The sequence below is a fragment of the Lactuca serriola genome, chromosome 8, assembly GCF_051521515.1.
Source record: "Lactuca serriola cultivar US96UC23 chromosome 8, Lser_US96UC23_V15, whole genome shotgun sequence".
Lineage (NCBI taxonomy): Eukaryota > Viridiplantae > Streptophyta > Magnoliopsida > Asterales > Asteraceae > Lactuca > Lactuca serriola.
In genome coordinates this window covers 42,222,043-42,294,131 of record NC_136415.1, presented here as the reverse complement: position 1 = coordinate 42,294,131, position 72,089 = coordinate 42,222,043, and the positions used below count along the sequence as shown (strand labels likewise).

The 72,089-nt window shown below is 37.5% G+C and overlaps 1 protein-coding gene and 3 long non-coding RNA genes across 4 annotated transcripts; 3 read left to right on the top strand and 1 right to left on the bottom strand.

Annotated features, from left to right (window-relative positions):
- The first annotated feature begins 8,566 nt into the window (after nt 1-8,566).
- Nucleotides 8,567-12,412, top strand: LOC145066848 (uncharacterized). The gene is made up of 9 exons (XM_079014103.1): nt 8,567-8,825; nt 8,937-9,236; nt 9,426-9,878; nt 10,001-10,131; nt 10,586-10,672; nt 10,783-11,182; nt 11,374-11,781; nt 12,134-12,240; nt 12,398-12,412. Exons 1-9 carry the CDS (start codon nt 8,567-8,569, stop codon nt 12,410-12,412), a joined length of 2,160 nt encoding a protein of 719 aa, XP_078870229.1.
- Nucleotides 12,413-43,090: 30,678 nt separating this feature from the next.
- Nucleotides 43,091-44,166, top strand: LOC145065874 (uncharacterized). The gene is made up of 2 exons (XR_013688548.1): nt 43,091-43,448; nt 43,817-44,166. It is a non-coding gene; the product is annotated as an uncharacterized LOC145065874 (long non-coding RNA).
- A 19,118-nt stretch (nt 44,167-63,284) lies between these two features.
- LOC145065875 (uncharacterized) lies at nt 63,285-64,970 on the bottom strand. Its single transcript, XR_013688549.1, has 2 exons — nt 63,795-64,970; nt 63,285-63,708 (listed from the first exon to the last, which is right to left on the bottom strand). It is a non-coding gene; the product is annotated as an uncharacterized LOC145065875 (long non-coding RNA).
- Nucleotides 64,971-65,370: 400 nt separating this feature from the next.
- LOC145065873 (uncharacterized) lies at nt 65,371-66,217 on the top strand. Its single transcript, XR_013688547.1, has 2 exons — nt 65,371-65,532; nt 65,871-66,217. It is a non-coding gene; the product is annotated as an uncharacterized LOC145065873 (long non-coding RNA).
- The last annotated feature ends 5,872 nt before the right edge of the window (nt 66,218-72,089 follow it).

Here is a 72,089-nt window from a genome sequence, read left to right as displayed (position 1 = left end):
TCCTGGTGCGGCTCCGATAGCCAAGGCACCGTATCGGTTGGCTCCTCCCGAGATGCAGGAGTTGTCTACGCAGCTGCAGGAGCTGCTAGACAAGGGATTTATTCGTCCGAGCAGTTCGCCCTACGGAGCCCCGATTCTGTTTGTGAAGAAGAAGGACGGGTCGCATCGGATGTGTATAGATTATCGGGAGCTGAACAAGGTAACGGTGAAGAACCGTTACCCGCTTCCGAGGATTGATGACCTCTTTGACCAGCTTCAGGGAGCATCTTGGTTCTCCAAGATTGATTTGTGTTCGGGTTATCATCAGATGAGGGTCAGGGAGGAGGATATGCAGAAGACCGCGTTTCGGACGCGCTATGGCCATTATGAGTTCGTGGTGATGCCGTTTGGGCTCACCAATGCTCCTGCCACGTTTATGGACCTAATGAACCGCGTGTGCAGACCGATGCTGGATCGATGTGTGATAGTCTTTATCGATGACATCTTGGTTTATTCCAAGACTTGGGAGGAACATGAGGAGCACCTGAGGGAGGTGTTGGAGACCCTGAGGAGGGAGATCTTGTATGCCAAGTTCTCCAAGTGTGAGTTTTGGTTGCGCGAGGTGCAATTTCTTGGACACCTCGTCAACCAGAACGGGATTCTGGTCAATCCGGCCAAGGTCGAGGCCGTAATGAGATGGGAGGTTCCGAAGTCTCCATCTGAGATTCGGAGTTTCCTGGGATTGGCAGGCTACTATCGAAGATTTATCCAGGATTTCTCCAAGATAGTCGTACCCCTGACGCGGCTAACGAAGAAAGCCGTGGTCTTTCAGTGTGGACCCGAACAGCAGGCTGCATTTGAGACACTGAGACAGAAATTGTGTGAGGCGCCGATCTTAGCCCTGCCAGAGGGTGTAGAGGATTTTGTGGTTTATTGTGATGCGTCCATTTCTGGGTTGGGCGCGGTACTGATGTAGAGGGGGCATGTGATTGCCTACGCTTCGAGGCAGCTCAAGCCTCACGAGGCGAACTACCCGACGCACGATTTGGAGTTGGGGGCGGTGGTTTTTGCCCTCAATATTTGGCGGCATTACCTCTACGGGGTTCGATGTACCATCTACACGGACCACAAGAGTTTGAGGTACCTCATGGATCAGCCGAATCTGAACATGAGGCAGCGTCGATGGTTGGACGTGGTGAAGGATTATGATTGTGAGATCCTTTACCACCCGGGGAAGGCCAATGTGGTGGCCGATGCGCTTAGCCGCAATGCGGCGCCGATCAGGGACGTTTGTATGAGGATGACTGTGGCGACTCCCCTGTTGGAGCGGATTCGGGAGGCTCAACAGGAGGCTATCAAGGAGGAGCATCAGAAGAGCGAGCGTGTGGTGGGTCGGGTTTCCTCCTTTGATTATGATAGCCGAGGAGTATTGACACTACACCGTAGGGTGTGGGTACCGTATCTCGGAGGCGTGCGCCAGATTTTGATGGAGGAGGCGCACAAGTCCCGATTCTCTATTCATCCCGGGGCGACGAAGATGTATAGGGATCTTCGTCTAGACTATTGGTGGCCCTGCATGAAGCGGGATGTGGCATGGTACGTCGAGCGATGTTTGACCTGCAGGAAGGTCAAGGCCGAACATCAGAGACCGCATGGCAAGATGCAGCCGTTGGATATTCCACTGTGGAAATGGGAAGATATCACGATGGATTTTATCACGAAGCTTCCCAGGACCGCACGTGGAGTGGATTCGATTTGGGTCATCGTGGATAGATTGACCAAGAGTGCTCACTTTATTCCGATTCAGGAGAGCATATCAGCCGAGAAATTGGCCGACATCTATATCAGGGAGATTGTGGCACGGCATGGGGTGCCAGTATCGGTGATCTCGGACAGGGATGTGCGTTTTACTTCCAGATTTTGGAAGAGATTCCATGACGAGTTGGGCACTCGTCTGCATTTTAGCACTGCCTTTCACCCGCAGACGGATGGGCAGAGCGAGCGGACCATCCAGAGTCTGGAGGATATGTTGCGGGCGTGTGTGCTAGACTTCGGTGGTAGCTGGGACACCTATCTTCCCCTGGCCGAGTTCTCCTACAACAACAGCTATCGCCCGAGTATCGACCGCCCTCCCTTCGAGATGTTGTACGGACGGAGGTGCAGGACCCCGATATGCTGGGGTGAAGTTGGCCAGAGAGTCATGGGGAGCACCGAAGTGGTGCTCAAGACGACCGAGAGGATCCAGCAGGTCCGGAGCAGGCTTCAAACTGCTCAGAGTCGGCAGAAAAGTTATGCCGACAAGCGTCCATCCGAATTGGAGTTCCAAGTCGGGGATATGGTTCTCCTGAAGGTGTCGCCCTGGAAAGGTGTCATTCGATTTGATTTGAGGAAGCGGGGCAAGTTGGGCCCGCGATTCATCGGACCGTTCAGGGTCGTAGCCCGGGTGGGCAAGGTAGCGTATAGGTTGGATCTGCCAGCCGAGCTCAGCTAGATCCACAACACTTTCCATGTTTCTTAGTTGCGGAAGTGCTTAGTGGACGATTCAGCAGTAGTGCCTTTGGAGGATATTCAGGTTGATGACAGCCTGAATTACATTGAGCGTCCAGTCGCAATCCTCGACAGAAAGTCGAAGGATTTGAGGAACAAGAGGGTGGAGCTAGTGAAGGTGCAATGGCAGCACCGCAAGGGTTCAGAATGGACTTGGGAGCCGGTGGACGAGATGATGGAGCATTATCCCGAGCTGTTTCAGGATCGAGCAGCAGACTTCGAGGACAAAGTCTAAAATAAGTGGGGGATATTTGTAGCACCTGGTTCCTGGTACGTAAATCTTAATTGAGTACTTCCCTTCCTTTTAGTCTTGGACTCGGCGAGTCATAGGTCCGACTCGCCAAGTGGATGCGGGACCCGGGACAAGTTCAAGTTGGCGACTCGGCGAGTCCTTATCCTGGACTCGGCGAGTCACAGCTGTTGGATGAAACCCTAAGTTCCAGGGGTTTGCACCCTATTTAAACGACTTAACTGCCCCAAGCCAACCCCCATTCACCCTCAGAGCCCTGTATCTCTCTCTAGTCTTGCTTTCTTGTGAGTTTGAAGTGTTTTGTGGTGTATTGAAGTTTCTTTGAAGGAAAAGAAGAGGGAATCAAGAAGAGGAGAAGGAGGCCAAGAATCTTTGTGTCATTCCAACGTTTCCCCTAAGGTATAGCTCGTTTCCCCTCTGTTTTTTAAGCTTATAGCTACATAAAAGTCCTTTTTGAGCCATTTCCAAGATTGTGTATGCTTGAGGGTTTGTAATAAGTCGATTGGCCCCTAGATCTAGGCAAGATTGAGCTCCAGGAGCTCAGATCTGTTAGCTTTATGGCCCCATGTTGCTTGTTCACCCTAGATCTACCCTTTTGAGGCATTTTGAGCCCTAAAATCCATATTGGTGAATATCCACACATAAAGTTGGAAACTTTACGTGTGATTCGTGTCCTAGAAGTCCAGATCTGTGAATGGTATGGACTGGAATCGAGCAAATCTGTGTATTTAGTGGGTGCATGGCAACGACTCAGCGAGTCGTTCATGTGACTCGGCGAGTCTGTTCGCGAGTCTCCGAGTTTGTCCCCTTTTCATAGTGTCGAGTGAGCAGTGAGTCACGGTGTGTGACTCAGTGAGTCGGAAGCTGAACTCATCTATAAAGGTACTCAGCAAGTCAATGCCCTGACTCGGCGAGTTCAAGGCAATCTCCTTAGATCAAGAACAGACTCGACGAGTTGTTCATACAACTCGGCGAGTCGCAGCATAAGTGTTCTTCGGATGAAGATGGACTCGACGAGTTGTTCATACAACTCGGTGAGTCTTAGCATAAGTGTTCATCGGATGAAGATGAACTCGACGAGTTGTTCATACAACTCGGCGAGTAGGATGAAGGACTTGAATATCAGTTTAGAAGGAGAACTCGTCGAGTCGTCGCCTAACTCGACGAGTAGGAACGGGATCCAGGACAATCGTTTGGGTGGTGACTCGGTGAGTTGGAAAGCCAACTCGGCGAGTCGGGTCAACTGAAAGTTGACTCTGACTTTGACTTAGGGCATGGTCAGGGGTAAAATGGTCATTTTACCCAAAGGTCAGTGAGCAGTGTTTGATTGGGTATGTTGTGGGAATTGCAGCCGGAGGATTTCTGGAGCAGCAGCAGCAGCAGTAGGCAGTCAGTTCCCGATCAGATTAGCAGCTACTTCGAGGTGAGTTACCTTCCAATAGCGGTGGGTCTATGGCCACAATGCCGGCCCACCAGTAGGAGTTGTATGTTAGATGATTGTCTTTGTGATATCATCTAGGTTTGCTACTACCTGATATGTTGTATGCTGGGATGATATGTATATGTGATAGTTGTAGAGTTCGGTTGTTAGGACCAAAGGGTAGGTCGGACACCCCAGGTATGTCTGACAGTACGTGATGATATGATTGCATGCTAGCTTGTTATGTTATATGAGATAAAGGTAGTAAGAGGGGACTAGTCCCCGAGGATCGGTTATTAGGACCGATGGGTAGTCAGCACCCCAGAATGGCTTGACACGGGTAGTCAGCACCCCAGAATGGCTTGACACGGGTAGGGCGGCACCCCAGAACAGCCGTACCGGGTAGTCAGGCACCCCAGAATAGCCTGGCAGTATGTATGTTATGTGTTCGTATGGTATGTGGTACGATGGGGGAACTCACTAAGCTTTGTGCTTACAGTTTTCAGTTTTGGTTTCAGTTACCTCCTCAGCTAGGGGAAAGGAGTCGGCGCGGTAGCAGCATGTCACACACACACTCTCCGGTTTCCGCATTTACGAGCTTTACTGGGATTTGTACTCTGATATTTTGATTGGGTGTATGAATTGGCTTTTAGACATGGTTCACTTTGTGTTATGGTTTGATCAAACAATGTTTTTAGTTATTAATATTTTCTAAAGTAATGTTTTAAAACAAAATTTTTGGTCGTGAAAATTGGGTCGTTACACGTACGATCTGAAATAGGATGTTTAGAGAGTGTTACCGGTTGCTGGGAGAAAATAAAAAGTCGGATACTTTATCGGTGACCAAAATTTGTTTCCTCTCTAACGATTGATTCCATCATATTTTATGGTTTCAGTCTCGGTGGGGAAACCTAAAGTAACAGAGACAACGATTTCTCCAGCAAGGATACATGAGGTAGCACTGGTATCACTATGTTGGTGTAAGTGGTAGTCTCCATTGTGTTTATATGCATCTTTTAGCACAATTTCCTACGTATTTCATTATAAAAAGTTAACTAATTCCCGATTACTCTTATGTATTTCGTGTTTCATGATTATTTTGAAGAATGCTCATACTGATCACGTTTGTTATGACTTTTCAGGGCCATTTGAAGTACATGGATGATTGTGCAAGTTCGGGATGCGTTTGTGGATGCTTAGGAGCTTAATTGGAGTCTAGACCAAGGAAGGATGTCGGGATATGATCAAGATCTGCTTGGAAGGAGGAACGACGATCAAAAGAGCCAAAAAAAAGTAACATGCGATCGCAAGTATGCCTTTGCGATCGCGGGTTGCCTTCAAGGTTTTTGTCGAGCCAAAAAATTCATCAGTTGAGAAAAAAAAAAAGAAACATGCGATCGCAGGTTGTGCCCTTGCGATCGCAGGTTGGTCAATTTGTGTCGAAATGGTAACTTACTTCATTAAAAAACTCTCGTGACACGTTTTTGGGTGATACATGCTATCGTAGGTATACCCTTTGCGATCGTAGGTACGACATTTTGACAGCTAGACGTATAAATACAGCCTGATACTCTTCCATTAGCCCTAATTGGCGATTCTTTGCGATTTAGAGGCAATTTTTAGTGGTTTTCAACTAAAGAACGCAGATCTAAAGGAGACGATTCGATTCCAATTCATAGTTTAGTAAGATTTATTGTTTAGATTCTATTTCCACTGTTTGCAATCCGTTTTTAGCCATGTCAGGCTAACAACTCAAATTTCAGTTTCGCAAAACGTAACCTTTTCGTATGATTAATCATTAGGCACTATGTTCGACAATGATTACTGCTTAGTTTGATCAATTCTGTGTTAAATTGAATGTTTGATTTTGATTTCAGTTTCTGTTGGCCACTTGAATTGTTTGTGAATCATTCTAGTCATCTAATTGTTTAGATCCGTAATTGTCTAGATTAATTAGTAAAAAGTGACAAGTATTAGATTAATTATGAGTTTAGGGTTAACTCTAATATGAAATGATCAAACAAGTTCTAACGCCTCCGAGCTTATGAGAGGTATTGAACTTTACTAGGAATTACACTTTGTCTAATGCAACTTTTCTTTATTAGTCAAGAGATTGTTTGGTTAATTTAGTAAAAAGTTAGATTTAACTTAAAGAACTTATTTTGATTAAATGAATTTTTGTAATAAAGGTAATTAGAGCTTGTTAATGAACCTTAGTACCAGTTTAAACAAGTGCATAGTCAAATATTGTGTTGAAGGTTAATTATATGATTAGGGAAGTCACTGCAAAACTGGAATTGCTTTCTCTTATTTGAATTTTCATCACTTTAAATTTAGTTATTCATTTTTCATTTTCGATTTCTATTAGTTTAATATTCAGAAATAAATCCCCCCTTTTTATGTTTATTGCATTCATCAAGAATTAGATCACACCTTACGCAAAGAGGTGTAAACATTAGGACGTGTCCCTGAGGATCCGACCCTGATTACCTGTACTACCTGTTAGTGCAATAAAGCAGTTTATTTATTATTTTTATTTGTTTAAATCGTGTACGATATTGGTCTTAACAAATTGGCTTCGTTGTTGGGGACACGGTAAAACACTAATAGTTTTATGCCAAGATCTTCACGTATAGGTAATCTGATTTTTGATCTAGAGATTGAGAAAGCTACTAGGAAGCTAAAGAAGGAAGCAAAACTTCGAAAGCAACAAACAGAAACCTCAACCTCACCCATACCACAAGGCACTCCCTTGTGGAACGAACCTGAACACTCATTTCAACCTTTTCCAAAAGCACCATCTACCTCACCCGTTAACAGGCCATTCAAAACCTACTCTTCATCCTCTTCACACAAACCCAAACTCACAGATTCTTCTGAAACCGAATCAGAATTCATCATGAGTGAAAACGGAGACGAAGCTGAAAAACTCTCTGTGAGTGGGCAACACAAGAGGTTACCCAGTAGCCCTTGTGTATCACCTTTCCAGAAGCTCGGAATTTTGAGCTCAAATCCGGTTTAATCCATCTGCTGCCCCATTTCGAGGCCTTGAGAATGAAGATCCTCATAAATTTCTCAAGGAATTCCATGTTGTCTGCTCTGGAATAAAACCCCATGGAGTTACTGAAGACCAGATCAAACTCAGGGCGTTCCCCTTCTCAGTTCATGATGCAACAAAGGAGTGGTTATATGACCTTCCATCTGGTTCAATAACAAGCTGGAATGAACTCGCCAAGCTCTTCCTAGAAAAATATTTTCTTGAGGCAAAAGTGTCAAATCTACGCAGAGAGATTTTGGGTATAAAGCAAGGAAAAGAGAAGCTCTCCACACTTATTGGGAGCGATTCAAGAAGTTGTTAGTTCGATGCCCACACCATGGCATTAGTAATTATCAGCTATATTAGTGTTTCTGTGAAGGATTGATACCTATGGAGAGGCGGCTAATAAATGCATCTAGTGGAGGGTCACTTTCAGACATGACACAAACAGAGATCAGGGCATTAATAGAGAAGTTGTCCAATGAATCAAAACATTCAGCAACTGAGGAAGAGTGGTACCCAGACCATCCAAGAGGAGTCAAGGAGATGAGCAACGCCCACTTGGAATCCCAGATTTCAGAATTGACTAAAGTTATCCTTTTGTTGACAAAAGAAAGAGGTATAGAGCCAAAGGTCAAACCTTGCGGGATCTGCTGCAAAACCGAGCACCCAACTGATATGTGCCGAATACTTCAAGAAGATAATGAATCTATGCAAGTTATGGGATGATTACATTAAAGGCCATTTGATCAACATCGTAACAACCAAGCTTGGGGAGGGCCTCAAAATAACAATTTCCAGCCAAGATCTCAACAAAATTTTCAGCAAAGAAACTAATATCAAGCTTCACCCGGGTTTCAGCAATCTTTTCAGCAAAATCAGCACCAGAGCAATTTTCAACAACCACCTGTTCAGTCACAAGCTAGTAGTTCCAGTATGTATTTGGAAGACATAGCTAAAAGTCTTGCTACCAGTACCCAAGCTTTCCAGAATGAAACAAAATCCAACATCAAAAATCTGGAGCAGCAGGTATCACAACTCGTGAACTCCATGAGCAAACCAGAAGCACAAACCCAAGGAAAATTCACATCTCAGACTGAGAAAAACCCGAAGCACAATGCTTGTGCTGTCACCCTCAGAAGTGGTAAAAACTACAAAGGACCAGATCGGCAAGAAGATGAGGAAGAAGAGATCGTGGTTGAGCAAGAATCTGAGGCAACTAAAGAGGTGCAGAAAAAAGATGGACATGCTGAAGCTGAAATAAAAATTACCCCTCCTCTTTTTCCCTCAAGACTGAAAAAAAACAAAAAAAGAAAAGGAAGATAAAGATATTATGGATTTCTTCAGAAGGGTTGAGGTAAATATTCCCCTTCTTGATGAAATTAAACAACTACCCCGATATGCTAAATTTTTAAAAGAGTTGTGTACTTCAAAAGGAAAATTAAAAGGAAACAAAACAGTTAAAGTAAGCGAGAATGTTACAGCTGTTTTACAAAAAACGCTACCCCCAAAGTGTAAGAATCCAGGATTATTTATTGTTCCTTGCAAGTTGGGTAACCTTTCAATGCCAAGAGCTATGTTGGACTTAGGAGGTTCTATAAATGTTTTACCATATTCACTTTTTAAAACTATCAGGGTAGGGCCTTTAAAAAGAACATGGTTCATCTTTCAGTAAGCTTATCGTTCTTTGGTGCACCCAAAAGGTGTACTGGAAGACGTTTTGGTTCAAGTGAATGAAGTCATATTCCCAGCTGATTTCTATGTTTTGGGTATGGGAGATGACGACTCACCAAACTCGAGTTCCATTCTTTTGGGGAGACCATTTTTAAAAACCGCCAGAACCAAAATAGATGTTTATGATGGTACCCTTTCAATGGAATTTGATGGTGAAGTTATCAACTTCAATATTTATGATGCCATGCGTTACGCAGATGATGTTTCAGCCCTTAATTTCATTGATGTAATTGAACCATTATCTGCAGAATATTTTGAGATTACTAACCGTGAGTCACTAGCATTAGTGCTCCATAGAAATTTGTCTATTGATGTAGCTCAGGTTATATCAGAAAATTATATGGTTGATAGAGTAGTTCAAGAGATGGCAGCTCATACGGACTAGCAGAGGAAGTTGAGGTATGGTACCCAAACTCTTAAATTACTAATTTCTAATTCCAAGCTTTTTCCTTCTGTAGTGCAAGCCCCTATTTTTGAGCTGAAGACACTTCCAGCACACCTGAAATATGCATATCTTGGTGAAAAAGAAACATTACCAGTTATCATATCCAACAAGCTGTCAGAAAAAGAAGAGTTCGAGTTGATCAGAATTTTGAAGGAGTATAAAAGCGCAATTGGGTGGAATATTGCAGACATAAAAGGACTCAGCCCATCTCTATGCATGCACAAAATTTTGATGGAAGAAGATTATAAGTCATCGCAAGAAGCCCAACGCAGATTAAACCCACCAATGATGGAGGTGGTTAAAAAAGAAGTTATAAAGATACTAGATGATGGGATAATATACGCAATTTCTGATAGCAAGTGGGTCAGCCCAGTTCAAGTTGTTCCTAAGAAGGCTGGAGTGACAGTGGTAGAGAACAAGGATGGAGAGTTGGTTCCAACTCAGGCTCAAAACGGATGGCGTGTTTGTATTGACTACAGAAAGTTAAACGCGACCACCCGAAAGATTATTTTCCTCTCCCATTCATAGATCAGATGCTAGAGAGGCTTGATGGAAAATCCCACTACTGCTGTTTGGATGGATTTTCAGGTTTCCATCAGATTCCAGTTGCTCCAGAAGACCAGGAGAAAACGGCTTTCACCTGCCCTTTCGGGACATTCGCGTATAGGTGTATGCCATTCGGACTCTGCAACGCACCTGCTACCTTTCAAAGGTGTATGGTTAGTATATTTTCTGAGTATGTTGAAAATACCATAGAAGTCTTCATGGATGATTTTACCGTTTATGGAGACTCCTTTGATATTTGTTTAACAAACCTCACAAAAATTTTACAAAGATGTATAGAAACATACCTGGTCTTAAATTTTGAAAAATGTCACTTTCTGGTTGACCAAGGTCTGATTCTTGGACATATTGTTTCAAAAAGAGGTTTGGAAGTCGATAGAGCAAAAATAGATGTTATAAAGAGCTTACCCTACCTAAAGAATGTTCGGGAAGTGCGTTCCTTTCTTGGCCATGCAGGGTTTTACATGAGATTTATAAAATATTTTTCAAAGATAGTAGTTCCCATGTGCCAGTTATTGCAAAAAGACATTGAATTTGACTTCAATGAAGATTTCAAGAAGGCTTTTGATGTGCTGAAAAATCTTCTTACTTCTACCCCCCATCATTCAGCCCCCAGATTGGAGTTTACCATTTGAGATCATGTGTAATGCAAGTAACACTACTGTAGGAGCTGTTCTAGGACAAAGAAAAGTCCAGGTGCCCCACGTTATATATTATGCATCAAAGACTTTAGACAACGCCCAAGCAAATTACTCCACCATTGAAAAAGAGTTTCTGTCAATTGTTTTTGCATTGGAAAAATTCAGACAATATTTGTTGGGCACATAAGTCATAATCTTTCGGATTACGCAACCATTTGGTACCTTCTTGCCAAAAAGGACTCAAAGCCAAGGTTGATTAGATGGATTTTGCTGCTATATGAATTTGATATAGAGATTAGGGACAAAAGTGGGAGAGAAAATTTGGTAGCTGATCATTTTAGTCGACTCACCCCACCTGAAGACCTGACACCGATCAGCGAAACATTTCTTGACGAGCATCTATTCGCTGTTCAGAACCCTCATTTGTTTGTTGATATAGGAAACTACTTGGTTTCCGGAGAACTCCCTTCAGATCATACCCAAGCCCAGAAAGATAAAATAAAGAAGGAGGCAAAAAGATATGTTTGGGACGAGTCGTATCTATGGAAACAGTGTGTTGATCAGGGCATTATGGTCCACAACAAACCGCACGCAAGGTCTTGGACAGCGGTCTTTATTGGCCTTATATTTTTCGTGACTCTTTTTTATTTTGCAAAACCTATGAGAGATGTCAAATGAATGGGTCTTTGACATCTCATAATCTGATGCCACTTACTCCAATCTTAATATGTGAAATCTTTGATGTTTGGGGTATAGATTTCATGGGTCCGTTTCCGCCTTCTTTTGGGTTTGTATACATTTTACTTTCTGTGGATTACATGTCCAAATGGGTTGAGGCAAAAGCTACACGAACTGACGATGCCAAGGTTGTGGTTGATTTTGTCAAGACAAATATATTTGCTAGGTTTGGGACACCAAAAGCCATTATTAGTGATAGGGGTACATATGTTTGCAACCGCACCCTTGAAGTAGTCCTCAAGAAATATGGTGTCACACATCGGGTATCCACAGCATATCACCTACAAAACAATGGGCAGGCTGAAGCCTCAAACAGACAGATTAAGGGCCTTATAGAGAAAACCATCAATTCGGTCAAGAAAGATTTGAGTATTCGATTGGATGATGCGTTATGGGCTCACCAGACAACATACAAGACTTCTATTGGTATGTCACCATATCAAAAAGTTTTTGGCAAACCTTGTCGATTGCCAGTTGAATTGGAGCATCGAGCATATTAGGCTGTCAAAAATTTGAATATGAGCATGGATGAAGCTGGCAAGAAAAGAAGATTGGATATCCAAGAGTTAGAAGACATTAGGAATGATGCTTACGAGAACGAAGCAATTTATAAGGAGAAGACAAAACGTTGCACGACAAGATGATCTCGCGAAAGGTATTCACTACCAGTCAAAAGGTACTCTTATATCACTCTCGTTTCAAATTATTTTCGGTAAATTAAGGTCTCGTTGGGTGGGACCTTTTGTTGTTACTAAGATGTTTGATCATGGTGCTATAGAAATTAAGAGTGAACAAACAGGAAAGATTTTTAACGTAAATGGTCACCGTCTCAAACCATTTTACGAAGGGTTTCAAGTTACAAATGAAGAAGTGGAGGTGGTCGAGGTTCTGACTTACCGCAATTGAGGAAACCAAGTAACAACATCGAGCCACCAACAGAAAAAAAAACGGGTAGCTTACTGGGAGGCAACCCAGGCGTTTGTTTTGGTTTCGTTTTATTTTGAAACTTCTTTTTAATTTTTGTGTGTTTTTAACTACTTAGGTAGTCCCTTTTTAACTGAATTGTGTTTTTAAAATAAGATGTAACAGAGTGAATTTGAAAAAAGTTGAAAAATACAGTTTTGGTAGAACCTGCGACTGCAAGCCAGTCTTTGCGATTGTAGGTTATACATTTTCGGGTCGCAGAACGTCATCGAGGTTTTTTAGGACATTTTTTCACGAAAAAGACAAACCTGCGATCGCAGGTCCAGTACATGCGATCGCATGTATCTCGTTTTTGTTCCAGTAGCACTTTTGAACAACTAAAATTCGAATAAAGCCCATTTTCCCAAACCTGCGATCGCAGGTTCCCTCCTTGCAATCGCATGTAAAGCCTGTGTTTCCGGGCTTGCCATTTTTAGCAATGTAATAGTCTAGGTTAACCTCTGTAACCCGTTTTGAAATAATAAGATTGTATTATTTGAGTATTAGATGTTTTGTGCTTAATTGCTTAATTATGTGGTTTGATTAATTAAGAATAAAAATAAGCGTCAAAATTAAGTGTAAAATAAACTTAATATCTTTGAATAATGTTGTAGTAGTTGAAACGAGGTTTCCGAATATATATAGAACGCCCAAATCTGACTTCGTATGAGGAAGTTATGATTTATTGAAGTTTCGACTTAGCAGTGTGCAGCCCGAAATACTCGATTTGAGATCGAGCAGTTTTTAGTCGAAACAATCTAAACGAGGATCGAAGGTCTCATTGTTGGTATCAAAGCGATAAAAAGTTAGGCGAGAACGGACGTCAAACGAAGAAGTTATGAATTTATAACGAAGTTTTTCTGTCGCGGCCTATTAAAAATAAATAATAAAAATAAAGTCGAAATTAGCCGACGGAGTCTAAACAAAAGTTCTAGAGCGTAGTCTCACCTTCGCGAGGATATAAAGAACGTTGAAAACGGAGTTCGTATGAAGAAGATATGAATTTACGAAGTTTATTAAATATTTTGTAATTAAATTTAATTGAAAATTCGGAAGCATTATCTGAAAGATTCACCAGTCTGATCCGAGGTACGCCCCGCGTACTCCGAAGGTGTCGACACTCGCAGCAAGTGGCTCGGATGACACATGCAATGACGATTTCGGAAGCAGTACGCCCCGCGTACTCCGAGGCTCCAGCCTCCTATAAATAGGATCCGAAGGCAGCCGAGTCTTTTGTTCATTTTCTCTCTTCTCTCTCCCGTTTTGCATCGTTTTGCGTGCCAGAAATATCCCGAAGCCCCGGTATCATACTCAAGCCCCGAGGCAAGTCCTGAGATCCCGAAGATCCCGAGAAGTGCGGTTCCCGAGCCGAAGCTCTGCCCGCGAGAAGTTCGATTTTTGAAGAGATCTTCCAGATCTGCTGAGGATTACTACTTTTGCAAGTCGTAGTGCTGTCTGATCATCTTCTGATCAAGTGAGTGTATACTACCTTTCATAAACACGATAATAATACAAGTTTGGTTCGAGTGTATTAAGTATATTGTTGTTTATAAGTGTGAGTGTGTAGTTACCTTCTTCCAACACATTATTATAAAGTATTTTATATAAAATACGTGCTATGTGTATATATTTTGTTGTTATATGTGTGAATGTGTATTCACTCTCTTCTATCTCATAGATATGATTTATTCTCTATGAGATATGTGTTATGTGTGTGTGTGCCTCATCTGTTATGTGGATTATGTGTTGATTAAAGCATGCTATACAGGTTTTCAAAACTATGTATAAAAATGTATATTTTATCTACTAATATGTTGGGAAGAACATGGGTAGATAGTTGGTGTGTAATAAACAGATGAGAGGCCTCGTTGTTGTTTGATTTAGTCATCTAGCGGAGTTTAGATGACGACCATGGGCTATTCTAGACAGTCTTGTGGAAACATTAGCAGGTTCGCCACCTGTAGGTGTTAATGAACTTGGGTGTTCATTCGCTGTACTCCATCCCCCTCATGGTTGCCTTATTTGACTTATATTGTTGAGGAACCCCCGAAGCATGTGTTGTCACCCCGATGAAATATTCTTAGACTAGGTCCCTTATGTTAGTTGTTTTAGGGACATAAAGTGAGAATAACGGAAATGGGTAATTGGGTTATTGTTGGTTGGTGAAAATTAAATATGATTATTTATTGTGGGTTGAAAACCCTATATGCTCACCAGGCTCCCAAGCCTGACCCACTCAGTTTTATTTGTACTACAGGAAGTGGCGCGAGGGCATAAGATGGATGAACCATCAAGTTGTTTTGTTTACAAGTCTGTATATGTTTATATTTGTTGAATGACTTGTAATGTTATCGTTTATGCTTATTGGTCTGTATCGGAACATGACACCCCGAGTTTTGATTTCAATGAAAATACATTTCTTTTATGAAATGCTTTGGTAAACATTGTTTTATCATGTTTTGTTTTTGGGAACAAATTCCGCAACTCTTTCAAATCAAAAGGATTTACTCTGAAAATATTTTAAAAGCATGAATGAAAATCGGTCTTTTCTGGCTGAGATTTTGGGGATGTCACAGTTTGTATCAGAGCATTAGTTTAAGCGAACTAGGAATTTGTAGGATTTCTAGACTTAAACTTAGAATGCTAAGTGGAATTTTGAGATGTGTGTCTTTTGTGTTTTAGACACGAGCACTGGTTTATTTTAGGAAAGTTGCCTAAAATGCTTGTATGTGCTAAATGTTATATGTTGTCATATATGATATTATTTGTTCGGATCTATGGTCTGTTGCCGACCGGATCTAGAAACCTTATGTGTGTAGGATTCTAAGTGTGCGTCTACGGTATTAGAACTAGCATGTAAACGTTTCGGTGTGATAAGGAAGATTTGAATATCTATCATGATTGAGGATCTAATTTCACCTTATTCGGTGTGTAGATCAAAATGGTGAGAACAAGAAGTGGAGTTGGAAATGCTGACGAAAACAGGAATCAACCACCAGTGATTGAGCAAGTACCTGTCGTAGCAGCAGCACATGAGCCAATAACCATGGCTGGTGTGCAAATGATGATTCAGACGATGTTGGATCATCAGATGGATGAAACAAGACGGTTGCTTCAACAAAATCGTGAAGAACTGTCAATTCGTGTGGAGGAGCCTGAATTAAATGAAGGGCACTCGGAAGGGGGAAACTTTAGTGGGTCTATTGGTCAAGCCAACCCACCGATAGTTAGGCAAGACAACCATGATGGGAGGAATGATGGAATGGGATGCAAGTACAAGGACTTTCTAACTTGCAAACCATCGACCTTCAATGGAAAGGAGGATCCGATTGGGGTTATGGATTGGATCTCTGAAATGGAATTGGCCTTTATGACTTGTGGCTGCAGAGGTAAGTTGCAGACTATCTATGCAGTGTGACAATTCCGAGGTGGAGTCGTTCGTTGGTGGAACACTCTAGGGAAGACGTTGAGCCCTAATGAGCCACTGCAACTGTCATGGGCAGAGTTCTTGGTGCAGTTCAAGCGCAGATTCTGCTCGGCTCAAAATTTGTTGGAGTTGGAGAACAAGTTCCTGACATTGACGAAAGGCAGCATGTCAGTTGATGAATACACCAATAACTTCACCGATAAAATGGAGTTTGCTTTGCGCATCGTTCCAGATGAGCTGACAAAGGTGGACCGGTATGCGAAGGGACTCCCATGGGAGTATGAGGTGCCAGTACGTCAGGCACTTACTCTAGAGGCAGCTATCTGGGCTGCCAAGTTTGTTGAGAACATGATAAAGGGAAGAACCACCGACAAGGTTGAGGTTGGTGAGAAAAGAAAGTTTGAGGGAACATCTGGTTCCGGTAAGAAGGGCAAATTTTTGAAATCTGATTCGAAAAAGTTTGGAGGAAAAGGAGGCGAAGCGAAGTGGTGTGATAAGTGTAAGAAAAAACACTTTGGGAAATGTAGCGAGGATGTGACCTGCTACAAGTGTAGGAAGGTTGGACATTTTGCCAATGAATGTCCGAACAACAAAAGGATGTGTTTTGGTTGTAATGAAGAGGGGCATATTTTGAAAGACTGTCCGAAGAAGAAGGAGGCAGCTAGGCCCAACATTCCACCAAAGCCGAAGGCAAGAGCCTTCCAGATGACACTTGAGGCTGCTAAAGATGAAGCTGATGTCGCTTCAGGTACCTTTCTCGTAAATGAATTACCTGCTCAAATTTTGTTTGATTCTGGAGCCAACTACTCCTTTTTTTTGCATGAGTTTGGTAGAAAGCTAGCTTTGCCTATTGATAGACTAGATGATGCTTTATTAGTCGAAGTAGCTAGTGGCAAGTTTGTACCTGTTAGCCATCGTATGAAAAACATTTTAATCGACCTTAATGGGAATAAGTTTCGCGAGGAATTATTGCCTATCGAACTTAATGGTTTCGACATCGTGTTGGGAATGGATTGGCTTAGCGCCAATGATGCCAAAATTTTATGCAAGAAGAAGATAGTTAAAGTAAACCCGCCTGGGAAAGATTCATTTATGGTGTATGGGGACAAACGGCGAGTGAATTCTGGAATCATTTCTCTAATGAAAGCCAGAAAGTGTTTGACCAAGGGATGTACATCATATTTAGCATTCGTGATTGATGCTAAGAAAGAAAAGAAGGTGATGCAGAGCATTCCAGTGGTGTGTGAATATCCATAAGTATTTCCCGAAGATCTTCCTGGATTACCACCTGATAGACAAGTAGAGTTTAGAATAGACTTGTTACCAGGGACCACGCCAATAGCAAAAGCACCTTATCGATTAGCACCGACAGAGATGAAGGAGCTAATGATGCAACTTTAGGAGTTATTGGACAAAGGTTTCATTAGACCTAGTTCATCGCCCTGGGGAGCTCCGGTGTTATTTGTGAAGAAGAAAGATGGAAGTATGAGAATGTGCATCGATTACAGAGAGCTGAACAAGGCAACAATAAAGAATAGATTTCCATTGCCGAGGATTGATGACATATTTGATCAATTGCAAGGTTCGAGCTATTTCTCAAAGATCGATCTTAGGTCAGGATATCATCAGCTAAAAGTAAGAGAGCAAGATATCGAGAAGACTGCATTCAGAACTAGATATGGACACTACGAGTTCTTGGTTATGTCATTTGGACTAACCAATGCTCCAGCAGCGTTCATGGATTTGATGAATAGGGTTTGTAATCCTTTCCTTGATAAATCCGTGATAGTGTTCATAGACGACATTCTGATTTACTCGAAAAGCCAGGAGGAGCATGGTAGACACTTGCGAGAAGTGTTGGAAGTCTTGAAGAAGGAGAAGCTGTATGCTAAGTTCTCCAAATGTGATTTTTGGATTCGTGAAGTCCAATTTTTGGGTCACGTGGTCAACCAAGAAGGGATAATGGTTGATCCAGCAAAGATTGAAGCTGTGATGAAGTGGGAACAACCGAAAAGTCCCACGGAGATTCGAAGCTTTTTAGGATTAGCCGGATATTACCGAAGGTTTATCCAGGGTTTTTCTTCGATTGCTACTCCATTGACAGCTTTGACCCACAAAGGAGCTACTTATGCTTGGAGTGATAAGCATAAAGAAGCATTCGAGAAGCTAAAGAAGAAGCTATGCGAGGCACCGATACTTTCTCTACCCGATGGAGTTGAAGACTTCGTTGTTTATAGCGATGCATCTGGGGTTGGATTGGGTTGTGTTTTGACCCAAAGAGAAAAGGTGATAGCATATGCGTCTCGATAGCTGAAAGAGCATGAAAAGAATTACCGGACTCATGATTTGGAGTTGGCAGCGGTAGTTTTCGCTCTGAAAATATAGAGGCATTACCTCTATGGCACGAAGTGCAAACTTTTTACTGATCATAAGAGTCTCCAATATCTCTTTAATCAGAAGGAACTTAATATGAGGCAACAACGCTGACTAGAATTACTTAAAGACTACGACTGCGAGATACTTTACCACCCCGGTAAAGCTAACGTTGTTGTTGATGCTCTCAGTCGGAAAGTCAATCTTGAAAGGAGAAGGCCAAGAGCGTTGAGAATTGAAGTTGTCTCGACCATTGTGGAAACTATAAAGAAAGCTCAAGAGGAAGCTTCTGAGAAAAATGACCGAAAGGAGGAACGTTTGGGTAAAACGTTGGTGTTTGGTACAAACGGTCATGGACTGAAGGTATTCCAAGATCATATTTGGGTACCTAAGTCAGTAGGAATTAGGGATCTTCTGATGGAAGAAGCTCACAAAACCATGTACTCAATTCATCCGGGTAGCACTAAAATGTATAGGGACCTGAAACCCTACTACTGGTGGCCGACGATGAAGCTTGATGTTGCAAAGTATGTGGCTGAGTGTGTGACTTGTGCGAGAGTCAAGACACAACATCAGAAACCTTACGGGAGTTTAGAACCATTGCCTGTGCCTATGGGTAAGTAGGAAGACATTGCTATGGACTTTGTCACTAAACTGCACAGAACAAAGAATGGTCACGACATGATTTGGGTGGTCGTTGATCGATTCACTAAGAGTGCGCATTTCATAGCGGCCAAGGAGAAATGGTCTATGGAGAAGCTTGCAAATTCTTACGTGAAGGAAATTGTGAGGCTTCACGGTGTTCCGTTAACGATTGTATCGGATCGTGATAGCCGTTTCACCTCAAGGTTTTGGAAAAGTCTACAAGAGGAATTGGGTACCAAGTTATGTTTAAGCACAGCTTACCATCCGCAGACTGATGGTCAGAGTGAAAGAACGATACAAACACTTGAAGATATGCTGAGAGCATGTACCTTAGAATTCCTAGGTAATTGGGATGAACATTTACCTTTGGTAGAATTTTCCTATAATAATAGTTTCCACTCGAGCATTAAGATGGCACCTTATCAAACTTTGTATGGACAGAAGTGTCGTACGCCGTCTTGTTGGCTTGAGGCTGGGGAAAAACAGTTTATGGGACCAGAGATGGTTCATCAAACTGCTGAAAAGTTGAAAATAATTAGAGAATGAATGTTAGCAGCTCAAGATCGTCAAAAGAGTTATGCTGACAAAAAGCGAAGACCGATGACTTTTGAGATTGGAGATTCGGTTTTGCTTAAAGTCTCGCCGTGGAAGGGACTTATAAGATTTGGTAAAAGGGGAAAGTTAAGTCCAAGGTTTATTGGACCGTTTAAAGTTCTTCAGAGGATTGAGAACCAAGCTTACAAGCTCGAATTAACCGAAGAACTGAATGGAATTCACAACACTTTTCATGTGTGTTATTTGAGGAAGTTCACGGGAGAAGTTCCCGACATAATTCCAATTTCTGAATTGAGAATTGATGAGAACAAAAGGTTGATTGAAGAACCAGAGGCAATTGTTGACCAAAAGACTAAGAAGTTGCGACACAAAATGGTTGGGTTAGTGCTTGTCCGATGGAAACACACGAATGGGCCGAATCTCACCTGGGAGACGGAGAGTGACATGTTGAGTCGCTATCCGCATTTGTTTGTTGATGTGTGATTCCGGGGACGGAATCATTCTAAGGTGGAGAGAATTGTAACGCCAGTGCTTCTGGGCTTGCCATTTTTAGCAATGTAATAGTCTAGGTTAACCTCTGTAACCCGTTTTGAAATAATAAGATTGTATTATTTGAGTATTAGATGTTTTGTGCTTAATTGCTTAATTATGTGGTTTGATTAATTAAGAATAAAAATAAGCGTCAAATTAAGTGTAAAATAAACTTAATATCTTTGAATAATGTTGTAGTAGTTGAAACGAGGTTTCCGAATATATATAGAACGCCCAAATCTGACTTCGTATGAGGAAGTTATGATTTATTGAAGTTTCGACTTAGCAGTGTGCAGCCCGAAATACTCGATTTGAGATCGAGCGGTTTTTAGTCGAAACAATCTAAACGAGGATCGAAGGTCTCGTTGTTGGTATCAAAGCGATAAAAAGTTAGGCGAGAACGGACGTCAAACGAAGAAGTTATGAATTTATAACGAAGTTTTTCTGTCGCGGCCTATTAAAAATAAATAATAAAAATAAAGTCGAAATTAGCTGACGGAGTCTAAACGAAAGTTGTAGAGCGTATTCTCACCTTCACGAGGATATAAAGAACGTCGAAAACGGAGTTCATATGAAGAAGATATGAATTTCCGAAATTTATTAAATATTTTGTAATTAAATTTAATTGAAAATTCGGAAGCATTATCCGAAGGAGTCACCAGTCTGATCCGAGGTACGCCCCGCGTACTCCGAAGGTGTCGGCACTCGCAGCAAGTGGCTCGGATGACGCATGCAATGACGATTTCGGAAGCAGTACGCGCCGTGTACTGCAGTACTCCCCACGTACTCCGAGGCTCCAGCCTCCTATAAATAGGATCCGAAGGCAGCTGAGTCTTTTGTTCATTTTCTCTCTTCTCTCTCCCGTTTTGCATCGTTTTACGTGCCAGAAATATCCCGAAGCCCCGGTATCATACTCAAGCCCCGAGGCAAGTCCCGAGATCCCGAAGATCCCGAGAAGTGCAGTTCCCGAGCCGAAGCTCTGCCCGCGAGAAGTTCGATTTTTGAAGAGATCTTCCAGATCTGCTGAGGATTACTACTTTTGCAAGTCGTAGTGTTGTCTGATCATCTTTTGATCAAGTGAGTGTATACTACCTTTCATAAACACGATAATAATACAAGTTTGGTTCGAGTGTATTAAGTATATTGTTGTTTATAAGTGTGAGTGTGTAGTTACCTTTTTCCAACACATTATTATAAAGTATTTTATATAAAATACGTGCTATGTGTATATATTTTGTTGTTATATGTGTGAATGTGTATTCACTCTCTTCTATCTCATAGATATGATTTATTCTCTATGAGATATGTGTTATGTGTGTGTGCCTCATCTGTTATGTGGATTATGTGTTGATTAAAGCATGCTATACAGGTTTTCAAAACTATGTATAAAAATGTATATTTTATCTACTAATATGTTGGGAAGAACATGGGTAGATAGTTGGTGTGTAATAAACAGATGAGAGGCCTCGTTGTTGTTTGATTTAGTCATCTAGCGGAGTTTAGATGACGACCATGGGCTATTCTAGACAGTCTTGTGGAAACATTAGCAGGTTCGCCACCTGTAGGTGTTAATGAACTTGGGTGTTCATTCGCTGTACTCCATCCCCCTCATGGTTGCCTTATTTGACTTATATTGCTGAGGAACCCCCGAAGCATGTGTTGTCACCCCGATAAAATATTCTTAGACTAGGTCCCTTATGTTAGTTGTTTTAGGGACATAAAGTGAGAATAACGGGAATGGGTAATTGGGTTATTGTTGGTTGGTGAAAATTAAATATGATTATTTATTGTGGGTTGAAAACCCTATATGCTCACCAGTCTCCCAAGCCTGACCCACTCAGTTTTATTTGTACTACAGGAAGTGGCGCGAGGGCATAAGATGGATGAACCATCAAGTTGTTTTGTTTACAAGTCTGTGTATGTTTATATTTGTTGAATGACTTGTAATGTTATCGTTTATGCTTATTGGTCTGTATTGGAACATGACACCCCGAGTTTTGATTTTAATGAAAATACATTTCTTTTATGAAATGCTTTGGTAAACATTATTTTATCATGTTTTGTTTTTGGGAACAAATTCCGCAACTCTTTCAAATCAAAAGGATTTACTCTGAAAATATTTTAAAAGCATGAATGAAAATCGGTCTTTTCTGGCTGAGATTTTGGGGATGTCACATCGCATGTATCAGTTTTTTTTACCTGCAGCATATTTGAACGTTAAATGGTCGACTTTTGTACTTTTCTCAAAACATGCGATTGCAGGTTTAGCCCTTGCGATTGTATGTATAACATTTTCGCATCTAGACGTTAGCTTGCCTCGAACAAAGTGCCCAACGGTCAAATTCTCAAACCTGCAATCGCAGGTTGTCTTTTTTGCTATAAATACTGATCGCAGCCTCATTTGTAACCACCACACTCCAAAAATTCTCACTGAAATCCACTACATTTTCAGGTTCTTTCACCAACAAACACCCAAATCGCTCATTTTTCTTCCAAATCAAGCAAATCAGGTATCAATCTCTTCTATTTTACTCCTACAACATCTATACTATAAGGAAATCATGTTTTCATGGTTGAAATTCTCCAAAAATTTCATTTTGTTCATTTGAAATTTGAAATTTTTGTGAGTTTCTTTTTCAGATCTATGTTCCGTTAGTCATCCGCAGGCCACGAAAAGTAGAAACGTTTGCTCATGACGCAATTCAGAAGAGATTCATCCAAACGGAATTTCAAAAATCAAAAAAAAATTCTGCACAAAAAATATATTGCTGCTCAGCACACAGTCAGATATTTTCGTTCTGAAACTGAATTTCTGTTTTTGTTATATATTTGTGCGGTCGTTTGGGAGTATTTAGAAATACTTATTTTTTCTTTATTATTATTATTATCTTTACTTGGAAATTGTGCCTACCTTGTCCCAATTTACCTTGCAAAATGCCCCCTAGACCTTCCCGTTCACGCAGACAGGTTGACACCTCAGACCCGTCATACATTGTCCAGGTGGACAATATCACTGTGGATTTAGGTTCACATGCCGCACTCGACTGTTACCAGCGACTTCTCGACCGCGAGATTTTGCCACAGGTCTGGGCCCCAAGCCGCACCTTAACGCAAGAACTCCATATTTATGATGGTGTTCACGCTCTTTTTGCTAATATCGGCTGGGAGCGCCTATTATCTGCAAATTTTGGCACTTGTCCCCTACTGGCCCGAGAGTTTTTAGCCACGCTTAGTGAGATAAATTATGAGTGAAACATAGTTTTTCATATTTTTAGCACCCCTCACATTCTTCACGTGGACCATTTATGTACTATCTTCCATACTCCCATAACTAATTTATTCCAGCCCACCCCCGCTTTTGACGTACGCGAGTTTTGGTACTCCATTACCGGTTTGAAGTCTTATGATTCAGCCTCTTCGCACTAGCGGTGCAATTCGCTGTGGTGGTTTGATTTTTGTCATTGTCCGCTCCCTCGCGCCGCAATCTCCTCTGGAGTACACCTTCTTTACAGGTGATTCTTTTCGTCTGACCCTGCAGAACCTTCGGCCTATGCACATGCTTCATACTGCCCTAGGTGGGTGTGTTTAGATGCAGGGTCGCTCCACGTATTTCAAGGTCACTGGACTTGATGTCATCGCTCTCACTGACCCCATTAGCGAGACTGTGTGGGTGCTTCCTTCGAACATCCCACCACCTCCTCGCCCACGTAGGGCACAGCAGGTCCAGCATCCATAGTCTGATCGACCATCTTCATCCACTCAGCACCCAGACTACATAGACACCACATCCATATCCTTTAGCCAGTCTGATCCTATGCAGACTAACTTTCAGGATCAGCCACCACCCACCCAACCATCTCACCCTCACCACAACTCTCCCTTCACTTACCAGCACTATCTTAACCTCCGTCAGGATATTGCTTCCCTTCAGCAGACGATGACTGGTCTTCGCCTCGACTATCAACAATATAGCACTCAGGTTACCGACTATCGTGACGAGCTCTTAGGTCTGCACGACGATTTCGACGATTTCCGCGACGAATTCTTCTATCGCTATGCTCCTCTGTCCGAGTAGTCGTCTTCCACTCCTCCCTACGCATTGAGGACAATGCTTAATTTTAAGCTTGGGGAGGGGATTTCCAACCTTTTTTGTAAAAAGTGTTTATTTTGTCTACCTTTTTGTAAAAAGTTTTTATTTTGTCATAAAAAAATCCAAAAAATTAGAAAAGTTTAAAAAAAAATCAAAAAGATTTTTCATTTATGTTTCTTTTATTTGTCATTTTATTTCTTCCTAGTTTTTTCTAAAATATTTTCATCATGTTGCATTCTACATTTACAAAAAAAAAAACAAAAAAACAAAAAAAAAAAGATTTACGAGATGATGACACTCTTTAGATATGATAGTTCCATGAAGTAGGATATTGAGAATTGAAAATGAAAAAAATCCGAAGCGACTTGATTGTTATTGGAAGTGTAGAATCAGCTGTCATAATCGGGGGACCCAAGACACCGTGATTCGAGACCCAGACCTTAGATAATAAAAAAAATAGCGTACTGAAACATTTTTTGGGTGGTAATAACAACTCTAGGATGATTTGCTTATTAATGTTTAAAAATAATCTTTATCGGCAACTCTGAACCCACAGAACATGGCCCTATTTGTTGACACGCGTTACCATCGCGGTAACAGAGAGCTTAAGTATCAGATCCACACAGTCAAAATGAAGAAAGAGTAACACGTTATATCTAGTACCCAAATCAAAGAATTTCAAGTGCTCAATTGAAGAAACTTCAAGAAATTTCAAAAAAAAAAAGGAAGGATTGAAGAAATCAAGCTCAAAACGAAGTGTAAATCAAAGTTCAGTCAAGTTAGAAGTCGTTCCAAAATTACATCTGGCGAATAAAGAACTGTGTGATATGATACTTGTGGCTCTCGAAAAAGTGAAAGCATAGAGCTCGGGCTCCTACGGTGGTTGGCCCTTGTTGCTTCGGCGAAAGCTGATTTGGTCGTGCGGTTTCTTAAGGATGTGTCGATTCTGATTCTTGGTCATCTAGTCTTAAGGACATGAGATCCGAACTATGTTATTTTTGCTCATAAAGCTAAATAATGTACAAAGTTTAAATAAAACTAGAGTTGGATTATTGGGTTACACCGTTTTGTGGTCTTCCTTATTTTGGGAGTCTGTTATACATGAAAGATAGCAGGATGGTTGCTTTGGTGTTTTTGTTTGGAGCCCATTATTGATGTAAAGTCTGATCGTAAAAAGAAAAAAATATAAAAAGTAAAAAAAAAAAAACAAATAAAAAGAAAAAATATATATAAAAGAGAAAAAAAAAAGCATGTTTCATTTTAATTGTTCGTTTCTCATTAGCATACTATTTTAGTTCATTGTTCATTTTCTTTATCTTTGCATGCATGTTTTATGTTTAGCTTTGGTAGTTCTTATTATTTAGGTTTTCGTTTTTTTAGTTAACGTGTGTCTAGGTTGTCCCATTATTGCCTTTAGCCCCAATTCCGTTTCCAAAGTTATCGTTTCCTTACTCGAGGGCAAGTAAGGTTTAAGATTGGGGAGGTTTGTTAGATGCATTTTATATGCATCTTTTAGCACAATTTCCTATGTATTTCATTATAAAAAGTTAACTAATTCCCGATTATTCTTATGTATGTCATGTTTCATGATTATTTTGAAGAATGCCCGTACTGCTCACGTTTGTTATGACTTTTCAGGGCCATTTGGAGCACATGGATGATTGTGCAAGTTCAGGATGCGTTTGTGGATGCTTAGGAGCTTAATTGGAGTCTAGACCAAGGAAGGATGCCGGGAAATGATCAAGAACTGCTTGGAAGGAGGAACGGCGATCAAAAGAGCCAAAAAAAGTAACATGTGATCGCAGGTATGCCTTTATGGTCACAGGTTGCCTTCGAGGTTTTGTCAAGGAAAAAAATTTCATCAGTTGAGAAAAAAAAGAAACATGTGATCGTAGGTTGGTCAATTTGCGTCGAAATGGCAACGTACTTCATTAAAAAGTCTCATGACACGTTTTTGGGTGATACATGTGATCGCAGGTATGCCCTTTGCGATCGCAGGTACAACGTTTTGACAGCTAGACGTATAAATACAACCTAATACTCTTCCAGTAACTCTAATTGGCAATTCCTGGCGATTCAGAGGCGATTTTAAGAGGGTTTCAAGTGAAGAACGTAGATCTAAAGGAGTCGATTCGATTCCAATTCATAGTTTAGTAAGATTTATCGTTTAGATTCTATTTCCATTATTTGTAATCTGTTTTTAGCAAAACTCAGATTTCAGTTTCGCAAGACGTAACTTTTTCGTATGATTAATCATTAGGCACTATGTTCGACTATGATTACTATTTAGTTTGATCAACTCTATGTTAAATTGAATGTTTTATTTTGATTTCAGTTTCTGTTGGCCACTTAAATTGTTTGTGAATCATTCTAGTCATCTAATTGTTTAGATCCGTAATTGTCTAGATTAATTAGTAAAAAGTGACAAGTATCAGATTAATTCTGAGTTTAGGGTTAACTCTAATATGAATGATCAAACAAGTTTTAATACCTCCGAGCTTATGAGAGGTATTGAACTTTACTGGGAATTACACTGTGTCTAATGCAACTTTTCTTTATTAGTCAAGAGCTTGTTTGGTTAATTTAGTAAAAAGTTAGATTTAACTCAAAGAACTTATTTTGATTAAATGATTTTTTGTAATAAAGGTCATTAGAGCTTGTTAATGAACCTTAGTACCAGTTTAAACAAGTGCATAGTCAAATATTGTGTCGAAGGTTAATTATATGATTAGGGAAGTCACCGCGAAACTGGAATTGCTTTCTCTTATTTGAATTTTCATCACTTTAAATTTAGTTATTCTTTTGTCATTTTCGATTTCTATTAGTTTAATTTTCAGAAATAAATCCCCCATTTTAATGTTTATTGCATTCATCAAGAATTAGATCACACCTTACGCAAAGTGGTGTAAACATTAGGACGTGTCCCTGAGGACCCGACCCTGATTACCTGTACTACCTGTTAGTGCAATAAAACAATTTATTTATTATTTTTATTTGTTTAAATCGTGTACGCCAACGATCTTACCGTAGCTATTTTGTCCATAAGCTCTATGAAATCAAGTTCCTAATTGTACATAAATTTTAGTCACGAGGTCACATGAAATCAACTTCCCACTAATTAAAAACTTTTTCAAAAGAAATGTTTTGAACATCACACTTCATCATTAAAATTAAAGTTTCAAATTTTTCAGAAAGTGTACAAACCCTATTTTATCAAAATTTTCAAAATACCCGCTCGCGTATCCGGCTCTCAGTCTAGCAGGGTTATTCTTAAGGTTTTTAACTCCCTTTTGATCTCGATCTCTATAAACAAATATTTTCTCCTTCTCTATAGAGTTTCCTACTCTCTATGCTCTTTCATTTTTTTGTCTTTCATCATCACATCATGTTCCAAGTGTGGATGGATTTCAATTGGCATCGTAAGACATACACGTGTATTACCTCCTCCCTATACCCTAGCCCTTGTATTTCAATTATTGTCCCTTACGTCTCAGGATGGCCGGAAAACGATCTGTTGGAACCAACGACCCATAATCATTAACGCCTTGTTCCCGAGTTTTACTTAAAGAGAGAAATGGGAGGAAACGGAGGGAAAGTGAGGGGTGTGGAAGTAAAATCGTGTTCCCGAGTTTCATTAATGAAAGGAAAGTGAGGGGAGGGGAAGAATTTTGGAGTCATATTTTCCTTCCAAATTTTCCTTCCAAATTGGGCGGATTTGGGAAGAAAGTGAGGGGAAGGAAAATTTTAAGTTTTATTTTTCTTTCCTTCTAACTCGACAACACAAAAACTTAAAATTTTCCTTTCATTTCCTTCGAACTCGGGAACACGGAATAATGAATATTATCCTTCACCTCCCTTTCTTTCCGTCAAAATTTTTCTTCCCTTTCCTTTAATGAATTTACAAAAAAACTCGGGAACAAGGCGTAAAGCTTGAGGTTTTTGATGAAGAAGATGACAGGGAATGAGAGGCACTGAATTTCGAGCCTATTTCTAATGTTGGTATTGAGATCTATGCGACGAAATACAACATCTTGTTTGATAATGTTCTGGTCAGAAACGACGAGAATGTCGCAAATGCATCTTGTTCAATAATGTTTTGACCGGTATTGAGATCTAGGATGCATGGGATTCAGGTGATTTTATTTTTATATTAAAAATTTTCATTCTTTGGTGTTATCTTATAACCTTTATTCATATATGTTGCAGAAATTTGTGTTCGATGTGCTTTCCTGGGAGAACGTAAGGCAAATGTTTTTGTGAGAATTTTGTTTTTCTTTTATTTGAAATTGAATTTGTGACATAGGCAAAGATTTTGATAAGTGTTTGGGAACATGTACGCTTGCTCTTTGTTTTTGAGAAATAGGTTTGGAACTAATCTACCTATTTAATCCATTTATTAAGTCTCTTTTCTTTAACTCAATTTCTTTTTCATCTTTTCTTACCATATATGTTGTATTTGCTACCTTCTTGATGGTATTTTTTGCATAGTCATCGAAAATGACAAATATATTTGATCCCTTTAAGGCACTATTATCCCTCAGGATTTTATCTATTTATTTATCTGTTTATGATCCGTTTAATCAACTAACTTAGATTCTTGAGTTTCACAATTATATGAAAACCTGCTCATTGTTTTGTTGGAGAAGTCTTTTAGAAACGATCTTTTATCATAGAAAAGTGATAGATGGAAGTAATTTTGTTAGTTCAACACTGAGAATGAACTAGTCATAAAATAGGCTTGTGGTAGTCGAATGTTTATTACTTTGTAAATGTATTTGGTTAGCATGACATTTTATGGTGTGAAAATAGAGTATTTATCTTGATGAACGAACCATAGATTTTAATTGTGCTCCTCACTTTAGAAAGAATACTACATGTATCAATAATTGTTGCTCAGCTTGGCTTATCATTTTTTAAGAATACTAAGACTGCAATTCATAAACGTGCTTCATTTATTTTGGATTTAAGCAAGGTAATAATTTTAACTTCACTACTCACTAATGTTTAAGAAACATTTCATGTTCATCATATTGATGGTAACATATCATTATTTTGTAATTCCTTTCCATCTTTAATGATAATGTTATTTAACTGTAAATTATTCCCGTTTTTATTTTTTTTATTGGTGATAGGTGTGAATAAATAACTACTTTATAACTTATGTCAGGTTAATAAGGGAATGGAAAGGCAAAAGGATATGGTAAAATTGTGAAGGCAAAAAGAAAGAATCCATTAAAAGGAAAGAAGTTGCATAAGGAATGAAGATTTTGTAAAACAGAGCTGAAATTAGCTTTATTACCATGTAATGCATATTTCTTTACATTTTTCTAGTGACATTTAATTTTGAACTAGGTTAACTTTCCGGTGTATTGAATATCTTTGTTGCAGGTTTATTAAAAATCATTGCAACTTTTAAATTCATATTTATTGCATTAGTATATATTGCTACAAATAAAACAATTGAATAATTAGATTTTAGTGAATAATGCTAATGGAGTTGTCTACGAAAATTGAAACGAAAAAATTGCCATGTAATTTGCTACAAAAAAACATTTCTACGGATTATACTACCAAACATGTGAAAACATCAGTACAAAATATTTGCTTGGGAATTAGTCTGTAGTGAATTTGTTATGGTTTGTAACGGGTTAGCCTGTAGTATGAATTTGCTGCATCAAAAGTTGTAGCTTATTTGCTACGCATTTGTTACGGATTTAGTCTATGGCTAATTTTCTACAGATTTAGTCCATAGCAAATCTCGTAGCAAAGGTGCTACGGATTCCATAACGACCCTTTAGTAACGAAATTTTTTGCTATGGAATGGTTCTGTAGAAAATTATGTTTATATTCATGTTTACCTATAGAATATCATGTTATAGCAACGGAATTTTTCTGTATTTATTTCAGCTTTTTCTTGTAGTGGAAGGAGAAGAACTAGTGGACCACTTGGAGTTGTGCTTAGAGCTTGAGGATCCAGGATTAACTCATCATTTGCTAGCCTTTTGAGGTAAAAATTTCACAACTTGCTAATCTATGATTCAAAATCTAGTTATGTTGCTATTTTATGCTTTTTGAGTCCTTGGAGTGACTGGTGAGCTTCTTGATTCACTCCAGAAGTGATTGATGGTAGAACTAGGTTTCTTTTGGTCCTTTTGTCCATAAAAATGCAAGCTTTTAGGTGTTTATGGACTCATGCATGTGTTAAGACCCTTTGTTAAGCTCTTTTGAGCTCTAGAGTCTCATTAAGCCATGCATGTATGTAAAGTTTCCAAATTTACATGATAAATCACCGTAAGGAAGTTAGATCTGAGAGTATGGAGTAAGGGATGAGCGGATTAAGTGCTTAATGATGTGGGTTGGCCAACTGGGGTGTATGTTGGACTTACAATCTGGTACACTGCGCGTACTAGCGCCAGTGTGTGTACGCTAAGTGTACGAGCTGAGTACGCCCCGCGTACACTGCAATAGGCTTTTTAGTATTGGGCTTTTTAGTATTGGGCTCATCTTTGACCTTAGGATTCTAGGGCTTTGTTGGGCCATCAGAATTCTATTTGTTTGGGCTGATGATATTTTATTAGACTGTTTTGGTTGAATGCACATGAAGGGATTTGGGCCTAATTTGGAAAATTGGGCCATATTTGGGCTTTGGGTGATCATTTTGGAATGGGCCTTTTGGATAATTGGCTTGGGCCTTGGCCTTGGGCCAAGCTAGGAAAAGGGTAAAAAGGTCCTTTAGCCTAGTTTGGACTGTTAGTGTGATTCAAGATCCGATTATTAATTTGATGGTATTTTATGTTGATAGCTCGGTGATTTTAGCGGACCAGCAGCCAAAGATTTATCTATGAGATTTAACAGTCTGAGATGAGTTTCCTCACTATGCTTAGCTGCTCAAAGGCACCAATTATGGTCCATGGTTTATTATGTTAGGATGCTAGATTTCTGTGTGACTCTTGCATGAGAATGCATTGGTATGTATACCGAGCGGTGCTTGATGTCGGGCGAGGCCCGATGACTATACTGTATGTTATTATCTTTGTGATTATTGCATGTGTTAGTATGATTATATGTTTATATGCTTATATTATCGGGCGGGGCCTGTTGTCAGGCGAGCCCTGGTGATTGACAGATCTGTAAACCGAGTGGGGCTCGATGCCGGGCAGGGCATGAGGCCGGGTAGGACTCGATGATGGACGGGGCCCGATGAAGGGTGGGAGCCTAGTATATGTTTATTATGTATGATATGGGGTATTTTGGGGAACTCAATAGGCGTTGTGCTTTCAGTTTATGTTTCCTGGTTCGAAGGGGAAGAGCCCAGGATGATTGCAGAGCACATAACATTTTATTTTGTGTTTTGAGATATACTCTGATATTTTATGGTGTAGCGATACACTTTGGTCTTTCTTGGTTGTATGACAATGTTTTGGAATACCGTTTTATTAATTTTAAAATGAAATTTCTAGGTCATATCTTTGGGACGTTACAAGATGGACCTAGGTGAATGCTAATGCCATTGCTACGAAATCCATAGAATCATGAATAAATGTGCTACCATTATCATTTTGAAATCAACTATGTTAATGAAATTATCTATATATGTTTATCAAACTTTTTACAGCTTTAGGTTGCTTTCATGACTATTGCTTCTTCCCATATCAATTTAGTTGTTTCAACATTGCAAGAAGGATTTACAGAATCTGAGTTCTTACCAATTGAGCCTCTGATGGATGCTCCTTATAACAGTCCCTCTGGTAATTCAAATCGCATTCTTAACCATGAAAATGGATGGAGTTCTTCTTGCTACAGCCAACATAAAGGTCACTTTGGTCTGAATTTTTAATGCAATGGATGGTACTCAGTTACAAGAGGTTCGTAGAGGAGTGGATAGAGCTAATATTTACGGAATTTCCCTTTCTCCAAATGTCCAGTGTTTAGCTGTGTCTAGTGACAAGGGTACTGTGCATATATTTAGTCTTAGAGTGCATGTTTTTGGTAAAGATCCATCATTTGTTCAATCTACAGCAGCAACATTATCACATCAATATTCTTCATCTTCCCTTGATGCCCTTATTTCACCAAGTTCTGCTGGTGCCAATCCTGGTTCTTCTCTATCTTTCAGGAAAGGTATGCGATTTTAACTTTTAATGACAAAAGGAATTTACGTCATTTTATCATGAAAAGCTTTCTAATGGGTTGCAATTTTTAGGGTGTTGCCGAAGTATATTATCTCTGAATGGTCATTTGCTCGGTTTCATTTACCAGAATGCATGCATTACATGAAAGCATTTAGATCACAGAACATAGTCATTATTGCAGGCATGGATGGAAGGAATTGGCTTTATTTAAAAATCGTTTAATGCAAGAAACAACTATGTCCTTTCAAAAATCAGCTCAATTTACCTTGAGTTTAACTTATTTTTGCCTTTTTAGTCCTTATTTGAGGTTTTCTAGACAATTATGGTTATTATATTAAAGAATCCTAATGATTTTGGTCTATGTTCCAAGTAAATTTACCTTGTGCATATTCAAATTGTTCCTACTCCATTAATATCAGGTTTAATATTCTTACTTGCTACAAGTGAAGTTTTTATACAAATTGTTATAAATGTTAAGTTTTTTATACAAAATGCTACCATTTTTTTAATAATAATTGTTTTTTTTTTCATGTCGTAGTGCTAGAAAAAGTTTTGTTGTAAAAATCTTGATGTTACCTCAAGTACTGTTAACAAGAAAAATGACTTTTTTTTGTTCTTTCTTTTGTCAATTTTTGCATAGAAGTTCCAATATTTCTACATCTTATTTGTTGAGAGCTGTATGTATTTAAATTTGAGAACTTCATTATATTTATGTGTTTGTTTCAGGACCAATCATAATAAATCAAAGTTGATTGGAACAACAATGATAGATGGAAATTAAGAGACAATTTCATAACAAGTGAGATTCACCACACTAATAATGAGAATGAAGAATCTTTCAAGAATAACATTGTATTTTTATGGAATGAAGATTCTTTGAAGAATGACTTACTATAAAATATTCTATTCTTATTGAATGAAGATTCTTTCAAAATGACTTCCTATAAAACATTGTATGCTTGTAGAATGTGACAAATATTCCAAGAATGTCATTATATTTTTATAGAAAGTAACTATAAATTTGTTTTATTTGTTTATTTTTGGACATTAGTTTCTTGAATAATGTTAATAATAGATGATTATTTTTTAAGAATGCTCTTATTCTTCAAACTCATGGTTTAAAATTTTGATATTCTTCGTTATGTTCATTCAACCAGATATGTATTCTGTCAGAATATCAATTCTCTTATAATTTGTATTCTGTCAGAATATGCATTCTGACAAAATTAAAATTGAATTAATTAAAAAAAACATAATTCAAAATTAAAATAATAAAAAATCCCTTAAAATCCAAAAATTCATTTTTCAAAATTTGTACTTCCTAATTTGAAAGTAATGGGAATGTACAATTTCACCTTTTTTTAATTAAATGTTATTATTCGTTTTTTTAATTTAATAATATGGATAAATGACTTCCTTAAAATAACAAACGATTGGTCCACAATCATTTCTAAATCCACACAATAACTAGTTAGAATACAATAACGGAAAGCCTATATATATATACACACACACGCAACATGTCAGTACTTAAAATTAGATGTTAAAGATTCGCTACAAGGATTTGAACATGTGGCTTTTCAAAAACCTAACAAGAGCCTCCATCATCTCACTTACAACCAGTATTTTAAAATTTATTTTTTTTGGTGATCGTCTGGTGATTAGTTTTTGGTTCAACCGGTTTTACCATCGATTCAACCATAATTTTGCCGTATATGGCGATGGTGTGCATTAGCTTCCAAATTGTGTACACCATGAGGTACACATAAAAACCGGATCCTCAAAATGAAATCGATCCAATCTGAAAGCCGGTTTTGATAAAAATTGGTTTTGACCAAACCAGATCAGATTAAACTGGTGATCGGATTCAAACCCCGTTTGACTTTTCAGACACAAATCGGATTTACCCCTTGATTACAAACCAGATTCTCTAAAAACCGGTTCCTAAACCGTCGAAAAATCTTGTAAAAGCTAGCAAAATCCGAATCAAAATCAATTTCAAATCAGATTTGGATTGTTGACAAGATTTGGATCGGGTTTTCACTAGATCCGGATCGGGTTGTTGACTGGATCAGATCGGATCGGATCTTGGGTTTGTACATTTGTATATACTCTTTGAAAATGTTCAATTTTCGTTGGAAATATGTAGACTTTTTAAAATGACTAAGTGTAATCCAACTACATAAGTCCAATAAATTGGTTCTATAACACCATTTCAACTCAGTTATTAAAGATATTGTCCAGTTTGATATGGTCTAGAAATTGGCATAAAGCCGATTGTTATTGGCATAAAGTTGATCCGGTCTTGAAATTGGCATGAAGTTTCCACTAATCCCATTAATTATCATTCCATAAGACAATTGCTTATAAAGTTCTTTTTCTACGTGGGAGTAATATAGAACTTTAATAGCTAAAGAACCATAAGCTAAATACACCATAGTTTGGAACTTGCAAGTTTTTCCACTATTGTTGAATCTGCTCAATAGTTGATCAGAAACTAATAAAACAGATACAGATGCATTCATGTATGATAATCAAGTATGGGCTTGATTAATCTTCCTCGATATATTATGAATATAAAGATAAATGAGTTTTCAAATAAGAAAATATACGTAAATGAAAATCCTTCTAGATTTAAGCTAACATCTCGAAGTAAGAATCTTCTTTCTTATAAGATAATCACATAGTGTAATTTAATTATAAAACAAGATAAATCTTGTGTTTTCTACAAAGCTAGTGGAAGCACAATAACATTCTCGGTCCTATATGTAGCCGACACACTAATACCTAGAATAAAGATCCATATAGATAGACCATGGTGACATAAAGGATTAAGTAAAATTGCATTAATTCCAAGGATCTTAAAGAGCTTAAAATAAAAGACGTTGAGAGAGTTATCTTGTCACATACCACATGACATGATTTTTTAGCAAAATCCTAGTGAAAATGTTTTGAACTAGATAGCATCATTGTATTCCATATGTTGTTGCAATTGGAGTAATCATATATCTCATAGTTATGCATGAAATCCAAATAAATTGTATGCTTAGAGCATGCCAAATGATACCAGTATAATCTGAGAACAAGCCATTGTGTGGCCTATAGGAACACTCTAAAGTACTTGCTAGTACTATAGAAATATTCATAATCTGCAGAGTATTCTAAAGAAATATATGCTTAAAGTTGTTACACATATGCTAAACTTCCAAATAGATTGAGATGATTCTTAATGACAATCGGGCGTGTACTCATTATGAATGAAGAGAAAGTTACATGGATAGTGTTTCCATGTAGATTTTAATTATAGTTACACAGCAAAGTTCAGGTACATTGGTATCTAAGTCATATTTAAGCATCTAATACATTCTCCCTAGTTTTCATTATATATGAGTTATATATATATATATATATATATATATATACATAAAACCGAAAGTGTTTGTGTTCGCAAAGCTTATACAAATCAAGTTTGTCAAATCTACTTAAAAAAGATCCTTCATTAGCTAAAACATGAAAGTCAAGCTGGTGTTACAGGGCCTTGTTGATATAAGTAGATGTATTTGATTGAAATTTAGTATTTGGATATTGTAACAGTACAAACAACATATATTGTAATGAATTGATATATTGGAGATGAGTCTTTCATTGGATGATTGTTGTGTTATATATTAGCATGTTTAAATCCTTGAATAACTAGGTTATCCTAAATGTCCATAGTAGTTCATAGTTATGGAAACATCTATGAGGTAAGAGTAATATGAGTGGATTGGTTGATTTTAATGGAGATGAAAATAGCAAGAGCTACTACCAACTTCGTACGTACATGATTAGGAGAATAAATCCCGAACTTGACCCACATCAAAATCACTTTATGGATCGTAGTCAAGAGTGATATTTTGATCAAGGTTGCATCTTTGTATTCTTAGACCTAAGATTCATATTTGGGACTTGAAGTGTAGGAATTATTGTGCATTGACATGGTTTAATGATGTTCCGTAAAAGGAAGTCATAAGGGCCATAATTGGTTATAACATTAACTACACTAATGGGCGTATGTAGTCAAGATGAGATTTATTCCTCTTATTTGTTGAGAGTTAGACATCTAAGGCTTTACTCAAATTTGAACACTAAATGATATTGATCGCGATCCATATCTCATATTCAACATGATGTATGAGAAAAAGGAATAATTGATACCACACATTTAGTAACAATTATAGCTTAGAGCTCCTAGAATTGGTTGTTGATAAGATGGCACCCTTCATATGTGGTTAGGGGCAGTACCCTGTTGCTAGACGTCAACTACTGTCTATGTCATTCTATAATGAATCCTATGCAAGTGGGAGATTGTTGAATCTATATGCCCAGGAATCATTATTGTCACACCCCCAAACCAAGGATGGCGGAAACGTCCGGGGGTGGAGGACTTCATGTAGAGTATCACAACAACGAGTATAATAGTGCTCAAAGTAAATACAACCATCATAAATATAATTGAAAAAGTTACACCAAAGTATATGTTTACATGATTCAAATCAATTACATTATGATACAAAATGAACTGTTCGACGATTTATCGTCCCATCCTCAAAACGTGGTTAATTTCATGTTTCACTGAATTCCTGAGAATACAAGTAGTTTTGAAAAGTGTCAACACAAAGGTTGGTGAGTTCATAAGCTTTTGACAGTAAGAGTTTGAAAATCGATCTTTGTAAAGAGATGTATGATACCAAGAAAAATCCAATATTTTCCTTACAAAAGTTATGTAGTCCTAAATACCAGGACCGAAAATGAACAACTATTTGTCATACTTAAAGATATAAAAGTGGTTTTAAATTGGCATAAAACCCTTTCTGATGTGAGAAAAATTCCGTAATGAATGATGTGTAGTCTTAAATACCAAGACCAAAAGTATACAATAAAGTATGTAATTGTTGATGTAAAAAGTGATTTTAAATCGACATAAAACCCTTTTTGATATGAAGGCGTACAAGTATTTTTCCATACTTAAAGTAATTTCAATGAGCTAAATAGACATAACTCGCTAATTTAAAGTTAGAACCCGTAAATCTTATGATTGTTAATACCACATGTGAGCTATCATAACCATACTTGACATAGACGGCCTCGTAATACGACTTTCTTCAGGCGTCGCCGTTAAATGACACTTGTCACCACAGACCTGCCGGTCTAGCTGTTGCAAGCAGCTCTGGTGTGGGTTTGTCAAGCCCAATATAGATCTATACACAACTATCACGTTCTCCCTACAAGAGACTCTGGTTACAATTTACAGGACTTTTTGACTTTGTTACTTTGGAAGTAACCCGAAGGGAATGACTCACAAATTTATTCATTAACAGATTTACGTGAACTAAACTGAAAACCTTTGGTAAATAAGTTTGAGAAGTAAATGATACATAAACTATACCTATTATAGTTTATCCAAAACGTTTGTAATGTATAAGAATTCTTTTATGAATGCTTTAATGCTATGAATCCATAAACTATGCTCATTATAGCTTAATATACGAGTTCTAAATGAATGATTAATCTTATCATGAATGACTATATTTCAGTTTATGATGATAAACTAACAAGGAAACACATTCAATATTTAGAACTTATCGTTGTACACTTTGCTCAACATAATACAAGGTGTTATGAAAGTTATAAGCTGTTAACAAATTTTCAACCTTTCTACACTGTTTTTGAAAAGTCATAGAAAAATCATACGAAGTTGAAAACTAAATCCGTAAATTCTGAGAGTTCCCAAAATGTGTCTAGTTTACTCATAATTTTTATCATGATTTTTTTATGACCTCCAACTTGGGTGAAAAAGTCCATAATCACAGACTGGTCCGGATTGGTGTTTGAAATGATAGGCAGTTTTGTAAAAATCACCATAAATTGTAGAAAAATCGTATGGAGATGTGCAAGTAGTCATTTTAAAGCTAAGAACTGGAACTACTTACACCTAAAATAGTTTTTCAAACAAAAATGTTTAAGTTGTCCAAAACAGTCCGTGAATGGAGTCCAACGTTTCTGATGAAAGCTGTTAGAAAATTTTAGTTATGTTCTTGGTGTTTTAACTTGTATTCCCCCCCTTAAAAACTTAAGAAAAACATAAAAATGTAGGGGTATGAACTCACCTTGAGTGATTTCAGTAGATAAGTGTTGAAGAAGAGAAGTGTTCAACCCAAGAACACTTGAAGAATCCCTTGAAGATTCGAAGCTCTAACACAATTATAATGGAGTTTGTGTAAGATATCCATGATTTGAGTGGAAATAATTGAGATAATCATAAAGAGAATGGATTATGCTTACCAAATGTGGAGGAAAAACTCAAGATCAGCCCTGGAAATCTCGAATTTCTAGAGAGAGAAAGTGAGAGAGGAAAGAGTTTGATCTTCTTGTGAAATAAGAGCAAATGAGAGAAGTGAGGAGAGAGGATGAATATTCAGCTCTCAAAAACGTGGGAAAGAGTGATGATTGAATGGAAAGGACATTGATGTGACCTAGGTAAGGTGGGGAGGTGTGGCTGGTCATAGAGTGGGTGTGGGAGTGGTTGCTTGTGTCATAAAGTAAAGCAAAGTCAACACTCCACCTCTTTGTACTTTACCCACTTGCTTTTATTATTTAAATAAAGATTTTTATGAAAATATGATTAAATTGTGAATATTTAGGGTTTATTATGTTAAAATATGATTTTGGGTGAAAATCCCACGTTAAAATAATTAAAAACGGGCCTTAAACGCAAAACTACGCGAAAACCGGGAGAAAATGAGTTCCCAGCGAGACCTCTCGGTCCTAGGCCGAGGTTCGGTCCCTAGGCCGAGGCTCGGTCCATGCTGAGGATTGTAGCCGGAAACGAACAGAGGGAAACGAAGGGGCGAGAAGCTCGGTCTGAAGTCAGAAGCGAGGGCTCGGTCCTCGGTCCTCAGAAGGGAAGGTTCGGCAAGCCATCAGAAGGGAGGGTTCGGTTAGTCATCAGAAGAGGAAATTGTCAGAACCGAAAGGTGCCGAACGTTCGGGTTCGGTTGAGGCATGCGAGGTTCGGGCCCGAGAGGACCTTTCGGGTTCGGTTCAGCAGCCTTTGGCTCAGAAGGGTTCGGTTCCTAAGAGGGGTTTCGGTTCCTAAGAGGGGTTTCGGCTCCTTAAGTCCGTTTTTCGCGTAGACTTCCGTTTTTGGGCTGTTTTCGCCAAATTCGAGGGTCGGAATGCCCCGAGTGATTATAGAAAGTTGGGAGAGATTTCGAGAGAGATTTGAGAGAGATTCCACATACTCAGAGAGATTTGGGAGAGATTTGACATACTTGGAGAGATTTCACATACAGAGAGATATTTGGGAGAGATTTCATATTCTTAGAGAGATTTGGGAGAGATTTGACGCTCTTGGAGAGATTTCTCATACAAAGAGATATGTGGGAGAGATTTCACATTCTTAGAGAGATTTGGGAGAGATTTCACATACTTGGAGAGATTTCACATACAGAGAGATATTTGGGAGAGATTTCACATTCTTAGAGAGATTTGACATACTTGGAGAGATTTCACATACAGAGAGATATTTGGGAGAGATTTCACTTTCTTAGAGAAATTTGGGAGAGATTCGACATACTTGGAGAGATTTCACATACAGAGAGATATTTGGGAGAGATTTCACTTTCTTAGAGAGATTTGGGAGAGATTTGACATACTTGGAGAGATTTCACATACAGAGAGATATTTGGGAGAGATTTCATATTCTTAGAGAGATTTGGGAGAGATTTGATGTTCTTGGAGAGATTTCTCATACAAAGAGATATGTGGGAGAGATTTGACATTCTTAGAGAGATTTCTGATAAGAAGAGATGGAGTGAAAACGATTGAGAGAGGTTTCATTGGTGACCTTTTTGAGTGTCCGGCTTCGCACCGCAAGGTCCGTAAACCCCGTTAAGCCTTGTTTAAGGATCTTGCATACTCCCGATGAGTATGTAACATTGTTTTATCGGTTTGGCTCTCCACGTACCACCGTTTTAGGTTAAGGAGATCTAGATGTACGCACTTTTCGATTTATGATCTCTCGTTAGAATAGAGAGTTGTTTAGAAATTACATAACGTAAACTCTAGTACCTACGGGCAAATTGGGTTGATCGGTTTGACTTGTTGACTTTAGTTGACTTTGACTTGACCGAAAATTGACGGTTGTCACAATTATTGAGTGACATTGCTGATAATATATGATCATATAGGGTGACATCTTTATCAAGTTGGCACATTTTGTATATTTATTATTAATATGATTATTAATAAATAATATCAATTCTTGTGTTTAATCAGGGAATAATTATCATTTTGTGAAAATAATAATTATAAGAGAGTATAACTAGTTATTATTTCATATGCTATGAATTAATAAGTCGTGCACAATATTTTGGACTAGTTGGATTCTTTTGTCTTTTACCAAAAGACAAAGATTATATTTTATAAACTTAGAGTTTATAAAAATTAAAGAATCCTCCTCTTTTCAGAGGTATGGCCGAATTTATTATTAAATGTCTCTCATGCTTTTTATGCTAGCCATTACTTTAAAGTATTTTAATGGTGAGTCCTTACCTGGCACAGACTATATAAGAAATACATGAGGCTTGCATTTTTGGCTAGTGAAACACTCTCTTCTTCCTCTTTATTCTTCACTAAAATCGTAGCTTGCTTCTTCCATCCTCTCTCCATGACTTTTGAAGTAAAGTGAATAATTAAAGCTTTCTTGAGTTGTCTCCTTTAATGCTTATTTGAGTTAAGCGCTTAAAGGCTTGAGACACTCAAGAATACAAGAATAAACTAGCATTCCAAGTGTCTTACTCTTGATGGTGGATACACATAGAGAAATCATATTCTTTGATTTTTGTTATCTTCATCAACACCCCAAAACCAGGTGGGGTCAAAGGCTAAAGGTTGTCAATATAAAAACTCTTTGGTTGTTTTTATTTCATTCTAACATCTATAAATGGATCCTTGATGGTTTAGTTTTGTTATAAATTAAAAATAAACTTGTTATTTTTAAAGAATTCTGTTGTCGGTTCTTATAAAAAACTAACTTATACTCTTTATCAAAACCTATCGGTCTATATGAAACAATCCCTTGGTTATGTCCATCATCCCTTTCCTCGTCATGTGTATCGCCTTAAGAAGGCTCTTTATGGCCTCAAACAAGTACACAGAGCTTGGTATCAACGATTTACGGTGTTTATCACCTCCCTTGGTTTCACCAACAGTCGCTCCGACACCTCTCTTTTCACTAAACACTTTGGCTCTGATACCATGTTATTGTGGAAAGCCTCCTCCGTAGGAGCGATATATTGCAGAAAATATATATGGAACAAAGTTACAATAAGGGCCCCTATACTATACAACAAATAAAAAAAAGTGTATGTCTAACAATAATGGTTAATGTGTTATCTTAAGACCGTTCTCAGTAAATAAATCATCATTAAGGACATATGGGATATTTCACACCCCTTCTTGTATTTTCATCCTTTGGAAATATCCATTCGATGTAGCATTCATTGATACACATACATATTTCCCATATTTTCATCCTTTGGAAATATCCTTTCAAATTAGCATTCATTGATACACATATACATGTAACGAGACAAGCATATATATAACTCAGAAAATATATTAAATCATGATGTGGTCGGTCTTCCCATGTTTGGTAGTTATAGATAGTGTCGACCAAGAAACAAAATGAAGACTGTTTTGTGTTGTTTTCCGTCACTTACTCATATTTGGCAGTGATTTTCTTTATCGATGTTGTAGCTTTAATTTTCGCACTAGATGGAGAGGAAGGATATTTATGGAAGATATGTAGAGCACGGAGAGATGCAAAGAGAGAGCGTAGATCTTAATGGTACAGTAGTAGAAATAAAAATATTGGCGGTTGTTGGAATGAAACACATTGATGTTGACAAAGATCGAAAGGGGTATGGAAGGCAATTGGGGGGGGGGGGGGGGGGGGGGGGGGGTTCGGTTGGAGCTATTTTCATTTGAGTGGTGACCGGTGGTGATGGATATAAGAAATCTTTGTAGCTGAATGTTAACAAAGACCGGTGATTGTGGTTGGAGAGAAGACAAGGTGAAGGGGTATAAAGGAAGAGATAGAGAGAAAGAAGACGGAGGGGTCGGTAATAGAAAAGAGGATGATGCATGGGAGTGGGATTGAGTTACTTTAGACGTGAATTAATTTAAAATTATTAAAATTCAAAACTGAAATTAATATATATTTAAAGTATAAATAGTCATTTCAAGTTTAATCCTACCGTATTAGATATCGTCTTCCTTGTTTGAGGTCGAGGGCTCAAGATCGGTCGTGAATATAAGACCATTTCCAATCCATTAAACTCATGAAGAGTTGTATGGATTGCCACATAGGAAAGAGAACATACACATTCAATTTAATTATTAAAAAATTCATTACTTTTATTACAATTCTATTACACCATTCAATGGCCATTAAACTCTACACTCTCTCTTCTATATTATATTCACATTTAATCTATTAAACCCTCATACAATTCTTATTGTGGATGGCCTAAGTAGATTTAAGTGATAGGTTAAAAGTAGATTATATTTGTGGTTCATAAACATCCAAAAAAAAATTAAAAATTAACCTCTTAATTAAGGTACTAATGCTTGAACTAAAATCAAACAAAATAATAGACACAATGACCATTTTTGCAATTTTACCATAATAAAGTGCAAAAATAATGTTAAAATTAAATGAATAAGAAGAAAATTAACAAATATAAATCGAATGGGAGTCACAATATAGTCTTATCACTTTTGGGCACACTTTTCCACACTTTCAAATTGTTTATCAACATTACATAAACAAATCTCTTTAACAAAATAATAATAATAATAATAATAATAATAATAATAATTGTTAGCAATACCCATATCTGACACATGCGCGAAGATGAGTAGATGACCACGCCAATATATTAGATCAAAAAATTATTGGAAGTCAAGACAAAACTGCATAGACAAAGTTCAGGAAACGAGCAAGAAGGTAGGATTTCTTAGGCGGCTATAGCTAACAACTGCGCGCCACGCTCTTTTCTTACCAATTTCCTTTATGCTGACTATATCGTTGACCAAAATAATTGGACACTGTTTGAACAAACCATTGGGGAATGATCGTGTATAAATAGATCCTTCGTAAATGGTTACTCACACATTCATATTCATTCAATCATTGAAAAAATGGCCTCAATCTTAAAAGGAGGAAGACTTACCTTGGCTCTTATCATCCTCATCGTCATTAGTTCATCATCTCACATCATTACAACCACCGTCACTGCTCGGACTCCATACAACCATGAACGCCAACTAGGTTCGGTTTTCTCTAAAACATCTCACAGTTAATAATAAAAAAAACGCTAATAGAAGCTGCTCCGGTATTTCTTATAAATTAACTAAGGTTGCATTGTAAATACGTGTAGTTAATTTTTTTTTTTAAATAAGAAAACAGTTTCATTTTATCTTACTTTCGGAGTTGTAGGGTTATATTCTTATGATTTTGTTTTCTATATTTATTTCATTCGTGTAATTACTATCAATAGTCAATAGCTAATTTGTTTTCCATTCATCACCGGTTTTCCAGATTTTCTGATCAAACTAACCTTAATTATAATATATAAGAGTGCATATACAACTTGTCCATCCCTAAAGATTAAAAATATTAGAAATTGATGTATGCAGCTACAAATTGCGATTATGACCCCATACAACAAAATGATGGACCCGACGGGTGTGGAAGTGGAAGTGGAAGTGGAAGTGGTGGATCACCAAAACCAAAACGAATACCATGCGGTTCAATGCCAGGTAGGAGCCTTTGTAGGAAGGGTTGCTGTGGAAAGACTAAAATGGGAAGGGCCGAATGTTGCTAGTAGTACCGGAGGTTGTACTACATCAAATAATGTATCTGAATCCATTGTTTAGATCAGAAAATAATATTTCAAATCATTTCCACCCTTTTTGACTGCTTTTACCTAAAGTCGTATATGTATGAGTATGTCCACAATAATTTTATATACAGATGTTGTTCGAAATGCTGTTTTAATCTCGAGGAAAAGATTCTATCATTATATTTGTCAAGATGGTTCACAAGTTTAGTAGAAGAAAAAAAAAATCAAACACGGGCACATGGCTGGCTATCATCAACTTTCACAAGCGGCATGAGCTTCATCCACATAACTTTGTACCACATGGAATGTGTGCCATATCGATGGTCACTTCTTTGTGTTGTGTTTTAGATCCCATAATGTTGGTTAATTTTAATTTTGATTCAAAATGGAAATATAGGATGTGTGTATAGTAAGGCCAATATTCTAAGACTCTGACTAAGCCTTAAAGGTCTCAGGTCTGCACCACCGATGGGCCTCTCTCTCTCTCTCTCTCATGTGTAGAGTACTCAGTATTTAGTGTGACGGTGGTTTTGGTTGAGGTGGAAGAAACCCACGCCCTTTTCACGTGGGAAGTATCCAAAGTGCTACGTCAACATGTCATGCAACTACGGTTGGCCGGTTAGATGGTCAGAATTACAATAACTTAGTAAAATAAGTGTCCAATTTGAAAAAAAAAAATCTTTGTCAAAATCAGATTTTTATGAAAACTTAATTATGATAATTTGTAATTTTTAAAATTTTAAGAACCTAAACATAAATATCAAGGGTTGCGTAGAACCATATTTATGATGTAAACCAAAAAGTTGACTTAATGTCGATTTTACTTGACTTAATGTCTATTTGACCGAGTAACTAAAGTTGCAGTGCAACATAAACCAAACACACTAATAGAAACATGTGCTCAAAATACACATCGTTTAAAGTTTACGCAAAATCAAATGAGCCCCAAACTGAGGTAGAAGATTGACAATGGTATGTGGAGCATGTGAATGATGGAGAGAGATCAAAGCAAAAATGTTGCGGAATCATGACAAGTGCCATTTTGGCTTCTTACAAGGCAAAATTCAGTCCAACAAATATACGTGGACCACCACCAAAAGGGAGATATGATGTTTGTCCCTTGGTCACCTTCGAGACACCTTCAGAAAATCTTTCAGGCTTGAACTCGCTCACATCATCACCCCATATATCACGATCATGGTGCATAAGCATAATCTGCAATTGGTGGAAAGTTCCATCTGGTAATTTTATGTCCCCTAATTTGGTTTCCTCGTGTGTCATTCGTCCTACTGCCGGTGAGTATAGTCTAAGAACCTCATGCGGAATCATGCTAACCTGGAAAACATAATTGGAGAGAAACGAATATATAGCATCATAGGAGGATTGTCACAACTAGGAATTCTAATGTTTTTGTAAACATTAACAATGATGACATTTGTGACTAAAACTTGAAAACATGCATGATCTTTATTCAATGACAACAAAATTCCATCAAACACTCTATGAAAACACTTCAAATGGTCAACAAAAGATTGGAAACCCCAAAAATCCCGGTTTAAGTCCACTATGGACTAGGATTTCCTTATTGGGCCTAATGGACCAATAACCTTCCAATTTGACTATTTTGGGCTTAGGACCCTTAAATAGGCCCTAATTGGACCCACTTTCATGAAACTTAACATTTTAGGCCATAATGAATCCACAATGAATTGGTTTGCCTTAATGGGCCTTATTGGGCTATAACTAACCTAATTAGCTTTCATGAACCATAAATCCATTCTTTTATACAAAATTGGGTCGTGAACTACAATAAAGGCCCAATGGGCCGAAAATCTTGTCCATAAACATCATAATCTCAAACCAAGGATTTAAGTGGGCCAAACTAATTCATTCCCTCCTTCCTTTGTTAGCCCATTTCGGCCCAAGTAAAAAAAAGAAGAATGAAAGATTTATCCATGCCACCTCATTTTTACAAGAAGGATAACCAAGCATTATACTCAACATATATCCATGCAATTTTGCATGTCTCCATGCAACTATCACTTCACTTCTTTCTCTCCTCTCTCTTTCTTCTTATCTTCGGCTGAGGCTACCCATACACACACACATCACCTTTGCAAATTACTTCAAACTCTCTCAGTAACATCTTCATGCTTCCTCCAAATTTTCGAGAATCATAAGGGCTTCAAGAAGAATTTCATCCAAAAATCACTTCCAACTACATACTAGTGGTAAGATCTTGCAAACACGTTTTCCTTCTACACTTAATCACTTTTCTTACAACCTTAAATTCTTGATCATACTCCATAGAACCCTTCAAATTCGAGGACACTTCAAGGAGCTTGTTAGGGCCAAAAACAACACCATCTTCTTCCATTTGTTCTTCAAAACCATGAGCAACCAAGCAAGGTGAGTTCATACCCCCTTGTTTTCGGTTTTTACTTGTTTTTTTTTTTTTGGGGGGGGGGGGGGGGGGAGAATACAAGTGTTATGTGTTGATCTATGTGTGTTTGCATGTATTATGTGATTTCTTTGGTTTTTGGTTGTGATAATATGTTAATACTTGAGATATTTCGAGATCTATAGCAAAAGGGTGAAAGAATCATAAACAAAAACATAATAAACAACATACATCACAGATCTAAGGGTCCTTAAGTTTAATAAGTAAAAACAAAGCCAAAGATCTTTACAAGTGTCATTTTGCAAAAATAACAAAGATTGGGTAAAAATTGAAAATTTTCGGTTTTATCAGGGTTATAAGGTATTTATTTATATAAAAGCTGATTTTTATGAAAATAATACTTTTTAAAGGGTCAAAAACATAAATTTTAGCTTAATGGGCTTAAATTTGGGCCTCACGAGTTTTGGGCCCAAAGTTGCGAAAAATGAAGAATTTGAACGGCTGAAAGGGATATCTTAAGAAACTATGAGTCTAAAATGTAAATAAACTATTTCAGGGGCTGAAAATGATTTGATGCGAAATTTGGACTAAAAATGCATAATTTTTTATTTTGGGGTCAAAATTGTAAAACTTATAAAATTTGAGCCAAAAATGTAAAATTTTTACAAATAAACGTTGGAAATGAAAAATACAATATTTTTGGGTTGAAATTATTATTTAAATAAAGTTTGGGTCAAAAATGTCAAGAAAAAATGGTTTAAGGACCAAAAATGTCAATTTTGAAAAAAAAAGGGACTAAAAGTGCCATTTTTATAGAAAAAGGGGCTGCAATTGTCAAACTAAATGTTTTTGGGCCAAATAGACAATTATAAAATTTAGGGTTAACAATATCAAGTTTATAACGCATGGTTATATATATATATATATATATATATATATATATATATATATATATATATATATATATATATATATATATATACTAGCCGTTTACCCGCGCCAGGCGACGGGTGCGAATAGTTTTTCAGAAATTAGTTTGTAGAGATGATTAGTTCTTTTGTGCAAATTGACTGCTACACCAAATAAATAGTGTGTGTGTGTTAAAAACTCAATTCAAGGTAATCTTAAAAACTTTCATACTCAACCCACATGGCTATATATTCAATGTTCATTAACATTAACTCAATCCATTCAATTTAGACCCATCCACAACGTTACAATGTTATATAATACCTTTAATAGCAATCAAACTATAAGTCGGCGAATAGTTTATTTCGGAAATTAGCTTCTTTTCGGGAGACACTGATTAGTTACAATTTAACGGTTAGTTTGGTATAAAAAACATATCAAATTAAAAATAAGACACAATATATTGTAAATTAGAGTTTTGAATTTAGTGTTTAATGCTGAGGGGAGGGGGTTCACTTAATAAATATAAGTATGTTATAGTTTTAGTTTTAGAATATAATATGTTACTTTGGGTTAAAAATAAAAGTAACAACCGTTAACATAAATAATTACATTGGTGTTATGGTTTACAAATGAATCTTATGTTACTATTTATTAAAATCAAAATGTTTGTTGTTATTTTAGGTTTAAGAAATTTTTTGTATAAAAACATGTTTATATCCCTTTTTGTTAAAAAGATATACGATTTAAACAGTTTATTTACTTTAATTTATTTTTTTAATAAATAAGTTATTTAGTGAAATAATTTAATATAATTTATAAAAAAAAGGTCTTAAAATCATATGCATACAATTGATAATTTATTATTGACAGTTTTTAAATCTTTTTTAATTATGTTTTATTTAGATATGTTTTATTTAAAGCAATTAAAAAAACTAAAATTGCTTATTTGCAAATATAACGAGATTAATATAATGGGCAAGCAATTAAAAAAACTAAAATTGCTTATTTGCAAATATAACGAAATTAATATAATGGGCTTGAATTCTTTTGGAGACAATGGTCTACACCTTTTTTTATTATCACAAATTAAGAAAGAAATTTGACAGGGCACATTGCAACTGACTATTAGACTATGTGCACCCTAAATGAAAATTAATTATTAAAATAAATTTTATCAAAAACCAAAAAAATTATTGTCTTCATAATTAAACAAACACACACGTTAACTTCTAAACAGTTATCAAAACAGAAAAAAAAGTCTTTATTTCTCTTTTTGCTACCTATTTGTTGCACATAAAACCAAACCATTTCCTTGCAATTACTAAAAAGGAAATGAGGTTGTAGTTTAAAAAGTTGGCTAATTCATAAAGGAAACCGAATCACATTATGGAAACACAAAAACCTATCACGCCATGTTTTGTTCCATCTACATCTTTTTGCATGTCCTGTCTTCTCTTCAGCATTTGCTACTCCATTTGGTATTTTTACACCTCCAACATATTCAAAATGAAAACAAAACCCCTCAAATTTACCATTGATAAAGATACTAAGACTCCATTCCACTTATATTGAAAGTTTTTTAATGAATAATGGGATAATTGTTTTCATACTTAACATACAAATCAACTATCAACAAAAAACTAAATATGTAGGTACCGGGATAATAAATCGATGAAGAGGACAATAATGTCCAGATCTGTACAACCAATAAAAAACCCAAATCAATTATTAACAACAAAAAAAATCGATTATATCATCTGTGTATCTGCCAAGAGCGGTTCCATCAGGGGCGTTTTTGTCTAACTAAGACCAAAAAGAGCAAAATCTCTATCCAACCCCACATTGTTATTTCTATATCAGGGGTGAGAGAAACAAAGCACCAAAAGGGAGCCAAACAAAATAGAAGCAATAGTCGCAACAACTAACAATCAGAAAAAGACAAACAACCAAACATCGGTGGAACGCCAAAGAATAAAGGAAACATGAACAGAAACAACACCGCCACCAGAAAGAGAAAGAGAAAGTCACGACATCACCAACACACCACATCACAGCACACAGACCAAGCAAACAGACCAGAACGACCTTGGGGAAGAAAAGTCCAATACGAAACCAAAAATCCAGAATGCAAGAAAAGCACCACCATAAAAGCCCATTGGGAGATATCGATCAGGACAAGCTGGGGGATAAAATGACGCCTACTAAAAGTTGTAATGAAGCATAACCAAAGAAATAAACAAGGGCAAAATCAATAAACTGCAACATGCACCTCTCCAAACAACTCGAAAAACACCAAACCACTATACATTAGATCTGCAAAACAACCGAAAGTAGAAGAAAAAAACACGCACACACCAAGACCCCCCCCCCCCCCCCTAAAAAAAACGACCCATGAAGAAAAAAACATACATGAAGAAATATCAAGATGCAACAAAAAAAACCAACAAAAAGTCTACCCTAAGCCGATATGACACTAGGTGGATCTTTGAAAAGTTAGTGTCATAATAATTATAAAAAAAATGCAAAAAAGACTAAATTAAAGAAGGCTTTATCCACTTCGTTATCTATTTCTTAGTGAATTACCAAAACCTCATCCTATCTTTATTACAAATTAAAGATCTCAGGCTCTTAGTGTGGATATATCAATGAAACAGAGAACCTAAAACAGGAAGCAAATGTAGATTAATTTTTTTATGCAATCCTATATTCTACAGAAGATTTTAACTAATTTATATTATTGTAAATGCATCATTAAAATTATACTAAACTTTTAATAATTATTAATTTGCACTTCATACATGAAATAATACCAATTACATATATATATAAACATATGAATAAGGATGGAGGAGTTACCGGTGGATAATGTGATCCATAATTCCATATTTGGCTTTCGTTTCTACAAACATTGAAGAAGTTGTATCAAAAGATGAATTTAAGATACTAACCGTTCTTGGCTCCCTGTACAAAAAGGAAACGAAAATGAGTTTAGAAATCTCATTAAATACCTGTAATTTACTTATTTATTCAAATAGATAACTTGAAAAGTCATTCAAGAGTCAAGACAGTACCATGGAACAACCCCATGTCAAGATCTCTCGTTTACTATTTCAATTTCAAGATAATGACAAAGTCACTATAAACTCCTATTTAAACATATCTAAACCGACCTTAACTAAGAGTATGACGAAAATGCCCCTGTTAAGCACCTTAACTACAAATACTACACCTTTCACATGTCTGTCAGATCACAGGCTCCCAATCTTATTTCCTTAACTATCTCACGCCATGTGTATCTCTATTCACCATAATGCTAACATAAACCATTGACCAAAATTAGAAAAAATAATTATTTTGATCTTTTAAGAATATTTGAACCAGCCTCTTCTCGTTGAAAAACATAACACAAAAAATCACTGAACTAAAAAAGACATGGTCAAAGTAAATACAAGTGACATTAGGAAAGTCCAAGGCTACTGAAACTATTTTTAATAAGCAACTCACACATATTCAAGATGGATTGCAGATAACATGTTATTTATTGTCCATCAGACATTGTTAAAATCACGTCGCTCCTAAATCGTGAAATGCGCTTACCACAGTTGCTTCTGACAGCACAATTGATTAATCTACGAGTCGTCAAATTGCCTAAGGACAATAAATAACATGATTAAATGCATAATCCAATGAATCGAGTGAATTGCACAAAGATAAACGAAGAGCAACCTCGAGAGAACCTGCAATGGTGATGAATGGGGAAGAAGGGGGAGACAGGGGAGAAGAAGGCGATAGAGTAGCCATTCCTGTGTTTGCTATTTCCAGTATTTTAACTCCTTGTTGGGTTAAGGAATCAGAAAAAGGGTTATATAATAAACCATACAAACGTGTAAACTCGGATAAAGGTCGAATACTCACACATCAAGTATTGCATCCTTGTTTTCTTCACCGTTAATGACCTCGATTGCTTCAAGTCTGATGATCGGAGCAACCTGATCCCCGGTGTCTTCGTCGTCAACAGCGGCTTCCTCCTCCTCTCTGTGTTCGGTATCATTGATAGCCATTATAGTCACGGATCAAAGATGCTGAGACCTGAGAGCGTCTGTTAGGGTGAAAATCGAAGGCGGCGGTGTCTTCGTCGTCAGCAGCAGCGACTTCCTCCTCCTCTCTGTGTTCGGGATCATTGATAGCCATTAGTTGAGGATCGAAGATGATGAGTAGCATTAGTCTCCGTTACAGATCTAAAAAATCAGAGGTTTGATTGATCTGTTCATCACCGCCTCCGTATGAAGTTAGGAAAGGGGCATCTTTGGTGGTGTCGATGTGAATACGTTAGATGGCAGTGTGTTTAGGGATTCCTTGTATTAGGGTGTAGTATATGATCCGTGCAGCGTATAGAATAATACGTATAATGCTTTAATACATTGTAAATGAGGTAATATATGTGGTACCTCTTAATTTTCAAGAAATGGGCAATATCTTTAATAATATATATATATATATATATATATATATATATATATATATATATATATATATATATATATATATATATAACTAAAGCTTCGTTATAAATGAAACGTTAAGATATTTTTAACATTGCGAAAAACATTTAGCATACAACAAATACCAATACTACGAACATAAAGTCGATAAACCATAAATGATTCAATGACTGGGCCCAAAATCTTCTGCTCGTGCTATTTGGTCTTTGTGGCCCAATATCATGATTATTGGGCCCAATGTATTCAAACATGTTTATTGGGTCTTGTTGATCCAATTACATGCCTAATGGACCCTCAATGGCTTTTACATGCTATTGGGCCTTAGTGGCCCATTTGCATTTGCTAGTAAGGTCCAAATCAGTCATAGGCGTGATTGGCTAACATCTCCGCCGTATACTTGACACCCTATAATAACATACATGATTAGTGGGTCTCTGCTGCCCTCTTCTCTTCGTCTGTTAGACTTACCTTTTATTCAAGTAAACATAAATCAAGTTCTAAACAAGGTTATTCAATATCAGTTGGATTTAGTGGGAAATAACGGGTGACACCAATAAATATCGGTCGTAGTCTGTAGTTATAACCAAAGTCTCCTGGAGGGAGAGCGAGAGTTTGTGTATAGGTCTATACGGGGGTGACTCCCCCACACCTAAGTTGTTCGCTACAGTTAGACTTGGCCAGTCTAGGGTGACAAAATCTTGATCAAAACCGGAGTTTGGAAAAATGTCAAGACAGGCGAATTAGTCATTATTATGCATGGTTATAAAGACTCACATAGAGATCTAACACCATCTAAGTAATCATGGGAAAACATATTCATTCGTTGTGACGATTCAATAATACAAAACTGTCATACTACTTATATCGGAAAACATCGGGTTTTCCGGGGGAACAACATTATTCACTCCTACATACAACACTATAATACAATAATCAATAATAATCACTTTTACTTGTTTTGAAATCACATACATATGCACTCATGGGATCATCGCATCTTTTTTGCAAACAGTTTTTGTACAGAAAATATCAGATTTTCTGGGTTTTACAAACAATACAAACTAATTTTATATCAAACATGCTTATGAACTCACCAACATTATATATGTTGACGTTTTTAAAACAACTTGTATTCTCAGATAACAGATAAGCTGAAGAAAGTTATCAAGTGTGTTAGGATGTTATGTTTTGTGACTCTCAAACAATTTATGTTATGGATATGTAATATTTAAATAATGTACTTGATGTGAAGAATGACAGTTGTACTATGTAATGTTGGTGATGTATGTGTTTGTTCATGTATATTCACTGTGATGGTATTCAATTGCTAGTCACACGAGCCCTCGGACGTTTTCGCCGTCTGGTTCGGGGGTGTGACAGGTTGATATCAGAGCCAGGTGTATAGTGAACTCGCATATCTAACCACACATTGATATGCAACTATAAACCCAAAGAGGGACTGAACAACTCTGAACAAAACAAATAAATTATAATAATAAACACTCTTACTTGTGCGACTTAGGAAAATAAACATAATAACAAATCAAATAAAATGATTTGAAAATCCTGACATATCGGTTAAGCCAGGACTGTTCATAGTTGTATTAAGGGGCGAATGTAGCCTGGTCAACTACATTTCCTCCAGAATACAACTATCACATGCCCTGGGGCGATCACGATGGTCGGTAAACCTAAAACATACCCTTTTATTAACCAAGAAGAGAACATCAACTTAATTTATATGACAACTAAAACATCTTAGGGGTAATAATAGTTTATTTATATACCCTCCTTGTGTATTCCTCATCATAGTCACTATGGAAGACGAGCATCAAGGCATTCAGTTTCACCAGGCCTTGGTGGCCCACGGAATGATTGAAGACGACCCCGAGGAAGGACAAGGAGCAGCTCATGACGTTGGACCCGACGAGTACACCGATACAGATTACGAGTATGAGGGGACCGATGACGAAAAGGAAGAAGAAGGAGACACAGACGAAGCCTACGTTGAATCACCTACCGACAAAATGGACCAGGACCATCCTGCCCCACCAGGAAACCCCGTGGGAGAGGATTGTTTGCTGGAAGAAGAGGTTACCACACGTCGACAACAGTTGTTTTCCATGGAAGCAAGAGTCGTGCAAGCTGAGCAAGAACGAGATGAAGTCATCGGAGAGATGACCGAGATGGCTCAGTTGTTGGCACAACATTTTGGGATATGATATCGTTCCCACCATTAGGAGATTTACAGCATGATCAGGATCTGCAGTATGTCTATTGGTATTAGGAATCTCTTATATGATCTATGCTAGGTACCATTGACTCTATGTTTAAGTGATTACACTACTCATAGAGTCGTTATGATGCCGAACTTTGTACCCTTTATGTATGCTCTTTCGAGCAAATTTTCATGTATCAAAGTATGGATATTATTAGTGGAAAATAATATGTGTTCTAACGTGATGTTGTTATCTGCTATGTGCTATATTTCCATGTTGTATGTCAATATGTGAAACTACTTAATTATATGCAATACACCTAGTTTATAGGATCACAAACTCGCAAAAAAAAATTATAGGCACTCAACATCTTTTTGTTCCATGACAGAAGGATGCCTCAACGACCCACCCGTGGAAACCCCGAGCCGACACCACCATAAATCAACTCAGTTGCATTTCAAGGAGTTGTATCTGCTATAGTCACAGCGGCATTGGCACGTATCCACAATGGGAACAATGGTGGAGGCGAAGGACAAGGGGCTGGAAGCTCAAACAACGGAATGAACCAGGGGCCTACCAAGACATGCTCCTACAAAGACTTCACCAACACCAAGCCACGAACCTTTAATGGCACAGGGGGAATGATAAACTTGAAGAGATGGATTGAGAAGGTGGAATCGGTGTTCGAGATATGTGAATGCCCCGAAGAGGTCAAGGTGAAGTTTGCAGCATGTATATTTTTTGATCAAGCTCTCACCTGGTGGAATGGACATGTGGAGGCCATGACTCTTCCCGTAGCCAACGCCATGCCGTGGGCGGAATTGAAAGAAATGTTGATGGTCGAGTACTACCCGCATGGCGAAATTCAGAAAATGGAACAAGAGTAATGGAACCTCACAGTCCGAAACTCCGACATCGGTACTTACATATCAAGGTTTAGCAAACTGTCTCTGTTGTGCCCTGGCATGATTACCTCGGAAGGAAAGAAAATCGAACGATTCATCTGGGGATTAACTCCGCCAATTCAAGGAAATGTAATAGCTGCAAATTTTGAAACCTTTGGCAGCGGCAAGAGGTTGGCCAAGAAGTTGTACGACCACAACAACAAAAGAGGGGAAAAAGCAGAGGAAACTGAAAGCAAGAAGGAGAGTGATAACAAGAAGGGAAAGAATAACAAGCGGAAGGGAAGACAAGGCTCAGAGTCGTCAGAGAAACAACAAACAATGATAGTTCATGTTGCAACCACCCAAGTTCCCTCCACGCTACATGTTCCAACCTCATCTACCCCTAGTGCCCCTAAGCAGTATTCCGGAAATCTCCCAAAGTGCAACAAGTGCAATTTTCATCACAATGGTGAATGCAGAGAGATGCATTGTACCAGTTGCCACCGAAAGGGTCAACGACAAAATACTGTAGAAACTATACTCCCCAGAACCAACAACCGGGAAACAACAACAACAACCGCAACAACAACAACAACAACAACAACAACAACAACAACAACGGCAACAATACTGGGGAAAGCCACACTTGTTATGGATGTGAAAGGACTGGGCATTTTTATCGAAACTACCCCACTGTCAACAACCCAGGGAATGGAGGAGCGGCGAGAGTGCTGACCCTGGGACAAGGAGAAGCGGTTCAGGATCCCGCTGTAGTCACTGGTACGTTTCTCCTTAACAACACATATGCATGCATTCTGTTTCATACCATGGCAGAGCGAAGTTTTGTGAGTAATAAATTCAAATATTTGTTAAAACAACAACCCTAGAAGCTTAATGAAACCTTTACGGTGGAAATGGCTAATGGGAAAACAAAATCAACTGGGGAAATCTACGTAGGATGTACCCTGACCTTAAATCATCACGCGTTTCAAATAAGTTTGATGCCTGTATCTATTAGTAGTTTTGATGTGATTATCAGCATGGATTGGTTGAACCCCCATCATGTCGAAATTATGTGTCACGAGAAGGTCGTTCGCCTTCATCTCCCTAACCAAGAAACCCTAATTATATATGGAGACAAATCCAGTATGAACCTTCATCTTATCTCGTGTATTAAGGCACATAAGTGTCTACAAAAAAAGGACTTGGCGTTTCTGACTCATATCTTCGATAAATCCAAGGATGAGGTTAGTATTCGAGACATACCAGTGGCTTGCGATTTCCCTGGCATCTTTCCTGAAGACCTTCCGGGGATACCCCCAGAAAGGCAAATCGAGTTGCGAATTGACCTTGTGCCAGGAGCTACACCCATCGCCAAATCTCCCTATAGATTGGCTCCTGTGGAGATGCAAGAACTGTCAAGCCAACTCAGCGAACTCTTGAGCAAAGGATTCATCCGACCTAGCTTCTCACCTTGGGGAGCTCCAGTCCTTTTTGTTAAAAAGAAGGACGGATCCTTTAGAATGTGCATCAGTTATAGAGAGTTGAATAAGCTCACTATTAAGAATCGCTACCCACTTCCACGAATCGATGATCTATTCGACCAGCTTCAAGGAGCAAATTACTTTTCTAAGACAGATCTGCGATCCGGCTATCACCAACTCAAGGTCCGGGAAGAGGATATCCCCAAGACCGCTTTCTGAACTCGCTATGGACATTATGAATTTGTTGTATTCGGTCTAACGAATGCCCCTACCACATTCATGGACCTGATGAATCGAGTATGTCGACCATTCCTCGACAACTTTGTCATCGTTTTCATCGAAGATATTCTGGTCTATTCTCGAAGCGAAGAGGAGCATGGTCGACACCTCCGACAAATCTTGGAAACCTTGCGAGCCGAAAAGTTATACGCAAAACTCTCTAAGTGTGAATTCTGGCTTCGTAGCGTAAATTTCTTGGGTCATGTTATCATCCAAGAAGGGATACATGTGGACTCTTCTAAGATCAAAGCCATTGAAGGATGGGCAGTCCCAACGAAACCCACTGAAATTCGACAATTTTCGGGTCTCGCAGGCTACTACAGAAGATTCATTCAAAACTTCTCCAGAACGGCCAAGCCACTTACCATGCTTACACAGAAGGGCGTACCATTTGAATGGACCAAAAAGCATGAGGTTTCCTTCCTAACTCTAAAACGAGCTCTTTGTAGTGCAGTACTATCATTACCAGAGGGAACTGAGGACTTCATAGTTTATTGTGATGCTTCGAATCAGGGTTTATGTTGTGTACTAATGCAGCGTGGGAAAGTGATAACATATGCATCCCGGCAACTAAAGACACATGAGGTGAATTATACCACCCATGATCTCGAATTGGGAGCTGTGGTTTTTGCCTTGAAGATTTGGAGGCTCTACCTTTATGGTACAAAGTGCACCATTTTCACCGGCCACAAGAGCCTCCAACACATTTTAAATCAAAAGGAGTTAAACATGAGGCAACGAAGATGGGTTGAGCTGCTAAACGATTATGAGTGTGAAATCAAGTACCACCCAGGCAAGGCTAATGTGGTAGCTGATGCCTTAAGTCGGAAAGAGCACTCAAATCGTCGTGTGAAAACTCTTTCAATAACCATTCAATCCCATCTGTCCTCGCAAATCAAAGAAGCCTAGTTGGATGCCATGAAGACAGAAAACAGAACAAAAGAAGCGTTACATGGAATGGAAAAGAACTTCAAAGTCAAGGAGGATGGAGCGTATTATTTCATGAACTGGATTTGGGTCCCTAAACTTGGGGGATTCAGAGAGGTAGTCATGAATGAGGCCCACAAGACACGATACTCCATCCATCCGAGTTCAGATAAAATATACCTGGATATCAAGCAACATTATTGGTGGCCTAACATGAAGGAAGAAATTGCCACTTACGTTAGCAAGTGCCTCACTTACGCTAAAGTGAAGGTAGAATATCAAAAGCCCTCGAGACTATTACAACAGCCAATAATACCCGAGTGGAAATGGGAAAGGACCATGGACTTTGTGACTAAATTATCCAAGACAAATGACGGATTGGATGCCATATGGGTAATAGTCGACAGGTTGACGAAATCTGCCCATTTCCTACCAATAAAGGAGACATACAAGATGGAACGACTGACGAGAATCTACATCAAAGAGATTGTGAAACTCCATGGAATACCAATATCTATCATCTCAGACCATGATAGTAGATTCACTTCACGCTTTTGGCAGACGGTTCAGAAAGCTATGGGGACACAACTCGACATGAGCACTGCTTACCACCTACAAACGGATGATCAAAGTGAGTGAACCATTCAAACGCTTGAAGATATGCTTCGAGCATGTGTGACAGACTTTGGAAGGTCGTGGGATATCCAACTGCCTTCAATTGAGTTTTCGTACAACAACAGTTATCACACAAGCATCAAAGTTGCTCCTTTTGAAACATTATATGGGCGTAAATGTAGATCACCATTGTGTTGGGCTGAGGTAGGTGACACTCAGCTAGAAAGAGGGTAGACACCAAACAATGCATTAACAGGGCCAGAAATAATACGTGAAACGACAGAGAAGATAGTTCAAATCAGAGCTCGACTTTAAGCATCATGAGACCGACCAGAAGAGCTACGCTGATAAAAAACGAAAGCCCTTGGAATTTCAAGTCGGGGATCGGGTGTTGTTAAAAGTATCTCCCTGGAAAGGGGTGATCACTTTCAGGAAACAGGGAAAACTAAACCAACGGTACATTGAACCATTCGAGATTCTTGCCTGAATCGGTCCAGTGGCTTATAGACTGCAGCTACCTGTCAATCTCAGCAGTGTACACCCCGTGTTCCATGTTTCCAATTTGAAGAAGTGCTTACCCGACGAAACACTTGTCATCCCCATGGATGAAATCGAAATCAACGAGAATCTACTGTTCGTCGAGGAACCGATTGAAATCATGGACAGTGAAGTGAAGCGTACTAAGCACAGTCAAATTCCGATTGTGAAAGTTCGGTGGAACGCAAAGCGTGGACCGAAATTCACTTGGGAACGCGAAGATCAGATGAAGCAAAAGTACCCTCACTTATTCTCGCACTCTCAGACCTAGTTTCAAAAGAATTTCGGGACGAATTTCCCTCTAACGGGGGGTGATGTCACAACAAGGAATTCTAATGCTTTTGTAAACATTGACAATGATGACATTTGTGACTAAAACTTGAAAACATGCATGATGTTTATTCAATGACAACAAAATTCCATCAAACACTCTATGCAAACACTTCAAATGGTCAACAAAAGATTGGAAACCCTAAAAATCCCGGTTTAATTCCATTATGGACTAGGATTTCCTTATTGGGCCTAATGGACCAATAAGCTTCCAATTTGACTATTTTGGGCTTAGGACCCTTAAATGGGCCCTAATTGGACCCACTTTCATGAAACTTAACATTTTGGGCCATAATGCATCCAAAATGAATTGGTTTACCTTAATGGGACTTATTGGGCCATAACTAACCTAATAAGCTTTCATGAAACATAAATCCATTATTTTATAAAAAAAAAAAATTGGGATGTGAACTACACTAAAGGCCCAATGGGTCGAAAATCTTGTCCATAAAACATTATAATCTCGAACCAAGGATTTAAGTGGGCCAAACTAATTCATTCCCTCCTTCCTTTGTTAGGTCATTTCGGCCCATGTAAAAAGAATAAAATAAATAAGAAGAATGAAAGATTTATCCATGCCACCTCATTTTTACAAGAAGGATAACCAAGCATTATAATCAACATATATCCATGCAACTTCTCATGTCTCCATGCAACTATCACTTTAGTTCTTTCTCTCCTCTCTCTTTCTTCTTATCTTCGGCCGAGGCTACCCACACATACACATCACCATTGCAAATTACTTCAAACTCTCTCAATAAAATCTTCATGCTTCCTCCAAATTTTCTAGAATCATAAGGGCTTCAAGAAGAATTTTATCCAAAAATCACTTCCAACTACATACTAGTGGTAAGATCTTGCAAACATGTTTAACTTCTACACTTAATCACTCTTCTTACAACCTTAAATTCTTGATCATACTCCATAGAACCCTTCAAATTCGAGGTCTCTTCAAGGAGCTTGTTAGGGCCAAAAACAATACCATCTTCTTCCATTTATTCTTCAAAACTGTGAGCAACAAAGCAAGGTGAGTTCATACCCCCTTTTTTTTTGGTTTTTACTTGTTTTTGGGGGGAGAATACAAGTGTTATGTGTTGATCTATGTGTGTTTGCATGTATTATGTGATTTCTTTGATTTTGGTTGTAATAATATGTTAATACTTGAGATATTTCGAGATCTATAGCAAAAGGGTGAAAGAATCATAAACAAAAACATAATAAACAACATACGTCATAGATCTAAGGGTCCTTAAGTTTAATAAGTGAAAAACAAAGCCAAAGATCTTTACAAGTGTCATTTTGCAAAAATAACAAAGATTGGGTAAAAATTGATAATTTTCGGTTTTATGAGGGTTATAAGGTATTTATTTATATAAAAGCTGATTTTTATGAAAATAATACTTTTCAAAGGGTCAAAAACATATATTTTAGCTTAATGGGCTTAAATTTGGGCCTCACGAGTTTTGGGCCCAAAGTTGCAAAAAATGAAGAATTTTAGGGGCTGGAGTGGAAAAATTAACAAACTATGAGTCTAAAACGTAAATAAACTATTTCAGGGGCTGAAAATGACTTTGATGCAAAAGTTGGACTAAAAATACAAAGTTTTCGATTTTGGGGTAAGAATTCTAAAACTTACGGAATTTGAGCCAAAAATCTAAACTTTTTACAAATAAAGGCCGGAAATGACAAATACACTAGTTTTGGGTTGAAATTATTATTTAAATAAAGTTTGGGTAAAAAATGACAAGAAAAAATGGTTTAAGGACCAAAAATGTCAATTTTCATAAAAAGGGACTAAAGGTGCCATTTTTATAGAAAAAGGGGCTGCAATTGATAAACTAAATGTTTTTAAGCCAAATAGACAATTATAAATTTTTGGGTTAAAAATATCAAGTTTATAACGCATGGTTATATATATATATATATATATATATATATATATATATATATATATATATATATATATATATATATATATATATATATATATATATATATATGGGAAAAGGGAATATATGGCTGTAATGTATATATGCTTGGGTATAGAACCTTCTAATACGACAACGTTTTGTAAAAAATCATTAAAAACTTGTTCATAGATTATGCGGGTTTTTTCCATGCATACCGTTTGTTTCCTTCTCCACTCATCTGAAACCCTAAATCTTCAAATCGTGGTTCTCCATCCACAATCAAATTGATTTAAGGTAAAAGCTTTTTCTCCTCTACTGCACATGAAATTTCTGTTTTGGTTTAGTTGATTCGGACTAAAATGCAATCAGCATATAAAAAAACTTGTTTTTTTTATCATTGTCGTCAAAAGATTCTATCAATTTAAGAAAAAACACACTACATGATTTTTAATTGATTTCTTTAACAAAACAATAGCTAAAATCTAACGCAGTCATCATAATTTTTAATTGGTTTCTTTAGCTTTAATTGGTTTCAGACAATTAGTACAAACACTAAAATTAAAGCCTTTAGTTTTGTAAATCTAAAACGGAGATAACAATTAATTACAATTAAATTTTCGTCTTCAAGTAGATCAATTATAAAACCAATAATTTAAGAGTGTGTTCTAGTTCCATGAAAGAAATTAGAAAGAAACGAAATTAACTCTTAGTAATTTTTAACTTGTCAATGTTTATGCATTATGGGTTTGTAACTTTGTACTGATTTTTTTAATCCCTTGTGTGTGTGCTAGAGGACATGCATAATACCATGGATTTAGAATTTCAAGAATCTAATGAGCCATTACAAACATATGCAACTTATGTTGATGCTGATGAGCAATTACAAAGAGATGCATCTTATTTTGATGTTAATGTTAACCTTGGACATGATGGAGATGAAAGTAACGATGAAGGTATAAATCAAATGTTAAGATATTTTTAACATTGCGAATAAACATTTAGCATACAACAAATACCAACACTACGAACTTAAACTCGATAAACCATAAATGATTCAATGATTGGGCCCAAAAGCTTCTGCTCGTGCTATTGGGTCTTTGTGGCCCAATATCATGATTATTGGGCCCAATATATTCAAACATGTTTATTGGGTCTTGGTGATCCAATTACATGCCTAATGGACCCTCAATGGCTTTTACATGCTATTGGGCCTTAATGCCCCATTTGCATTTGCTAGTAAGGTTCAAATCAATCATATGCGTGATGGGCTAACGTGTCCGCCGTATACTCGACAACCTATAATAACATATATGATTAGTGGATCTCTGCAGCCCTCTTCTCTTCGTCTGTTAGGCTTACCTTTTATTCAAGTAAACATAAATCAAGTTGTAAACAAGGTTATTCAATTTCAGTTGGATTTAGTGGGAAATAACGGGTGACACTAATAAGTGTCGGTCGTAGTCGGTAGTATAACCAGAGTCTCCTGGAGGTAGAGCGAGAGTTTGTGTATAGATCTATACGGGGGTGACTCCCCCACACCTGAGTTGTTCGCTACAGTTAGACTCGACCAGTCTAGGGTGACAAAATCTTGATCAAAACCGGCGTTTGGAAAAATGCCAAGACAGGCGAATTAGTCATTATTATGCATGGTTATAACGACTCACATAGAGATCCAACACCATCTAAGTAATCATGGGAAAACATATTCATTTGTTGTGACGATACAATAATACAAAACTATCATACTACTTATATCGGGAAACATCGGGTTTTCCAGGGGAACAACATTATGCACTCCTACATACAACACTATAATACAATAATCAAACAATCACTTTTACTTGTTTTGAAATCACATACATATGCACTTATAGGATCATCGCATCTTTTTCGCAAACGGTTTTTGAACAGAAAATATTGGATTTTCTGGGTTTTACAAACAATACAAACTAATTTTATATCAAACATGATTATGAACTCACTAACATTATATATGTTGACGTTTTCAAAACAACTTGTATTCTCAGGTAACAGATAAGCTGAAGAAAGTTACCAAGTATGTTAGGATGTTACGTTTTGTGACTCTCAAACAATTTATGGTATCGATATGTAATATTTAAACAATGTACTTGATGTGAACAATGATAGTTGTACTATGTAATGTTGGTGATATATGTGTTTGTTCATGTATATTCATTGAGATGGTATTTAATTGATAGTCACACGAGCCTTCGGACGTTTCCGCTGTCTGGTTCGAGGGTGTAACAAGGATGTATGGTTTTATAAAGGTATTGAAAGGCTCACAATTTTTAAACGATTCAACCCATTGCTTTCTGTTTTTTCATGCCCAAATACTTGTGAAACTTCTTCTCTGGCACGCTCTTGCCAATTTGTGTGCTGAGCCAACAAAAACATAGTGCAAACTAGTAAGATTCCAATAGTCTCTTGTCCAGCAAAGTAGAAAAGCTTACACTCATCGATTACTTCATCAATGGTTAATCCAGAATTCTTATACCCATGTTTAATTTCTCTGTAATTTGATTCCAAGAGTATTCCCAACAAGTCATCTTTACTCCTTTCTACAGCTTTCATTGCGATTGTTCGTTTGTCAATGATACTCCTTATGGTAGCCCTCACTTCTCGGTCAATTTTCTTTATCCTGTTATTGGTTTTTGTTGGCAAAAACCTGGTATTTATGTGTGAATTATATTAGATCGTCTCTTGATCAAGAGAAAAACAATGTAATAAAATATTTTTCGGAAAGATAAACACCTCGATCCAGGAATGTAGAATGATTGTATAGCATCTATAACTAACACTGCTAGTTCCCGTTGTAGCTCAAATATTATATTCCCTTCTTCAATGTTACTACCTAATGTTGTACGTGAAATAACTTCACTGGATAACATTTCACTACAAGGATCGAGAACTATGCAGACAAATGATAATAATAACAATAGAAAAAGGTCCCAACCTTTCATATAGTATATACAAGTTTTCAGCATTAGAGACATCAAATAAAGTCAGTTTAATGGTAAAGGTGTTGCCCTTGACATCTAAAGGTTGCACGTACGAATAATGTAATCCCCAAGAGTGTGTTTTTCAAACAAGCTTAAAAAGTTGGCCTGTTTGCCATGTATGTAACTAACTTGTTTTTTTTTGAACGACCATGTTAGTATTTGTCTGGGATTGAACCCAAGACCTCCTGCTTAGAAACCCTAGTTAGACACTTTGTATGTAAGCAACTTGTAACCGACAAAACCTCCTAAAAAGCTATAAACGAAAAAAATTAAACAAAACTTCTGTAAGCAACTTGTAACCGAGAAAACCTGCTAAAAAGCTATAAATGAAAAAATTAAACAAAACTTTCGATGTTACTGAACCTAAAATAGGTCAAAGGGTAAAACCAAAGATTTTATAAAAACTTAATGACTTTTATTTCATTAGCCCTATTACCCAAAAGCTTGTTTTTTAAACAAGCTTAAAAAGCTACCATTTCTGGCTCAACGCCATGTCCGCCGATTGAGCCTAGTCCGCGTCGACGTGGTTTGCCACGTCTTTAAGCAACTTGTTGTAACCGGAAAAACTTGCATGCTAAAAGGGTATAAACGAAAAAATTAAACAAAACTTACAGTTTCACTAGACTGAAAATACATCAAAAGATAAAACCAAACATTTCTCGAAAACCTAAAGGCTTTTATATTATTAGCCATATTTACTAACATGTAACCCAAATGTAAAAGCAAGAACCAAAAGGTTGCACGTGCCCATTATTATGCCAATGTATGAATCTGAGGAAAAAAATTTAAAATCATACGTAAAAAAATGGGAAGTAAGAATAATAATGTAAAAGATTTGAACAGCTTACTAAAATAATTAAAACAAAATATTTAAATATTAAATATAAATTGCAGCTAATAATATAATAATCATATTAATATAATGATTAATAAATAATAATCAGTAATAATTAAAATAAAAAATGTATATATAAGAAACGTAAAATTAACTATTAATTATTAATAATTTACTTTTACAAACTACAATTAATTAATTATTAGTATTTAATTTCGCAATCTGCTGATAAAATAATTATTAAAAAGATTTGATAAGTAAAAATGCGATTAGATATATTGGAAGCCAAGACAAAACTGCATAGACAAAGTTCAGGAAATGAGCAAGAAGGTAGGAGTTCTTAGGCGGCTATAGCTAACAACTGCGCGCCACACTCTTTTCTTACCAATTTCCTTTACTCAGACTATATCGTTGACTATAATAATTAGTCAATGTTTGAACAAACCATTGGGGAATGATCGTGTATAAATAGATCCTTCATAAATGGTTACTCACACATTCATATTCTTTCAATCATTGAAAAAAATGGCTATAATCTTAAAAAGAGGAAGACTTACCTTGGCTCTTATCATCCTCATCGTCATTAGTTCATCATCTCACATCATTACAACCACCGCCACTGCTCGGATTCCATACAACCATGTCCGCCAACTAGGTTCGGTTTTCTCTAAACCTCTCACAGTTAATAATAAAAAAACACTAATAGAAGTTGCTCCAGTATTTCTTATAAAGTAACTAAAGTTGCATTGTAAATTCGTGTAGTTAAACTTTTTTTTTTATAAGGAGTTGTAGCGTTAATTATATTCTTCTGATTTTGTTTTCTATATTTATTTCATTCGTGTATTTAGTATCAATCGTCTATAGCTACCTAATTTGTTTTCCATTCATCACCGATTTCCAGATTTTCTGATCAAACTAACCTTATATAAGAGTGCATATACAACTTGTCCTTCCCTAAATATTAAAAATATAATTAGAAATTGATGTATGCAGCTACAAATTGCGATTATGACCCCATACAACAAAATGATGGACCCGACGGGTGTGGTAGTGGAAGTGGAAGTGGTGGATCACCAAAACCAAAACCAATACCATGCGGTTCAATGCCAGGTAGGAGCCTTTGTAAGAAGGGTTGCTGTGGGAAGACTAAAATGGGAAGAGCCGAATGTTGCTAGTAGTACGGAGGTTGTACTACATCAAATAATGTATCTGAGTCCCTTGTTTAGATCAGAAAATAATATTTCAAATCATTTCCACCCTCTGCTTTTCCTTAAAGTTCTATATGTATGAGTATGTATGTCCACAAAAATTTTATATCCAGATAATGTTGTTCGAATTAATCTCGAAGAAATGATTCTATCATTATATTTGTCAAGATGGTTCACAAGTTTAGTAGAAGAAAACAAAAATCAAACGTGGCTATCTAACTTTAACTTGCACAAGTGGCATGAGCTTCATCCACATAACTTTGTACCACATGCAATGTGTACCATATCGCCAGAAGGCGAAGGTCACTTCTTTGTGTCGTCTTTTAGATCCCATATCGACCTGAAATTAAATGCTGGTTAATTTAATGCTGAATCAAGAAGGAAATATGGGCTGCTTGTATAAGGCCAATATCCTGTGACGGAGACTAAGCATTAAAGGCTAATCATGATGGCGATGTGGCAATGAGCTATAGGAAGGAATGACTATGCACACATCTCGAAGGTTGATCGGTTATTTGGTAAGAAGTTTAACAAACTGAGTGTCTAATTTAAGATAAAAAATTCAGTCTCAAAATTGGATTTTTATGAAAACTTAATTATCATAACTTGCAATATTTAAAATTTGGAGAACATAACTAGCATGTACCATATAATTACAAAAATTTTAGCAAAAGGGTATTTTGGACAATTAACTACAATTATAAAAGGAAATTTTCGGATTTTTAGGAATAATTAATTCTCATAATTTTAAAATTTTGAATTTTTTTAATTAATTTAATTTTAATTCTAACGTAATTTGTAAACATAATCAATTTTATTCTGTCAGAATATTTTTTTTGTTAGAAGGATGCTCTTTCATAATTTTATTCTATTAGAATATTATTGAAGAATAACAAAATTTTTAAATCCGAGGTTGAAAAATAACAACATTCTAATATATTCTTATACATCCGAACTTAAATAAAATTCATATATATTCTTACAGACTAAAAGTCTTATACATTTTAATTTAATTATACATATTCTAAAAGAATATCAACACAAAAGAATAAAATTCTTAAAAAATAACAACATTATTAAAATTAGAGTATGATCAAAGTTTATTCATTCTTCAACATTATTAAATTAACAACATTATTAGGTCTTCAACTCATGCTTCCAGCCATTCTTATCACAAATACAACAAAAACTAATAATGGTTAAAAACATGTTACAAATACAACTATCACTTTAGATATTCTGGTAGAATACATAGAATGTGAGAGAATACATAGAATATATTCTGACCGATCTAAGTTGTGAGAAGAATGAAATTTGAATCCCTAGATTTACCTGCACTCGCTGGCCAAAATCTCAGCATTCTATTGTATATTATTCTACGAGAATAATACATTCTTTGTTGAATATTCTAACAGAATAATTCTTTCTTGAAGCTGTAATCAAGATACTGAAAAAAAAAACAATTATGTGTCATATCATAGAATTTAATCCTTAATAAAAAATTCAAAAATAACACTGAAAACCATGCAAAATAAAACATTCTTAAAGAATCATTAAACTAAAAGCACAATTACAATGCAAAATTCTAACAAAATGTGTATATGATATTGAAGTGTTTAAAAAGCAATACGTATGCACCTCCAAACTTTTCCATGTGAATTAAATATGCTTCAACTATGTATTTATATAGAACCACTTTAGCATATGCACCTCCAATCTTTTCCATATGAATTTTAAGTGTAGCGTTTAAAGAACAATATTTTGAAATTTGAAGTTATCTATCCAAATAATATGAATTTGAAACTAACAAGTCACACTGCATCTGAATTTTGAATTACAAAGTCTATGGTACATGAAACTTCATAGGTAAATGCACTTGATACACAAATATATAGATATTACTGTCAATTGTCAGTGGCATTCAAATTTAAAGTTGCATATGTTGAACGTCCTGAGGACCAATAAACCTAGATCGATATACTTTGAGTTTCAACTGATAAAAATATGTGAACCAAATGCTAACCAATAATTGCAAACCAATTGTTTGGTAAGGTTTGTTGCAAAATTATACCAGGCTTTCAGATATTGCAAGTTTTTTTTTTTTACTGTTTTTAGTGATTAATATGCAATCTCATTATAACTGTGAAGTGGAGAGGATACCGATGGAAGATGTAAGCACTTGCTTGATATCAACCCTATTTCTTTTAAGAAACTTAGAGATCTAAAATTAAATGTGAATGATATTACAATCGTTAATAACAGAATATCAGTAGTTCAGTCTCTAAACAAGCGGGTTATGAAGATGCAAGAGTGTTAATTCAAGAAATATGTCCCTACTTTTTTGACATGATCCATTTTTCTGCATAAAACGTTCAGGTCTTTAATTTAGACATTTTTTTTGCTAAACCTTTTACTTTGTTTTATTTTTCTTCTGTTAACTCATCTTTGGTCATGTTTTCAGATTGTTGACTTGGAAATCTTGTATTATAAAGCTTTCAAGTCAACTATATATGTCATAGAAAGTGAAGATATATCAACCAAGTGAACGCAATTGAATTTCGCCTCCCTTCATTCCACAGCAGAAAACGTACATATACAGGGAGATAGCTATAAAATAGGAAATTACAATCTTCTAATTTTGTATCTTGACTAGGTATATAAATACCCTACTAATATACAGCTAATGATATACAACTTATACAGCTAATACACCCCCTCAGTCTGAGCCGGAGGAGACCGGAGGCACAGACTGGATCGAAAACGAGTAAATAGTTGACGCGGTAGCCCTTTTGTGAAGATGTCTGGATACTGAAAATTTGCTGGGATGTGAAGAACTCGAATGTCACCAATGCGAACTTTTTCTCGTACAAAATGGATATCGAGTTCCACATGCTTTGTACGTTGGTGTTGCACGGGATTTTCAGACAAATAAACTGCAGATATGTTGTCACAATAAACAATGGTTGCTTTGCGAGTTGGGACAAAGAATTCCAAAAGCAAGTTGCGTAGCCAACTTGTTCTAGCAACAACATTTGCGACCCCACGATATTCAGCTTCGGCGCTTGATCGTGATATAGTATGTTGCCTTTTCAACGACCAAGATATCAAATTTTCCCCAAGAAAGACACAATAACCCGAAGTAGAGCGTCGGGAATCCGGGCATCCCCCCCCCCCCCAATCAGCATCAGAGTAGGCGATAAGTTGACTTGATATGAGGGAGAGATATGAAGACCAAGCTTAATAGTTCCCTTAAGATATCGAAGAACTCGTTTTAGGAATTTGAAGTGGGGTTCCCGTGGGGCATGCATAAATAGACATAATTGTTGTACCGCATACGTGAGATCAGGTCTAGTAATAGTGAGATACTGTAAGGCACCCGCAAGTTTGCGATATAATGTTCCATCAGCTAATAGGTCACCACTGTATGCGCTCAATTTTGGCGATGTATCAACTGGTGTGGCACTTGGTTTGCAATTAGCCATGTAAGCACGAGATAGAATATCAGCAGCGTATGTTTCCTGAGACAGGAATAACCCGCCATTTTGGCGTTTGACATGGATCCCAAGAAAGTGGTTAAGAGCCCCCAAATCAGACATAGAAAACTCACGAGAAAGTGTGGCAATGATGTTGGTGAGTAGCTTGTCAGAAGAAGCGGTGAGGATGATGTCGTCAACGTACAGTAGTAAATAGGCCATTTCATTTCCTTGTTTATAGACAAAGAGAGAAGTGTCACTAATGGTGCTCCGGAGGCCGCACTTAGTGATATAGGTGGAAAATCTATCATACCATGCACAAGGAGCCTGTTTAAGTCCATACAATGATTTTCGTAACCTGCAAACATGATTAGGATAAGTGGCATCTGTGAAGCCCATGGGTTGATACATGTAAATAGTCTCGTGCAAGTCCTCGTGAAGAAAAGCATTTTTGACGTCAATTTGGTGTATTGGCCAACTCCGGGAAACTGCAAGACTAAGCACCGTTCTGATGGTGGTTGGTTTAACCACGGGACTAAAAGTCTCTTCACAATCAATACCAACTTGTTGACATTTTCCATTAACGACAAGCCGAGCTTTATACCTTTGTAGAGTGCCATTGGCATTGAATTTATGTCTAAAGAGCCAATGGCACCGAATAATATTAGCATTGGACGGCCGAGGTACCAAGTCCCACGTGTGGTTGTATATTAAGGCTCGATATTCTTCGTGCATGGCAGTGCACCAATGAGGATCAGATAGGGCCTTGAGGTGAGAAGTGGGTACGGGTGAGATGGCATGGGATGTGGAAGTGTGGAGATTAATGGGTTCCTGTGGTTTTAGAGAACCAGACCGGGAGCGGGTTGTCATGGGATGGGTGTTAGTAGGTGGGGGGTGGGGGGAGGAGGTGGGTTGTGAAAGAGGGTTCGGTGCTGAGGGTGGGGCATTACTGGAGAGTGGTGTAGGCAAGGTGCTGATAGGCTGGACAGGAAGTGGGTTTCTTACAGTTGTTGAAGAAGGAACAGGAGGTGTGTGCTTGTTTCGGCAGTGGTAGGTGTGGATTAGTGGCGGATGGGGAGGGGGCGGCGGCGGTGGTGGTGGTGTTGAGGGGGTGAGTGGTATGGAAGGGGATGAGGTGGGGATGTTAGGTATAGGATCAAATAAGGTGGGATAGGGGGCAGACTCCAGGAAGGAGTAGTCTATAGGTGTAGATATGGGTTTATTTGCGAGAGGAAAAGAGGTTTCATCGAATGTTACATGACGGGATAATATGATCTTGCCCGTGGAGAGGTCAAGGCACCGATAGCCACGGAAATGGGCCAGATAACCGAGAAAGACACAAAGTTTGGCACGAAGATCTAATTTGTGTGCTCGAGTGGAGGTGGTGTTGGGATAACATGCACATCCAAACACTCGTAGGTGGCTATAGTCAGGTTGGCGGAGGTAAAGAGCTGACATGGGAGTGTGAAAATTGAGAAGTTTAGTCGGGAGGATGTTATGGAGATAACAGGCCGTATGTAGAGCCTCGACCCAGAAATGTGGTGGAATAGATGCATGCGTAAGAAGTACAAGCATGATTTCATTAAGTCTTCGAATCATGCGCTCGCTCTGATTTCCCATTTTGTTGGGATGTTTGGGGACAAGAAAACCGAAAGTGGAGGCCGTTCGTGTCAGCAAACGTTTGGAACGAATGGTTGTCGAATTCACCCCCTAGATCACATTGGAAGGCTTTGATTGGTAAGTTGAATTGGGTTTTAATGTATTTGTGAAAGGTTGAGAATTTTGTGAAGGTTTCGGATTTGAACTTTAACGGAAATACCCATGTGTATTGGGTGTAATCATCAATTAAAACCATGTAGTATTTATATCCAGTTTTACTTGTTACGGGTGAGGACCACAAGTCACAATGAATTATATCAAAGGGCAATATAGTAGAGGAGGTAGAAATAGAAAAAGGTAGATGTTTATGCTTGGAAATTTGACACGAATTGCAAACTAAAGTTCGACAACATTTATTACATGGAATGATTTTATTTGAACTAAGAAAATCCAAAACAGGGAGGCCAGGATGGCCCAAACGGTCATGCCAAAGATCTTTAGCACTTGCGGATAGAAAAGTGGAACCCGTGACTGGGTAGGTGAGAGGATAAAGTTGACTGGAGCTATTGTGGCGAGATATCATCCGGCCTGTCTGGTAATCCTTCACAGAAACCCATAGGGATCAAATTCAACAGAAGCCTTTTTATCAATTGAAAATTTTCTAACTGAAATAAGGTTTTTAATGATATTTGGGGTGTAAAGGATATTTTTAAGGTGCAGGTCTCGAGTGGGTGTTTGAAAAGATGAGTCACCTGATCCTTGCACTAGCACACGAGCACCATTTCCTACAAATATAGAACCAATTGGATAGGATAACGAGGGATTTGAAATTTTACCTTGATCTCCAGTGAGGTGATCAGTGGCTCCCGAATCCATATACCACTGTTCATCAGGTTGTTCCAGATTCATTGCTTGAAAAGCTTCACCTGTTT

Coding starts and splice junctions, on each gene's coding strand:
- LOC145066848 (XM_079014103.1), top strand. CDS start 8,567: ATGGATTTCTTCAGAAGGGTTGAGGTAAATATTCCCCTTCTTGATGAA. Junction 8,826..8,936: donor AGCTATGTTGGACTTAGGAG/GTTCTATAAATG, acceptor TGCACCCAAAAG/GTGTACTGGAAGACGTTTTG. Junction 11,183..11,373: donor GAAACAGTGTGTTGATCAGG/GCATTATGGTCC, acceptor TTTGGGGTATAG/ATTTCATGGGTCCGTTTCCG.